This window comes from Loxodonta africana, chromosome 7, assembly GCF_030014295.1.
Source record: "Loxodonta africana isolate mLoxAfr1 chromosome 7, mLoxAfr1.hap2, whole genome shotgun sequence".
Taxonomy (NCBI): Eukaryota; Metazoa; Chordata; class Mammalia; order Proboscidea; family Elephantidae; genus Loxodonta; species Loxodonta africana.
In genome coordinates this window covers 24,215,143-24,287,231 of record NC_087348.1, presented here as the reverse complement: position 1 = coordinate 24,287,231, position 72,089 = coordinate 24,215,143, and the positions used below count along the sequence as shown (strand labels likewise).

Here is a 72,089-nt window from a genome sequence, read left to right as displayed (position 1 = left end):
AATACCTGGGGGTTGTCTGTTAATTGTCCAGGAAAATTTATATTCACCAGTGAGCAAGTTTTTCTTCCTGAAGTGTGTATGCACACCTGTGTTTATCTATTTCATGTATTCTTACATTTTATTCCTTGCTAACTTTCCATTTTTACCACCAAAGGACCGGGATTAATACATTGTATCTATAAAACAAAACTATCAATATTCCCCATTTCTGCAGTGGTCTCTTCAAATGGATGACAATGTGAAGTAGTACTTAAACACTTCCTTATTGCATTATTTAAAATATTTAAACTCAATAAAATTAATGCATTGTGCATATGTGAGGTGTCACTTGTTTGCTGTTGCTATTGTTGCTGTTATTGCTAATTTGTTCAGGGTTTTTTTTTTTTTTTTTGACCTCAGTAACAGAAATGTTAGCCTTCTTTCTCATTTCATAATTAATTTCCATTATCTGTCTACTGAGGTTTTTTTTTTCCTGTTTGTTTTATTTTCCATCATATTTCACTATTTTATGTTTCTCATAGTTTCCAATCCTCATTCCAAAACATCTTTCTCACCCTGATACATGTTCTGCTGTGCTTGACATAATGTTCTACCATATCAACACACTCTGCTCAAGTGTGATATTTTGTGTGTAATATTTCACCATGAATACGTATTTACTGTGCTATAAATCTTTTTGCCACATTTTGTCATTGCAAATATTTGTAATACAGCCTTTTTTTTTTTTTTGCCTATTCTTTAATAGGGAAACCTTGGTGGCCTAATGGTTAAGTGCTACAGCTGCTAACCGAAGGGTTGGCAGTTCAAATCCACCAGGCGCCTCTGGGAAACTCTATGGGGCAGTTCTACCCTGCCCTATAGGGTTGCTATGAGTCGGAATCCACTCTAGGGCAACGGTTGGTTTTTTTTTTTTTTTTGGGAGGGGGGTTATTCTTTAATGGGAGGCTCTTTTGTGGTAGAATGTTCAAACATTCACTGCTAACTGAAAGGTTGCCTGTTTGAGCCCAGAAGCCATTTCGGGGAGAAAAGACCTGGCCATCTGCACTCATAAAGATTACAGCCTAGGCAACTCTATGGGGCATTTATACTCTGTACTATAGGCCGCTATGAGTCACAGACGACTCGAAGACACCTAATAAAACAAAAATTCTTTAGTGGTATATATTTTGTTACCTCCAACAGAACATTGTCTGACTTTCTTTCTTCAGGCATGTCATCAGGAAAGACCAGTTTTTGGAGAAGAACATCATATTCAGTGAAGTAGAGGGCCAGCGAGCACAAGGGAAGCACTTCATGAGACGGATTGACATAGTGGCTGCGACAATGGATTCACACATTCCAGTGATAGTGAAACTCTGTGGGGCAGTTCTACTCTGTCCTACAGGGTGAGGACAGCACAGATCCAGGCAACGTTTTGTTCTGTTTTACATTAGGTCGCCATGAGTTGGGGTCACTCAGTGGCAGATAACAACACCAACCTTTTGTGATGGACTTTTTTAACTTCATGTGATTCCATTGAGGTCCATCCGCGCTGTTGTGTGCATCAATAATTTGTTCTTTTTTACTGCTGAGTGTTATTTCATGAATGGATTTGGTAAAGTTGGATTCATTCATTCACCCACAGAAGGACATTTTGAGTTGTTACCAGTTTTTAGCTATTATGAATAATCTTTCTGGGAACATTTGTGTAAGGGTTTTTGCATGAACATAAGTTTTCGTTCCTCTGGGATAAACGTCTAAGTGTAGGTTGTTTTAATTTTGACAAAGTCCAATCTATCAATTTGTGCTTTTCATCCATATGTTTGCGTGTAACAATATTTCAGCGGTTTATTACCGAGTGGTGTTAACTCCCGGGAATAGACCGCGGTTTATCCGTCCTCAGGGAGACGGGCATTCGGTTTGATTCCAGTTTTTGATTATTACAGATACAGTTGTTAGGGACATTTGTGTACATTTCCTTATAAGGAAAAGTGTGTCACTTCTCTTGGGTAGATATGAGTAAACTGGCTAAATTTTATGGTAATACTGTATTCATCTTTTTAAGACGCTGATGCTTCAAATTATTTGTTAAAGTATTTGCACCGTTTTAATTTTCCACTAACAGTTTATGAATGCTCCATTTCCTCCACACATTTACCAAACAGCTGATATTCTAATAGATGTATAGAGACATGTCATTAGGGTTTTAACTTGAAATTCACTGAAGAATAATGAACTGAACATTTTTATGTGCTTAATTTACCAACTGTATGTGTCCTTTGGATAAGTGAATGTTCATTTTTATGGTAATTTTTGTGGGCTGTTTCTTTTCTTTTTGTTTTTGAGTTGTGAGACCTCTCTCTGTATATATTATGAAGTCCTGGTACATAGTGGTTAAAGAACTGGTGGCTAACCAAATGGTTGGCAGTTCAAGTCCACCAGCTGCTCCTTAAAAACCCTGTGGGGCAGTTCTTCTCTTTGAAACTGGGTTGCTATGAGTAGGAATCAACTTGATGGCAACGGGCCGGTGGGGGCGGGGGAGAGAGTATATATTATGGACACAGGCCTTTTATGAGTTGTATTATCTGAAAATGTTATATCCCAGAATATAACTTGTTTTTATACTAATGTCTTTTAAAGAGGAGTTTTAATATTTCATGTGGTCAAACTTCTTACGGATTTTGCATTTGGTATTATATTGATGAAATTCTTAAATGTATCTATAGAGTCATTGAAAACCCACTTAAAATCCAAACAGCCTTTAAAAAAAAAAAAAAACTAATAAGCTGAAAGTAAATTTATCAATAAATGTTAACCTTTTAGTCCTGTAAATGTATTGTAGAGTCTGATTTTTTTACATTAAAAAAGTCATCTATTAATAAAGTTTCTCCTTTTTCAACCTAGATCCTTTCTATTTATTTATTTATGTTTTTATTGACATACTGTATTTCCTAGAACTTCCACTAAAATGTGGAATAGATTTGGAAAGACTAAATTTACTTGTTTTGGTCCTGGTTTTACTAAGAATGTATTCAGTCTTTCAAACCATGTATGATCGTAGCTGTAGGTTGTTCATGGGTGCCCTCTCACAGTCTGAGGAAGCTCCCTTTTAATACTAATTTGGTCAAAGTTTTATCACAATTATTGGGATTTTTAAAACTATTTTCTCTACATCTATTTATATGACATTGTTTGCCATTTCTAATTTGTAATTATGGTGAATGTTATTAATTGATATTTTAATGTAAAACTAACAATGCATTCCTGGGGCACACCTAATTTGGTGCACTATTACCTTTACATATGGCCAGGCTCAATTTCTTAAAATTTCCCTTAGATTTTTCACACATGTGTTCTGTTGTTTTCTTTTAATGCCTTTGTCTGAGTTAGGTATCAGGGTAAAGCTATTCTCATATAAAAATGCAGATATACCCTTCTCTTAGGTTTTGTGGAAAGTTTGTGTAGAAATAGCTAATTTTTTTTCCCCTAAACACTTAAAATAATTTCTCAATCAAACCACTTGGAGTGGTTGGGAAGGGGGTGAATTTTAAATTTAAATTTCCATTTTGTTACCTCTTCATAAAATATATTTTTCCTGTGTGTTTTCTAGTCTCTACATACATGGAAATATATCATATCCCTCCTTGTATGGACCTCTTATGCAAGGATATATAATTAGAAAATGACTTCTAAACAACGGTAATTATTGTTTTCTGGAGAGATAAGGCTAGCAATTTATGAGACAAAACACACAATCAGGAAGCAATATCAATCCAAGACAATAAAAAAATGAAAACATCTGGAAGTTTCTATGGCTGGCCTCAGTAAATTTATCTTAACTGATATAGCCACTGACAGAGAAAAAATGGGCTGCTTTGGACTGAGATGATCCTCTTGAACATAATAACTTTATTTTGTTACTATTACAATACAATAATAACAAATAGTAACAAAGTAATCATGTTCTAAGGGTTCACATATGAAAGTAAAGGCACCGATGATGAAAGAGAGGAATTTCAAGGTTGAGAGAACAGACATTTGAGCAAATTCAGATGGCTGAGTATTTCATATCATCCCACTGCCCTGAGCTTTCTTCCAATCAGAATTAGCCACCCCAGGGCAGAGAATGAGAAATAAAACAGAAGGTGTGCATGTGCAGTCATATACACAAACACGCAAACACATACTTTATACGTTTTTTTTCCTACTAGATGAGGAAAACACCAGATACTTGAAACTCTTCCTGTATCTACTACAATTTCACTGTCCTACACAATAGATTCACTAATCTTCTTTTATTTTTTAAAAATCTATCACCCCCTAGCACATTCTAAGATGCTATAAAATTTCTTAATTATTACACTTATACTGCATCATTCCTGCTCAAGGAAGGCAATACTTTTTGCTGTTCTGTTTATTAATCTACTTATAGCTCTTAGTAGAGTGGTAGAAGGCAAGGTAGAAATATATGTTTAGCTAATCTGTGCATTTGTGCTTGCTATTCCCTTTGGAGGCACACAGAAAAACGTTTAAAGCCCATGACATAAATTATGAATCATAGTATAGTAACCTTTGAGAAAATAAATTGCATAATTGTCCTAAAGTCCTATGTAAGGCATATTTTACATCTTTATTCCTCAAACTATAGATCAAGGGATTCAACATGGGAATAACCAAGGTGTAAAATATGGAAGCCACTTTATCAGTGTGAAAGGAATGACTGGATTTGGGCTGCACGTACATGAAGATTAAAGTCCCATAGAACATTACCACCACAGTCAGGTGGGATCCACAGGTGGAGAAAGGCTTGTGCCTGCCCTCAGCTGAGTTCATCCTGAGAATGGCTACAATGATCAGTATGTAAGAAACAAGAACTATTAGGAGGGATGAAATCAAATCAAAAGCTGCTAAGGCAAGAATGATCAACTTGATTTCAAGTGTGTTTGAGCAGAGCAAAGATACCAAGGGGAGACCGTCACAGTAGAAATACCTGATGACACTGTAGCCACAGAAGGATAAATTAAAAATCTTCATGGTGATCAGAAGAGAAACAAATGTGCTGTAGAGATAGGTGATTGAAACCAACACCCAACACCTCCTCTGTGACATGATGACTGTGTAGAGCAGAGGGTTACAGATGGCCACATAGCGGTCATAGGACATTGCTGACAGGATAAAAAATTCACTATTTAGAAACATAATAAAGAAAGCTAGCTGTATAGCACAAAAATAATAGGAGATTGTGTTTTCATTGACCACAAAATTGACTAGCATTTTGGGTCCCACAGTTGTTGAATCACCAAGATCAGTGATAGACAGGTGTCTGAGAAAAAAGTACATGGGGCTTTGTAGCTTGGAGTCCATCTTGGTGAGGATGATGATGCCCAAGTTGCCCACCACTGAGATCACGTAGATGATGAGGAACAGTCCGAACAATGGAGCTTGCAACTCTGGACGGTCTGCGATTCCCTTCAGAATGAATTCATTCAGCACTGTTAGATTATGCTTGTCCATCTAGAAACCTACTGTAAAAAGAGACTTGAGCATCATCAATAGCTTTTATGTAGTATCATCCGGTAGGTTTTTAGTATACAAAGCCAGTATGTCTACTGTAAATTCAAAGTTTTCATTTTAGGATATTTGAATACATACACAACTTTCACAAATTTTGCACACACGTATACACATATACGTGTTAAATAGATTGGTTGATACATTGATAGATGAAACAAAAATGAATAATATGTTAAATATTTACATGTAAGGTACATGGATATTTCCTGTACTCTTCTTAAAACTTTTGTCTTTTTCATATACCTAAAAAAATGCATCTAAACATTTTGCATTCTCTATTTCAAAACATTACATTATGAAAACTCATGACTGTAGATGGTCCAGGTTGGAACAGTCAACGTACTAGACAGATTTTGGGTATATATATGTATATACATGTATATAAACACACATATATATGATTGCTGACAATTGGGATTATTTGTCTTTATACATGAAAACATTCCTAGAGATTTATGTATATAGATGCAACCTCTGCTATACCTCCATTTGTAGTATATACAAAGAGATACTTTGGGCTAATAACACGTGTTATATGAACCTATTTATTCCCACCTGAAAAAAATCATATTCCAACACTTTCTTGCAGGGTTGTTAGGAAGGATGAATGAGAATTAAGTTCTTCAATGTGTCTACGATACTTGAAAATAAAATAGTGTGTGCCTGGGACTATTTGTCTATCTGTCTGTCTTTCTGTCTATCTATCTATCTATCATCATCATCTATCTTTTTTGGATGTAGACAGTAATTAGTTGAAATTTTTTTATTGTTGTTAACTGTTTTGATTTTTAAGGTATTTATATGTAAATTCTTCTGAACTGTGCTTTAAGTTCTTTGTTACCATATTCATGACAAATAGGTTCATTAAGATGTTATCCTTGTAACTGACCCCAGCTCCATAGTCCATAATACCCGTTCTATGACTAAAGTGTCTAACAGCGTCATTCTTTAGTTTCTTTTTTGGTCTACTTAAAATGCTTTCTCCTGCAATTGGGCATTTGTATTGTAACTGACACATTCTAAGCTTTTTCTAACAAATCAGATATATATTTTTTTCTCACAAGGAAACCTAGGCTATATGAGGAAATCTGAACAAATAATGAAAAATTGACGTCATAAACTCCCTCTTATAAAAAAAGAATCCTTTACTTTTTATGAAAAAAAGTTTAAAAAATCACTATATAACACAATAGCATAGGAGAAAAAGGAAATATACTGGTTATGACATATATGTGAATTATTGCAAGGTACTTAGGATCTTTTTGAACATGAACTATGTCCCATTAAACATTGGAATTCCTATGTGCCATGTGATATCACAGAAAAATTTCCGTATAATCTTTAAAAAATGTATCTGAGTATACCAGAGATGTTTTAAAATACAAGAATAGCCTTACTGGTTGATATAACAGAACTGTAGCTTTAAAACATCATGATCATCACTACTTCATAAGTATGTATGTGCATCTGCCTACCTACCAATCAATCAATCAATCTATACATCATCTATCGATCTACTTTTCTATTTATCGATCTACATATCTATTTATCTATCCATCCTATATCTATTACCAATACCATGAGCAGAACAGTCTCTGTGTAGGCTATTAGCAGACAAATGCAGAAATTAAATTTCATAGCGTTAAATTATATTATAAAAGTGAGTACATGAAATCCACATTCATCTCACACAAAACGTATCAAGAACTCAATCAAATTTCTTAATATTTTCCCACCTATGGAATCGACTCAACGGCACTGGGTTACTGGGTATGAAAAGTGGAGCCTCAAAAATGTCACTAAAGCATTCCAGTTATTAGTAAAACATGGAACTACAAAAAAAAAAATCTACCTTTTTCCTGTAAAGAATCTGTTTTAACACCCCATGCACTTCTTAACATGGCATAGTGGGAAGGATTTATAGCATTCTCTCGGCCTTTAAGCCTCTCCCTGAGGAGATACCAAGCAATGTTTTAATCATGTCTGAAGCACTTGAAAGCTTAACAAAACATCTACAGTGTCTGTTAATTTTCTAAACAATTTGAATTCACCAGGGAGTTAGTTTCTTTTAGATATGTTTATTCATTTATTCTCAGTCAGCTTTCAATTTGTCCCATCAAGGGATCTGGATTAAAATATTTTACTTTTAGGACAGACCACTTGATATTCCCCCATTTCAGTAATGTTTTTACATGGAATAAAATTAATACATTTCATATATATGATATACTGTTTCTTTGTGTTTTATTCTCTCTCTCTATATATGTATTTACTTCAGGGACAGATATTAGTCAATCCAACTCCTCCTTTTTTTGGAAATTGCCTCTTTAAGACTTCTCTTTATTTTATTTTATTAGATTAATATGTTCTATTTTATTGGCATGACTCAAAAAGAGAAGTAACAACTGCAAACATCTAATAATAATCAGAACATGGAATGTACAAAGTTTGAACATTAGAAATCAGAAATCTTAAAAAATGAAATGGTCTAAGTGAGCTGAACTGGACTGATATTGTCTGTTTTGAACCGGACAATCATATGGCATACTATGCCAGGAATGACAAGTTGAAGAGGAATGGCTTTGCACTCATCGTCAAAAAAAAAAAAAAATTTCAAGATCTATCCTGAAGTACAATGATGTCAATGATAGGGTAATATCCATATGCCTACAGGGAATACCAGTTAATACTACTATTATTAAAATTTACACACCCAATACTAACTCAAAGATGAGGAAATTGAAGATTTCACCAACTTATGAAGTCTGAATCTCATCAAAATGACAGTTGATATGCAATAATAACTGTTGTTGTTGTTAGGTGCCATGGATTCGGTTCTGACTCATAGCAACCCTGTGTACAACAGAAGTAAACACTGCCAGCTCCTGTGCCATCCTCACAATTGTTGCTATGCTTGAGCCCATTGTTCCAGCCACTGTGTCAATCCCTTTCGTTGAGAGTCTTCCTCTTTTTCACTGACCCTCTTCTTTACCAAGCATGATGTCCTTCTCCAGGGACTGCTCCCTCCTGATACAATGTCCAAATTTGTGAGTTAAAAGTCTTGCCATTGTTGCTTCTAGTAAGCATTTTGGTTGTACCTCTTCCAAGATAGATTTTTTTCCTTTCTTCTGGCAGTCCATTGCATATTCAGTATTCTTCATCAACACCATTATTCAAAGGCATCAGCTCTTCTTGGGCCTTCTTTTTATATATATATAATTTTTATTGTGTCACAATTTTTAAGTGAAAGTTTACAAATCAAGTCAGTCTCTCACACAAAAACTTATATACACTTTGCTACATACTCCCAATTACTCTCCCCCTAATGAGACAGCCCGCTCTCTCCCTCCACTCTCTCTTTTCGTGTCCATTTCACCAGCTTCTAACTCCCTCTACCCTCTCATCTCCCCTCCAGACAGGAGATGCCAACCTAGTCTTAAGTGTCCACCTGATCCAAGAAGCTCACTCTTTACCAGCATCCCTCTCCAACCCATTGTCCAGTCCAATCCATGTTTGAGGGCCTTCTTTATTCACTGTCCACCTTTAGCATTCATATGGGCCAAGTAAAAACACTATGGCTTGGGCCAGGCACACCTTAGTCCTTAAAGTGACCTATTTGCTTTTTAACACTTTAAAAAGATCTTTTGCAGCAGATTTTCCCGTTGGAAACTGTCATTTGATTCCTTTACTACTGTTTCCATGGGCTTTCATTTTGGATTCAAGTAAAATGAAATCCTTGATGGCTTCAACCTTTTTGTTTCCTTTTTGTTGAAGTTTAATGCATACTGAACTCTGTGGTCTTTGATCTTCATCAGTAAGTACTTCAAGTCCTCTTTACTTTCAGCAAACAAAATTGTGTCATCTGCATTTTGCATTTGTTAATGAGTCTTCCTGCAATCTTGATGCCTTGTTCTTTTTTATGTAGTCCAGCTTCTTAGACTATTTCTCGGCATACAGATTGAATAAATATGGTGAAAAGATACAACCCTAGCACACGCCTTGCTTGACTTTAAACCACGCAGTATCCCATTGTTCTGTTTAAATGACTGCCTCTTGGTCTAAGTAAAAGTTCCTCATGAGCACAATAATTAAGTGTTCTAGAATTCCCACTTTTTGCAGTGTTATCCATAATTCATTATGATCCACACAGTCGAATGCCTTTGCATAGTCAATAAAATGCAGGTAAACATCTTTCTGGTATTCTCTGCTTTCAGCCATGATCCATCTAATATCAGCAATGATATCCCTTTTTCCACGTCCTCTTCTGAATATGGCTTGAATTTCTGGCAGTTTCCTGTTAATGTACTGTGGCAACTGCTTTTGAATGATCTGCAAAGTCTTCCTTGTGTGTGACAATAGTGATATTGTATGATAATTTCCACTTTCTGTAAATATTATCTTTAGTGTTAGTTTGGTCAAAATTTTATCACAATACGGGGCTTTAAATTTTTTTCTACATGTGTTTATGTGGCATTACTTTTCCATTCTAATTTGTTATTATGGTGAATGCCAGTAACTGCTATTTAAAAAACAATCATACATTCTTGGGTAACACCTAATTGGGTATATTAGTGTCTTTACCTATTGCAAGACTCAATTTCTCCATTTTATTCTTTAGGTTTTTCACATATATGCTCTGTTATTTTCTTTTCTTTTAATGTTTTCAACTGTATTTGATATCAGGGTAAAGCTATCCTCATATAGAAAATGGCAATATACCCTACCCTCCTCTTCAGTTTTCTGGAATAATTTGTATAGTATTGGATTTTTTGTTTTCCCTAAATGTTTAATAGAATTACTCAATCAAGCTACTTGGAATTGATCTTGGGATGGATGGAGACTATTTTAAATTTCCATTTTTTATCCTCTTTAGCAGCGATTTTTTTTTTCTCGTGTAATTTATCTAGTCTCTACATAGGTGGAAATTTATCATATGCCCTCCTCATATGATCCTAACCTAAAACTCAGATTGAATTTTTTTTAATAATAAAACCAAAACCCAGTGCCGTGGAGTCTATTCCTACTCATAGCGACCCTATAGGACAGAGTAGAACTGCCCCATAGGGTTTCCAAGGAGCACCTGGTGGATTCAAACTGACGACCCTTTGGTTAGCAGCTGTAGCACTTAACCACTAAGCCACCAGGGTTTCCTTTTTTTTTTAATAGACAATCTTAATGTATCTAAAATCTACTTAATTTTTTCTGATTAAGAAATTTTGGAAGGTTTAAAGAATAAAGATAAGAAAATGTGGATGGAAAATTCATAGGGAATATAGAGTAACTATGTCCGGAAACCCTGGCAAATATGTAAAAAGCTACATATCGCACCTCACTCACCAGAAACACAGCATAGTCCAAACCTTGGGATTATCTCCTTTTGCTTCTTCCAAACGGAATAATCAAAATGATGAATTCAAACAATAGATCCTGATCAAAATATAGTGCCCACTCATATTAACCAAATTTGAGGAAATTCGGCCAGACAAAAACAAGACAAGGAACCCATCTCATCATAAAATAAACTTCTTATGCAAGGATGCTTAAACAATTAGAAAATACCCTTTAAACAAGAGTCCCAGACAAAAAAGACCCAGTGCCGTCGAGTCGATTCCGACTCACAGCGACCCTATAGGACAGAGTAGAGCTGCCCCACAGAGTTTCCAAGGAGCGCCTGGAGGATTTGAACTGCCGACCCTTTGGTTGGCAGCCGTAGCACTTAACCACTATGCCACCAGGGTTGTTTTCTAAAGAGATAAGGATAACAATTTAGGAATCAATACCAATCTGGTAGAGAAAAAAAAAAAAAAAAAAAAACGTAAAAACCTGGAAACTTCTGTGGCTTACATCAATAAATTTATCTTAACTGGTATATCCACTGATGTAGACAAAATGGGTTGATTTAGACAAAAGCAGATGCTGAGCTGATCCTTTTGAACATAATAACTTTATTTTGTACTCTTTTTATTAGTATTATAAAAATAATAACAAAGTAAACAGCCTCTAAGGGCTCGAATATGAAAGTAAAGGCATTGATGATGAAAGAGAGGGATTTCAGGATTTAGGAAATGGATGTTTTAGAAAATTCAGATGAATGAGTAGTTCTTCAAATCATCCCACCACACTGTTGAGCCTTCTTCAAATTAGCATTAGCCACCTCGGGGCAGAGTACGAGCACTAAAACAGAAGGTGTGCATGTCTGCACACATACACACACTCACTGTTCTTCTTTTTCTTTTGAAATCTATTGGCCCCTAACACATTCACTGTACTATACAATTACTTAATTATGCATGTAATACATCTCTCCTGCATAAGGAAGACAACAATTTTTATTGGCTTATTTATTACTGTATTTACAGCTCTTAGAAGACTGGTAGACAGCAATATAGAAACATAGATTGAGCTTATCTGTGTTTTTGTGCTTGGTATCCCCACCGGAGGCACACAGACAAATATTTAAAGCCCATAGCATAATGTACATGAAAGACATGGTATAGTGAACTTTGAGAAAATATATTACATAACACTCCTAATATCCTATGTAAAGCATATTTTACATCTTTATTTCTCAAACTGTAGATCAAGGGATTCAACATGGGGATAACCAGGGTGTAAAATATGGAAGCCATTTTACCTGTATCAAAGGAATGACTCGACTTGGGCTGTACATACATAAAGCTTAAAGTCCCATAGAACACTACCACCACAGTCAGGTGGGATCCACAGGTGGAGAAGGCCTTGTGCCTGCCCTCAGCTGAGTTTATTCTGAGAATGGCTGCAAGAACGAGGAGGTTGGAAACCAGAACAATTAGGAGGGATGAAATAAAATCAAAAGCTGCTAAAATAAGAATGATCAATTCGATTTCATGTGAGTTTGAGCAGAGCAAGGATAACAAGGGGAGACCGTCACAGTAGAAATGCCTGATGACACTGTAGCCACAGAAGGATAAATTAAAAATCTTTATGGTGATGAGAAGAGAAACAATTGTGCTTCAGAGATAGAGGATTGCCACCAGCACCCAACATATCCTTTGTGACATGATGACTGTGTAGGGCAGAGGGTTACAGATGGCCACATAGCGGTCATAGGACATTGCTGACAGAATAAAAAGTTCACTAGTTATGAACACAGTAAAGAAACCTAGCTTTGTAGCACAAAAATAATAGGAGATTGTGTTTTCATCCATAACAAAATTTACCAACATTTTGGATCCCACAGCTGTTGAATCACCAAGAGCAGTGATAGCCAGGTACCTGAGAAAAAAGTACATGGGAGTTTGTAGCCTGGAGTCCATCTTAGTGAGGATGATGATGCCCAAGTTGCCCACCACTGAGATCATGTAGATGATGAGGAACAGCCCGAACAATGGAGCCTGCAGCTCTGGGCGGTCTGTGATTCCCATCAGAATGAATTCATTCAGGACTGTTAGATTGTGTTTGTCCATCTTGGTCTATCAGGAAACCTATTCTGGATAGAGACATCAGCATTGTCAATAGCTTTTATGCAGGACCATCTGGTAGATTTTTTAGTTTACAAAGCCAGTATGAATAAAATAAATCCAAATTTTCCATTTTAGGATATTTCAATGCATACCCACCTCCCACTAATTTTATACACATACACACACATATATATATTAGATTGATGGCTACATTGATAGAGAGATGAAACAATAATGAATAAAATGTTAAACTTCTAGGTGTTAGGTACATGGATGATTACTGAACTCATCTGAAAACCTTTGTTTTTTCATATACCTAAAAAACTTATGGATATATTTTGGACGTTCTACTTCAAAATGTTATCTTTTGAAAGCTTATTATTATAGATGGTTCAAGATGGAACACTCAACACACTGGACAGGTTTTGGATAGATACATAATTGACCACAAGGGGATTATTTGTCTTTATACATGAAAACATCCCTAGAGTTATATGTATATAGATATATACATCCATTTGTAATATATATAAAGTGGTACTTTGGGCCAATAACATAAGTTTTAGGAATCTGTTTATCCCCACCTGAAAAATCATATTTCAATACTTCCTTGCAGGGTTGTTAGGAAGTATCAATGAGAATTAAAGGCTTCAATGTGTCTAGGATACCTGAAAACATCTCTAAAAGTGTGTATGCGTAGTACAATTTCTTTACCCATCTGTCTATTTATCTATCTATTTATCTATCTGTCTGTCTGCCTATCATCATCATCATAGCATCTATCTTTTTTTGGATGTTGATAGTAATTGCTTGAAATAATTTTTTTTGTTGTTGCAGTTAATTGTTTTGATCTTTAAGATATTTATAGGTAAATTCTTCTGGACTGTGACTTAAGCTTTGTCACAATTTCTGTGATGCTATCCTTGCAACTTATCCGAGTCCCACATTCCATAACACCAGTTCTATGAGTAAAGTGTCCAAAAGTGCTGTTCTTTAGATTACTTTTTTGTTGGTCTACTTAAAATACTTTCTCCTCCAATTGGGCATTGGTATTATAACTGACACATTCTAAATTTTTTGTATCAAATCATATGTTTTTTTTTTTTTCCTCGTGGAGAAACCTAGGGTATATGAGGAACTCTGAACAAATAGTGAAAAACTGATATCACAAACTCTCCCAATGTAAAAAAGTACCCTCTACTTTTAATGAAAAAAAATTTTTTTAAATCACCGTATGACACAATAACATTAGAGAAGAAGACAATATACTGATGTTGACATATATGTTAATTACTGAAAGTTATTTAAAATCTTCCTGAACATGAAACACATCCCATTAAACATTGGAACTCTATGTGACGTGAGGTATCACAGATAACTTTAAGTATAATCTTTAAAAAAAGTATCTGAATATATCACAGATGTTTTTAAAAATTTGAGAATATTCCTATGGGTTAAGATAACAGAATTATTGGTTTAAAACTTTGTGAGCATCACTCCTTCAAAAGTATTATGTCTATCTCTACTATCTATCATCTATCTATCTATATATATATCTTTCTATCTAACTTGCATATATCTATTCCTGAATACTATGAGCAGAGCAGTCTCTGAGTAAACTATTAGCAAACCAATGCAGAAATTAAATTTCAAAGCAATAAATTATTAAAGTGAATACATGAGATCCACATTTATCTCATAAAAACTTACCAGGAATAATGGTGGAAAGCAGACAGAATTGACTCAATATTCTTAATAATTTGCTGTGACTTTGAAATCAATTGAAACGGTGCCTTGAAAATGTTACTATAACATTCTAGATGTTAGTAAAACATGGCACTACTTAAAAAATTCTACCTCTTACCTGTAATCGATCTGTTTTTAACACCCCATGGACTTCTTAACATGGCATAGTGGGAACAATGCAGCTTTCTCTCAGCCTTTGAGGTTCTTCCTGAGGAGATACCAAACAATGTGTTAATTATGTATGAAACTCTTGAAGGCCTAACAAAATGTCTAGGGTGTCTGTTAATTTTCTAAACTATTCATATTCACCAGGGAAAGTAAGTTTCTTTTAGATACATTTATTCGTTTTTTCTTAGTTAACTTCAAATTTGTTCCATTCAGGGATCTGGATTAAAGTCTTTTTAGGACAGACCACCCAATTTCCCCCCATTTCCATAATGTTCTCAAATAGAATGAGATTAGTACATTTCATACATATGATATGCCATTTCTTTGTTTTTTCTATATTGTCTTTTCTTTTTGACTTCGGGACAGATATTAGTTACTCCAATTTTTTTTTTTTGCAAATTGCCTGTTTAAGACTTCTCTCATTTTATTTTATTAGATTAAGATATCATATTTTATTTTTCCCATTCTGGCCAATTCCCATTCCAATTATTCTTTCCCACCTGGATACATACTCTACTGTGTTTTATGTCTGACATACAACATCAATGTATCCTTATAAAAATGTAGTATTTTGTGTATATGTGTTTTACTCTGCACATTTAATTTGTGCTGTCTTAATGTTGCATTTTCCAGTCATTTTAGTGATTGGCAATCTATCCATGTTGTGACATATACACACAAGTATTTCTCTGCTTCTTGCTACGTAATAATACATGAGTCGGAATCAACTCAACATCAACTAACCACAAAAACAGCATATATGTAACATCGTACTTTTCTAGTTTCCAAATGGTATATATTTTATTTATCTTCACCTCCCAGCTATCCTCAACATCACTACCACATGCAGCCTTGAGCATTTCCCTTTCCACTGCTCTTAAAAAATTGTCTTCGTGATATATGTCGTGTATGTATAGTATATTCATGCACACACACATGCGCACACACACGCACATCAGTGAAATGTCTTTGTAAAATGAAGCATAACGTCCCTGTTAATTTTACTGAACAATTAAAATTTGTTGTAGAAATATGTACTTTCTCCATTAAATGCTTGCTGTTTCCTGGATTCTCATATCCTTGATTATGTCATTGTTAATTGGACATTAATTGCAAGCAATATAGATTTCATCTCTTATACCATTGTCTCTTTTCCTATTCCAGTTGTCCACGGTTAATAATTCATATGTGTATTACCTGCGAGTTAATTTCTGCTCTTGCTTTTTTCCCTTGCTTTTGGTCATTCGGATCAATTTCTTGGCAAGTATGGTGATCATTTTATTGGTTTTAGTGGAGTATAATAAACAACAATATATATATTTAACATATACAATTTAATGTTTTAACATATGTATGTACTTGAAAAACTATTACAGTAGTAAAGATAATGGACATATCCAACACCCCAAAAGTTTTCTAATGTCCCTATTTAATCCCTTTCTCCTGACCCTCTCTGGCCCACTTCCAGCCCTGTTCAGCTATTGATGTGCTTTCTATCATGATCTATTTGTTTGCATTTTTAAAAAATGTTATATAAACAAATTTTATCTCATATACTTTTTTTGAATCTGGCTTATTTCACTCACCATACTTACTTTGATATTCATCCGTGGTGTTTCATATGCTAACAGTTCATTTCTTCTTTGTGCTTTGTTTTTGTTGTTCAGGTGGACTCAGTTGTATGGATATACCGCAATTTGTTTATTTATTCTCCCCTGAATGAGCATTTGCATTTCTTTCATGTTTCAGCTATCATTACTAAAGGCCCTGTGAACATTTGTGTACAAGTCTTTCTAAGGTTGTATGCTTTCATTTCTCTTAGGTAAATACATAGAAGTGAGATGCCAGGATTGTATGGTAGAGGTAAGTTTAACTTTTTAAGAAAATTCAACACTGCTTTCCAAATTAGTTCTTCTATTTTACAATGAGGTGGATTGACAGAGAGGCTGCAACAATGGGCTCAAGTATCAAAGTGATTGTAAGGATGGTGCAGGACAGAACAGTGTTTCATTCTGTTGTGCATAGGGTCGGAGCCAACTCCAGGCACCTAACAACAACATTTTACTTTCGCAGTGGTTAAATGTTCAGCTGCTAACCCAAAGGTTAGCTGTTCAAACCCACCCAGAGGCTCTGAGGGAGAAAAGATCTAGTGATCTACTCTCATAAAGATTACAGCCTTGAAAACCCTATGAGACGGTTCTACCCTGTCCTATAAGGGCTCAATGAGTCAGAAACAACTCGGTGGGAATGGCATTTGGTTTTGGTATCACTTATTTCTGTTTCAGTTTCCTCCACATGCCTATAAATTAGCCATTCTAATATGCATGTGCTGATAACTCTTTGAGGTATAAATTAAATTTGAGGTGATTTATTTCATCAAGATTTATTTTCATAAGCTTATTTGCTATACTTACATATTCTTCTTTGAAGTGTTTGTTCAAATCTTTTCCCCCTTTTTTGATATTGTTTTCTTATTATTGAGTTTGAGATTGCTTTATACAATGTGGATATTTACGCTATAACCATTGTGGCACAATGGTTAAGAGCTCGGCTGCTAACTGAAAGGTCAGTGATTCTAACCCACATGTGGCTCCACAGGAGGAAAATACCTAGAGAGCTGCTCCCATAATGATTTCAGCCTAGGAAGCCTTATTACTCAGTTCTGCTATGTTCTATAAGGTCAGTGTGAGTCGAAACAGTCTCAACAGCATACAGTAACAACATCCTGTTACAGATATAACATTTGAAATATTTTCTCCCAGTCTATGGCTTGTCTTCCAGTTTTTTAATAATTTATTTTAAAGAGCAGTAGTTTTAAATTTTGATGTAACTGAATACAATAAATACTTATTTTATGGATTTTGCTTCAGTGTTATGTATAGGAATATTTTTCTAACCCAAGGTAAAAATTTTCTGCTGTTTTATTTTCCTTTCTAAAAGCTTTAAAATTTGATGATTTACATTTAAACTGTCATGCACTTTGAGTTAATTCTTGCATATGTGTAAGTTATAGATCCACATTCTTTAATTTGTATGTAATATCTAATTGTTCTACCACCATTTGTTGAATGGCTATCCTTTCTCCACTGATTTTTCTTTGAATCTTTATGAAAAAATTAGTAGTTCAAATATGTGTGGGTGTGTTTTTTAACTCTTACTAATATGTCTTTGACCTATTTGCTAATTTTTTTGCCAATCACACTTTGTCTTGATTATCATAGTTTATAATAAGTCTTGGAATCAGTTCTTTTTTGTCATCTGTCTTTGGTCTCTTTTTTCAAAGTTGATTCAGCTATACTAGGTCCTTTGCATTCCATTATAGATTTTAGTTTTCTTGTCAATTTCGACACAGACCAAAAAAAAAGTCAGTTGAATTTTCGTTAGAATTTCATTGACTCTATAAATACAGTTGGGGAAACTTGACATCTTAACAATATCGAGTCTTCTGACTTATAAGCATAGCTTATCTCTCCATTTATTTAAGTCTTTATTTCACAATATTTTCTAGTTTTCAATGTAAAGGCCAAATCACTCAACTTATCAAGTGTTTGATTAAAAGTCATCTCCTCATAGGGTTCCCCTAAAGATCTTCATTAAAATTTTAACGCTCATCTGCCTACTGGCCCTATTTCATTTTCATATAACTCAATACCTTCTATCATATGATATAATCCACTTATCATTATGTATTTTCTTCACTCTTCTACAGAAATGTAAGCCTTATGAAGTGAGGGGTATTCATTGTTTGATTTAAAATATTTCTTTATTAAATATAATGAGTCCATTAACATAATATTCACCAGGTATCTTTTTTGTGCCTTTTACTGTGCCAAGTACAACAGATTAAGTAGTGAGTGGAATACACAAAGTCCCTGGCTTCATAAAGGTAGATGTTCAGTGAAAGGAACATATAAACAGGCTATGTTTTTTTATATGTGAGAATATGTAGGAATGTACCTTGTAGGGATATATCTAACCTAGGCTTGAAACCAAGTATAAGTTGATACTTGAAGTATAAGTAGGAGTTAGCCATCTCTGGGTGATTAACTCTGGCTAAAACATAAGGAAGAAATTTCTATGTATCTACACTTATCACTAATTTATTCTATTCTTTCCATGGAGACAAACAGTACACGGCTAAAGGAAAATTGGATATAGGATATATTGCCTATTAAATAATTATTCTTATCTTATCTTACAGTTCATTTTAAGTAGAATATTTAAACACAGTCTCCAGGTTCTGTGTACAGCATTTTTCACCTCTTTGTTCCTCAAACTATAGATGATGGGATTTAACATAGGTATTACCAGAGTATAAAAGACAGAGGCCATTTTATCAGTATCAAAGGAATGGCTGGATTTGGGATGCACATATGTAAAGAATAGAGTCCCATAGAAAACGACTACCACTGTCAAGTGAGATCCACATGTGGAGAAGGCCTTGTGCCTGCCCTCTGCAGAGTTCATCCTGATGATGGCAATGAGTATCAGCGTGTAGGACACAAGGACTATTAGAAGGGATAAAACCAAATTAAAAGCCGAAAAGATCAGTATTATTAATTTAATTTCATGTGTGTTTGAGCAGATCAAAGAAATCAAGGGCAAACTACCACAGTAGAAATGCCTGATAACATGGCCACAAAACGATGCAACGAAAATTTTTATGATTGTCAGCAAAGACAAAAAGAGACTGTAGAGATAAGGTATGACCACCAGCACCTGGCATACTTTTGGTGACATGATGACTGTGTAAAGCAGAGGGTTACAGATGGCCACATAGCGGTCATAGGCCATTGCTGACAGAATGAAAATCTCACTACTTATGAAAATACTGAAGACAGAGAGTTGCATAACACACCAATTATATGAGATTGTAGGTTGATCTACAATAAAATTCACTAGCAGTTTGGGTCCAATTGCTGTTGAATATCCAAGATCAGTGAAAGACAAATGTCTGAGGAAAAAGTACATGGGTGTATGTAGCCTAGAGTCAACCTTGGTGAGGATGATCAAGCCCAAGTTACCCACTACAGAGACCATGTAAACAATGAGGAGGATCCCAAATAATGGAGCCTTCAGGTCAGGGCGATCTGTGATCCCCAGTAGAATAAATTCATTCAGCACCGTTAGATTGTATTTGTCCATCCAAGCCACTTAGGAAACTTCAATGAGGAAAAAGTACAAAAATTATCATTAACTTTCATGAGCTATTACTGAAATATATACATACATAACATATATATATGCATAAGATCAATCCATATTCTAATTTCAGAGTTTTGATATAAATCTTCCCTTTAATCTTGAAGGTTGGAAAACCCGGTAGTCTACTGGTTAAGAGCTACGTCTGCTAATCAAGTTGTCAGCAGTTTGAATCCATCAGGCATTCCTTGGAAACTCTAAGAGGCAGTTTTACTCTGTTCTACAGGTCATTTTAAGTCAGAATCAACTCGACGGCTATGCTTTTTTTTGGTTAATCTTGAAGGTAGAGAAAATGAAGCTATCTTTTTGTGTAAGTTGTAAACATCAACACACAGAGTAAACTAGGTCATGTAAGTAAAGAATATCAATAAAGAGGTAGAAATTGTAGAAAAGCAGAAGAGTAGATGGGAAGCGACTACTTAATGGGTATTAGCTCCCTTTTGGGGTGAAGAAAATGTTCTGGAACTAGATAATAGTGATGGTTTCACAATATTTTGATGGTATTTAATGTCACTGAATTGTACATTTTAAAATATTTGGCATGGTGAATCCTCTGTAATGTGTATTTTACCATATATTTAAAAAAAAAACTCTTTTACAACCTCATTTCCACAGGACTGTATTTGTCATGCTTACATTTACTTTTATGTTATCAAGCTTTACAGCATATATTCTATCAAATTACTAAACCTAACTAGATTTTGTATGCTTTGTCTGTATTGTAATTTAATTTATGAAAATCAATGGGTAATATTTGTAGTATTATAATAATGTAATACTTTTCTCCACTTATCGAAGTAATACAAAATTAAAGTGTTTTATCTCTTGTACAGATCATTTATTTTGCTTTCACTTAATAAAACAGAAGCACTCATTGCCATTTTAAAATTATAACATGGCCAGTGATCTCAGCAATTTGACAGATCTCCAGTGTTTAAAAATATAAAGTTCTATGCCAAACCTATGGAAATAATAGTCAGGGCCTGCCAATTATCTCACATCATGAATGTCTTACAAATTCATGGCCATCTGGTATACTTTCCTGGCCCCTATATATGACTTGCATACTTGTATACTGAAATAATTCTCAAGGGACAATGTATTTAGGGACCTATAATAAGAAGAAGTATAACTCTTGTATGTCTGAATTAATAAGATATTATAAAAACTATCGTTTTCAAAACCCATGTTGTTGTTGTTAGGTGTCATTCAGTGGATTCTGACTCAAAGTGACCCTATACACAAGAGAAGGAAACACTATCCAGACCTGTGCCATCCTCACAATTGTTGCTAGCTTAAGCACGTTGTTGCAGCCACTGTATAAATCCATCTAGTCCAGGGTCTTCCTCTTTTTCTCTGACCCTCTACTTTACCAAACATGATGTCCTTCTCCAGGGACTGATCCTTCTTGATAACATGTCCAAAGTATGTGAGACAAAAATCTCATGATCCTTGCTTCTAAGGAACATTTTGGTTGTACTTCGTCCGAGACAGATTTGTTCATCTTTTTTGGCAGTCCCTGATGTATTCAATATTCTTCACAAACACCACAATTCGAAGGCATTAATTCTTCTTGGGTCTTCCTTATTCAGTGTCCAGATTTTGCATGCATACAAGGTGATCCAAAATGCCATGACTTGGATCTGGTGCATCTTAGTCTTCAAGGTGACATCCTTGCTTTTAACACTGTAAAGGGATCTCTTGCAGTCAATTTGCCCAATGCAAAGCTTCTTTGGATTTCTTGACTGTTGCTTCCATGGGTGTTAGTTGTGGATCCAGGTAAGATGAAATCCTTGACAATCTCAATGTTTTCTCCATGTCATGATGCTGCTTATTGGTCCAGTTGTAAGGAGTTTTGTTTTCTTTACATTGAGCTGTGAGCCATACTGAAGGCTGTGGTCTTTGATCTTCATCAGTAAATGCTTCAAGTCTTTTTCACTTTCAGCAAGCAAGGTTGTGTCATCTGCATAATGCAGGCTGTTAATAAGTCTTCCTCCAATCCTAATGCCCCATTCTTCTTCATGTAGTCCAGCCTCTCAGATTATTTGCTGAACATATGGGTTGAATAGGTATGGTGAAAGGATACAACCCCGACACACACCTTTCCTGACTTTAAACCATGCAGTATCCCCTTGTTCTGTTCAAAGGACTGCCTCTTGATCCAGGTGCAGATTTCTCATGAGCACAATTAAGTGTTCTGGAATTCCCATTCTCTGCAATATTATCCATGAAGTGTTATGAGCCACACAGTTGAACACAGGTAAACATCCTTCTGGTATTTTCTGTTTTCAGCCAGGATCCATCTGGCCTCAGCAAAGATATCCCTGGTTCCATGTCCTTTTCTAAATTCAGCTTGAATTTCTGGCAGTTCTCTGTTGAGATACTGCTGCAGGTGCGTTTGAACTATCTTCAGCAAAATTTTGCTTGCCTGTGATATTAATAATATCATTCCATAATTTCTGATTCAGTTGGATCACCTTTCTTGGAAATAGGCATAAATATGGATCTCTTCCAGTTGATTAGCCAGGTAGCTGTCTTCCAAATTTCTTAGCATAGGTGAGTGAGCACCTCCAGTGCTGCATCCGTTTCTTGAAACATCTGAAGTGGTATTCCATCAATTCCCGGAGCCTTGTTTTTGCCAATGCCTTCCGTGCAGCTTGGACTTCTTTCTTTAGTACCGTCAGTTCCTGATCCTATGTTACCTCATAAAATGGTTGAACACTGACCAGTTCTTTTTGGTACAGTGACTCTGTGTATTCCTTCCATTTTCTTTTGGTGCTTCTTGTGTCTTTTAATATTTTCCCTGTAGAATCCTTCAGTATTGAAATTCAAGGCTTAAATTTTTTCTTCAGTTCTTTCATCTTGAGAAATGCTGAGCATGTTCTTCCGTTTTGGTTTTCCATCTCCAGGTCTTTGCAAATGTCACCGTAATACTTTACTTGTTTTCTTGAGCCACCCTTTGAAGTCTACTGCTTGGCTCTTTTACTTCATCATTTTTTCCTTTTGCTTTACCTACTGGATATTCAAGAGAAGTTTCAGAGTCTCTTTTGACATCCATTTTGGTCTTTTCTTTCTCTCCTGTCTTTTTAATGATCTTTTGCTTTCTTCAAGTATGATGTCCTTGATGTCATTTCACAATTCGTCTGGTCATCAGTCATTAGTATTCAACATGTCATATCTGTTCTTGAGATGCACTCTAAATTCAGGTGGGATATACTCAAAGTTATACTTCGGCTTCTGTGGACTTGTATCTAATTTTCTTCAGTTTCAATTGCGTATGAGTAATTGATGGTCTGATCCACAGTTGGCTTCTGGACTTGTTTGACTTATGATATTGAGCTTTTCCATTGTCTCTTTCCACACATGCACATGCAGTCGATTTGATTCCTGTGTATTCCATCTGGCAGGTCCATGTTTATAGTTATTGTTTATGTTGTTGAAAAAAGGTATTTTCAATGAAGAAGTCGTTGGTCTTGCAAAATTCAGTCATGTGATCTCCAGCATTGTTTCTATCACCAAGGCCATATTTTCCAGCTACTGATCCTTCTTCTTTGTTTCCAATTTTTCTATTCCAATCACCAGTAATTATCAATGCATCCTGATTGCATATTCAATCAATTTCATACTGCAGAACTTTGTAAAAGTCTCTAATTTCTTCATCTTTGGCTTAGTGGTTGGTGTGTAAATTTGAATAATAATTGTATTAACTGTTTTTCCTTGTAGGCTAATGGATATTATGCTATCACTGACAGCATTGTACTTCAGGATAGATCTTGAAATGTTCTTTTTGACGAGTAATGCAACACCATTCCTCTTCAAGTTGTCATTCCCAGCATAGTAGACTGTATGATTTGCTGATTCAAAATGGCCAATACCAGTCCATTTCAGCTGACTAATATAGATGTTTATGTGTTCCATTTCATTTTGCATGATTTCCCATTTTCCTAGATTCATACTTCGTACATTCCAGGTTCTGATTATTAATGGATGTTTCCAGCTGTTTCTTCTCATTTTGAGTCATGCCACATCAGCAAATGAAGGTCTGGAAATCTTGACTCTATCTATGTCGTTAAGGTTGACTTTGAGGACGCAGCTCTTCCTCTGTCATATTTTGAATGCCTTTCAACCTGAGGGGCTCATCTTCAGGCAGTATATCAGAGAATATTCCACTGCTATTCATAAGGTTTTCACGGGCCAATTCTTTTCAGAAGTAGACTGCTGGCACCTCCTTCCTAGTCTGTCTTAGCCTGGATGCTCAGCTGAAACCTGTCCTCTGTGGGTGACCCTGCTGGTATTTGAATACCAGTGGCATAGCTTCCAGCATCACAGCAACACACAAGCCTCCACAGTACTACAAACTGAGGGATGACTGGGGGAAAATCCGTGTTAATAAATACAAATTTCTCTATAAACGAGAAAAGATATATGGCATTTCTCTCAAAGAATTGAAAATACATCCCATACGGACAGCTTAGAATTGCACTTTCATTATTAGATCAGACCTCTTTAAGAGACTGGAAAAGCTGAACCATTCTGCAGTATTCCCTACCCCCTTCAAATGCAGCTTTCAACATTAAGATCCAGTAAACCAGTCATCATCCAGTTAACTGCAGCTAATGGTGACCCCATGTGTCACAGTAGAACAGTGCTCTATATGGTTTTCAATGGCTGAATTTTCAGAAGTGGATCTCCAGGACTTTATTCTGAGGTCCCTCTGAGTGGACTGGAACCTCTAACATTTCAGTTATCAGCCTAGCACATTAACCATTTTCACCACACAGGAACTTCCAACACTTAAAAAAAAAAAAAATTAGATACCAAAAAACCAAACCCTTTGCCATCAGTCAATTCTGACTCACAGTGACCGTATAGGACAGAGCAAAACAACCCAATAGGGTCTCCAAGGAGCAGCTGGTGGATTTGAACTGCCTTACCTTTTTATTATCAGGTAAGCTCTTAATCAATGCATCATCCAGACTCCATATAATACTAAGATAGGTGATCATAAATGCATTTGCACCATGAGGTATCAAGAAAAATATAGATTTCTTGGGTGATGCCTGTCTACCATTACTGAAAGTTTAGACCAAGGACCCAATAAATGAATATTGATCAAACAGAGGAAAAACATGGAACAGAACTTCAAACTTTTACAGAAACGAGACTTAAAGAATCCGTTGAGACTGAGGGAACCCTTGAATCTAATGCCTGGAAATAGTCTCAAAAACTTGAACTGAAACTATCCCATGAAGCTGTAGTTAAACTAAATATCAATTTGATACAATAATAAAAACTGTTTACATAATGCTCTTATAAAAAAATTATCTGCATGAGTGTAAACTTACAGCAGTTAATCTAAATCACAAATGAGAACTTTAAGTGGCAGAAAGCTTAAATTAATGGTGATATGGGTAGAGATAGAATGATGACATACTGTGAAGTATGTAACCAATGTCATTGAACTGTTCATATAAAAATGGTTAATGGATATATGTTTGGTGTGTACTTTTCCAAAAAAAAAAAAGACTTTAAAAAAGAAAAAATAGATATTTCAATACAGTTATTTAAATATGCCAGTAATTTTTGTGTGAGAGCTAACAGAAAGAAGATCTGGGGCCACTATAAATGAGAGGAAAACACATCTCAATTTAAAGCTTGATAGATAATGCTGCTTTTTAATTTTGCAAGGTTTGTTACTTTGTTAACTTGATCAAAATGGGTAAATGTGGAAGAGAATTTAAATTTTTTAACGGAATCCAGACTTCCTGGGGTGAATAAGGCTGGATGAATCTCTGAAACTATTGCCCTGAGATAATCTTTCAACTTTAAATCTTAAACCAAAACTATCCCCTGAAGTCTTCTTTGAACTCCTAACAATAATTTAGCTTAATTAGTAAAGTACGTCTGCCTTGAGGATTGTGCTCCTTCAAAGAATTACCTAGGCAAAATCACATGGACAACAGGAATTCTAAAGTTTAGATGAGAAGCTTAGGGGCAGTGAATTTATGTTAACACTGATTGAATTGTCTGGAAAAGGATAACGAGAATGGTTTGTACAGCTTGAAGAATATAGTCAATGTCACTAAATTTTGTGTGTTGAAATTATGTATCTTTTGCAGTGCAGATTTTCAAAAAAAACAAAATAAATCCTACCTGTTCTACCAAGATCCTGGCTTTTTCTTGTGTAGAGTGCGTCTGTTTTTCTCTCATGTTCAATAGATGAAGTTAACTGAAGTCAGTTACTCTTCACGTGTAATGCAACTGATTCTTTTAGGGTTCAACTATGGAAAAGAACACAATCATTTTTTTTCTTGTAGAAAACAACAAAATAGTCAATAAAAACCCATTGCAATCGAGTCGATTCTGACTCATAGTGACCCTATAGGACAGAGTAGAACTGCCTCATAGAGTTTCCAAGGAGCGCCTGGTGGATTCGAACTGCTGACCTTTTGGTTAGCAGCCATAGCACTTAACCACTACACCACCAGGGTTTCCAAAGTCACTAGAGTAGGCAAAACTCTTTATCATCTCAAAGGCACATCTTCAATATTCTTATCCTTGGACTGCTTTCACACTAGCCACAGTGGAAATAACCAGAGAAGTGCAGAATTTTTCTCATTAGACATCAGGCCCTGTTGCTTAAACATCTCTTCCTTTTTTTCTCATTGGGTTTCTAAACATACCACTAAAGGTATCTGAAAAGTTCACATCTAGCCTCTTACAAAGGCAGCTGTACTTAGGGTGTTGGTGTATTAGCCAGTGGGGTCTGGCAGACTAGGAGACACCTGGCCAATGACGTGAAGTTGCATCCTGAAGCGAGATTTTAGTTCATTGCCTAAGTGAAATGCACTTCTGAAGAGGCACGAAGGATTCTCTAGCACACATGCCCTTTCTGAGTTGACACAATATTTTCAACACTTTGAGAAATTCATTGCAGATTTTCAGTATATAAGTTCTTGCTCTTGAAAAACCTATATTTTAGGCAGGGAACTTACCCACATGTCTAAAATGTTACACTTCATTAGAATAAACTCAGTCCAAACCAGCTGTTTTGTGTCTAACTTTATAATATTAACTGATTTGTTTTTGGGGGTGTGTGTGTGTATATGTATATATATAACCAAAACCAAAAACCAAACCCAATGCCTTCGAGTCAATTCCGACTCATACCGACCCTGTAGGACAGAGTAGAACTGCCCCATAGAGTTTCCAAGGAGCGCCTGGCAGATTCGAACTGCCGACCCTTTGGTTAGCAACAGTAGCACTTAACCAGTACGCTGCCAGGGTTTGTATACATATATATACATACATATATATAACATTTAATATATATATCTTATACTTGAATGTATGTTATATATATCGTCTTTATTCTGTTTATCAAATACCTTTTCATCTAGTGTCAGTGTGATATTTGCCCATAACATAAAAATTTATGATACAATTTTGACAACTACTTTTCTACATCTAAAGGTAGACTACATATACAGTGAAACTTGCAAAAGCTCAAACTAAATAAGGTGGAAATCTGTCAGAGAAGGAAAACTCAAATATTTTTCCACTAATGAGGAAATAGAGAGCAATAGAGAAGTAGTAAGCTATACCCTGACAAAGGCAGAAAACTTGTGGCTCTCACAATTGTCACTGTATATGTGTGTGTATATATATATATATATATATATAGGGCAATTCTACTCTGCCTTATAGGGTCACTCTGAGTCGGATTTGACTAGGTTGAGATGGATTTGGGGGGTTTTATATGATACATAGCATATAAAACAGGAGCCCCTGGGTGGCACAAGTGGTTAACTGCTCAACCACTAACCAACTTCGGCAGCGCAATCACACCCAGAGGCTCCTCGGAAGACAGGTCTGCTGATCTGCTTCTGAAAGGTCACAGCCTTGAAAATTCTGTGGAGCAGTCCTATTCTGCAAGAAATGGGGCTTCCATGAGTTGGAATGGACTCAACTTTAACTAACAACAACAGCAGCAATATATATAAACACATACATATTATTTCAGGAAACATTTTAGTTGAAAAGATTACCTTTATCACAATTAACATACCAAAATTTATACTGGACCTGAAAGAGTATAATTCTGAGCTTTTGAAGTTTTACTTTAGACAGTAGGTTTTTACAGAACTGTCTTATAGATCCATTGACTTCTACAAACTCCCGAGGAGCACAACTGAAGCCTTGCTGGCTTATAAACACTCTAAGGAGAGTTTGGCAAAGAGTCGTACAGAATATTTGGAGCTGCTATTTTGTTTTACAGCAAAATGTTTCAACTCTATTAAGAAGATTGAAGCTGTATTATGGATGATTTAATATTCAGCATTTTGTCTTACCAACATTTCTTTTTTAATTTATATATTAAAGGATGTGCAATTGGTATAAAATTAGAGAATTTAATTTCTATAGGGCTGCTATGAGTTGAAATTGACTGCACAGCAAAGGGTTGGGTTTTATTTATTTCTATTTAGGAACAGAAAGATATATTTTCTGGAAAAAAAAAATTCACTGGCATTAACCTGATAATCATGAAGATAGGTACCATCTACTCACCTAAGATGAGGAATCAGTTTTCGCTCCCCAAGTGATTACTAATCTGGCTGCAATCAGAAGGAGAATTTATGAGTGTCTCTCCCCTTTGAGACATTCCCCAGGGAGCTGGAAGGCAAATTTCTTCATTATTCCCAAAGTGTCTGAGAACAGGAAACAATGCCATTGGGTTTTTGATAATTATTCAAGACACCTTTGATTTCCCTATTGACCCAATATTGTTTTATATACAATTCCCCTGCTTTCTTTGTTATTTTTATTGTTCCCAGTCTAAGATCTGGATTTAGGTATACAACTTGCTGAGTACCTGCTTTAATCTCCTAAAAATTACTTCAATATTCAGCATTTTCTACCGTGGTTTCCTCCAAGTTTTATGTGCAATGGCAAAGGCAGAACTCTTAGATTGTTTTTTAAGATTCAGAAGACATACAAATTATGAATATGTACGTAACTCCAAAGAAAACGTGTCGGCCTTTTTATGAGTTAACAGGACTCCTTAACAACTACATACATATTCATAATTTGCATTCCTCCTGAATGTTTAAAAAACATCCTACGACTTCAAATACAAATAATGAACAAGTTTGTAACTCAATAAGCTAGAAATAGATGGGAAATGCCTCAATATGTTGAAGGGGAAAAATAGTAAGTAATATATTCGATGGCAAAAACAAACTAAAAGGACTAACACTTCCCAATTTCAAAACTTACCACACTTCTACAGTCCTCAAAACATTATGGTCCTTTCATAGGATAGATATATAGATCAATAGATCAGAATTAGATTCTAGAAATAAACCCACACTTCTACAGTCAATGGATTTTTGACAAGGTGCCAAGGCTATTTAATGGGTAAAAAATACTCTCTTCAAGAAATGGTGCTGAGACAAATGAACACCTGGTCACAAAATAACAGATTCGTGTCCTTACCTTACATCATATACCAAATTTAACTTGAAATGAATCAAAGACCTAAATATAAGAGCCAAAATCATAAAATTCTTAAAAGAAAATGTATGGATAAAAGTTTGTGACCTTGGATTTAGCAATGGTTTCTTAGCTACAAAACCAAAATACCAAGCAGCGAAAGAAAAAAAACAGTAAATTGAACTTCACCTAAATTAAAAGCTTTTGTGCATGACAGGACACTATCTGACAATGAACAGATAACCACGGAATGGAAGAAAAGATTTGCAAATCATATGTCCAGAATATATGAAGAGCTCTTACCGCTTAACAACAAAAAGACAAGCAATCCAATTAAAAATGAAAAAAGGATTTGAATAAATATTTCTCCAAGAAGCTCCGTAAATGTCCAAAAAGCAAATGAAAAGATGTTCAATATCATTAGTCATTAAATAATCTAGTCATTAGTGACATGCAAATTAAAACCACAACGTGATGTCAATTCACAGCCAGCACGATGGTATAACAAACAAAAATAAACAAACAACAACAAGAAAAATAACAAGTGCTGCCCAGGATGTGGAGAAATTGGAAACTTTGTGAATGCTGTTGGGAATATAAAATGGTACCGCCTCTGTGGAAAACATTTTGAGTGTTCTTCAATATGTTAAACATAGAATTACAACATGATCCAACAATTTAGCTCCTAGATATATACCCAATACATTTGAAAACAGATGTCTATCAAATACATATACACAAAAGCCTAAAATGATAAAGATCATGAAAGAAAAAAATAGAGACAGCACTAGGGGCCCAATACATGGCATAAAGAGAATACAAATCATAATGAACAAGGCACAAACACCAGCAGATAAACTAGATAACTGGGAGCTCCTAAAAATTAAGCACTGATGCTCATAAAAAGGATTCACAAAAAGAGTAAAAACAGAACCTGCAGACTGGGAGAAAAAGAAAAATTTGGCTACAACGTGTCTGACAAGGGTTTAATCTCTAAAATCTATAGAATACTTTAACACCTCAACAGCAAAAAATAAAAATAATCCAATTAAAAAATGAGCAAAAAATATGAGCAGACACAGGAGGAAATGCTCCCAATCATTAGCCATTAGAAAATGCAAATCAAAAATACCATGAGGTAACAGCTCACTCCATTACTGCCACTAGTTAAAAAAAGAAAAAAAAAAAAACAGAAAATAACAAAAGTTGGAGAGTTTGCAGGGAGATTGAAACTCTTAGGCACTGCTGGTGGAAACGTAAAATGGTGCAACCACTGTGGAAAATGATATAATGTCTCCTAACAATTTAGAAATTGAATACCCTATGATCCTGTAATCCCACTCCTAGGAATATATCCTAGAGGCATAAAAGCCAGCATACAAATTGACATCTGCACATCCATGTTCATTGAAGCGTTAAGCAAAAAAACAATAGCAAAAAGATGGAAACAACCTAAGTGCCCACCAACAGAGGAATGGATAAACAAATTATGGTACATACACACAATGGAATATTACATGATGATAAAGAACAATGAGATGAATCTGAGTAACATCGCACAACATGGATGAATCCAGAGGCCATTATGCTGAGTGAAGTCAGTCAATCACAAAAGGATAAATATTGTATGAGACCAATGCTATAAAAAACAAAAGGTTTACACACAGAAAGTAACAATCTTTGATGCTAATGAAAGAGGGGAAAGGTAGTGAGGAGAGGGGAAATCACTAACTAGATAATAGACAAGTTTGGTGAAGGGAAAGACAACACACAATATATGAGATGGGAGCACAACTTGACCAAGGCAATGTCATAGAAGCTTCCTAGACACATCCAAACACCTTGAGGGACCGAGTTACTGGGGATGAGGGCTGGAAAGCATGGTCTTGGGGGACATCTAGGTAAACTGGCATAACGTAGTTCATAAAGAAAATGTCATACATTTCTACTTTGTTGAGGGGCATATGGAGTCTTAAAAGCAGTGAGCAGCAGCCTAAGACATTTCTATTAGTCCCATCATGTTCGGAGCAAAGGAGAATGAAGAAAACCAAAGGCACAAGGAAAAGATTAGTCCAAAGGACTAATGGACCGTATGAACCACAGCCTCTACCAGCCAGATTCCATAAGAACCAGATGGTGTCCAGCTACCACCACCAACTGCTCTGACAGGGATCACAACAGAGGATCCCAGACAAAATGGGAGAAAAATGTAGGACAAAATTCAAATTCACAAAAAAAGACCAGAATTACTGGTGTGCCAGAGACTGGAGGATGCCCTGAAACTGACCCTCGGACACCCATTTAACTCTTAAGTGAAGCCACTCTGGAAGTCCACCTTTCAACCAAAGATTACATAGGCCTATATAAAACAAACAATAACACACATGAGGAACATGTGTCTTATTTCAACCAAGTACAGGAGACCAAATGGGCAACACCTGCCCAAAAGCAAAGATGAGAAGGCTGGAAGGGACAGGAAAACTGGATGAATGGACATGGAGAGCCCAGAGTGGAAGTGGAAAAAGGGAGGATGTTGACCCATTGTTAGGGCAGCAATGAGTGTCACAAGACAATTCGTGTATAAATTTTTTAGTAAAAAACTAACTTTCACTTTATACTTTCACTTAAAGCACAATAAAATAAAATAAAAAGAAATTTGTTCACAATAGCCAAAAGATGTAAACAACACAAATGTCCGTCAATGAACAGATAAACAAATTGTGCTACCTATAATGGAATATTTTTCAGCCATAAAAAAATGAAGCACTGATACATGCTAAGGCAAAGATGAATCTTGAAAACATAATACTAAATCACAGAAGTCAGCCACAAAAGGCCACACGCTTGTATGATTCCATTTATATGAGATATCCAAAACAGACAAATCCGTAGAGAGAGAAAGACAGTTGAAGAATAAGGAGGGTTGATGTTATGACATAAAACTCTGCTTTGCTTTCTTCCAGACGCATGGACAATTTTTGGTGAACTTTATTTCCTTCCTGGATTTATTCGAAAAAATTTTTTTTTTTTTTTTTTTTTGTGAAGGTGCCTTGTGGAACAAAACACTTTGGGAAGCAGACAGAACAGAAAGGCCTATGACAAACCAGATGTCTGCAAAAAGGTCTGTGACCTTTCAGAGACAAGGATATACTGCTTAATCCAAGCTTACCTAGACATTCTTTTTGTTTTCAGGTGCCGTCTAGATGGTTCCGACTCATAGTGACCCTGTGTACAACAGAACGGAACACTGCCCTACCTTGCCCCATTCTCACAATCATTGCTATCTTTGAGCCCATTGTTGCAGCCACTGTGTCAATCCATCTCATTGAGGGTCTTCCTCTTTTTTGTTGACCCTATACGTTACAAAGCATGATGTCTTTCACCAGGGACTGGTCCTCCTGATAACATGTCCAAAGCATGTCAGACAAGTCTCACCATCCTTGCTTCTAAGAAGCACTCTGGCTGTACTTCTTCCAGGACGGATTTGCTTGTTCTTCTAGTAGTCTGTGATACATTCAATATTCTTCACAGCATCATAATTCAAAGACATCTATTCTTCTTTTGTCTTTTCTACTTAGTGTCCAGCTTTCACATGCACGGCTTGGGTCAGGTGCACCTTACTCCTCAAAGTGAAATCTTTGCTTTTCAACATTTCAAATGATCTTTTGCAGATTTGCCTAATGTAATACTTCTAGACCTTAGGAAAAAGAAAAATTTTTTTTTTTTTTAGGGACAAGAAAATCTCCATTTTGTTCTGGGTAGAAATTATGAGATCTTAAAATTCCTTAATCTTGCTTTCAAATTAAAATAATCTTGAGCTTGAGTCATGGTAATTGGTATCTTCCTCTCTTTAGTTTTTGATGCAGCAGGAGAGTCCTTAAAATCAGAGAATTGGGATGTATGTAAAATATTGAGATTCATGATTACAGTCCTTCAAGATAAAATGAGTTTCTCAGTGAATCGTTAGTGAATCCACGGACTTTCAATAAGATGAATTCGGAGTATAACTTCGTGTAGTGACACTAGTCTTCTGAATCTGGGAAGTTTATTGACTTCCTATTCTCTGAAGCATATGAACCTCTAACAAAATGCCTAGTGTATCTGTACATTTTGTATTCACCAGTGAGTAAGTTCCTTTTAGACACATTTTTTCCTTTATTTTAAATTACTTTTCTATTTGTCCCACCCAGGGTTAAGATATCTTACCTTTAGGACAGACACATGTATTATTCTATTGCCTCTTCCCTTCGCTGTTGATATCATACACACACACACACGTTTTTCTGCGTCTTGCTACATAGCAATATATATTACATCTAATGCATTTCACATGTCTTTTTTTATTCTCCAAATGGTGTATATTATGTTTTTCTCCAACTCCCAGCTATTCTCAATGGCACTGCAATGAACCGTCTTGTGATTATCTCTTTAAACTGCTGTTAAAAAATGTCTATACAACATGTGTTGAGTTTATGTGTGTACATATATACACACACACAGACACATACAGAGTGGTGAAAATTCTTTTAAGATGAAATATAATAGCCCAATTAATTTTGCTAAGCAGCTCAATTTTCTTGTGGAAGTATGTACTTTCTTCATTAAATGCATGCTATTTCCTGGATCCTTATATCCTTGGTACAAAAAAAAAAAAATTGCCTTTGAGTTGCTTTCAACTCATAGTGACCCTGTAGGACACAGTAGAACTGCCCCATAGGGCTTTCAAGAAGCAGCTGGTGGATTCGTACTGCCGACCTTTTGGTTAGCAGCCAGTTAGCATTGTTATTGGGTATTAATTGTATGAAATATAGCTTTCAACTATTATACTATTGCCTTTTCCATTTCCTGTTTGTGTTCTGCAATGAATGGCTCATAATTTATATATGTGCTATCTGTGAGTTGATATCCATCTCTGCTTTTTACTCTTGCTTTTGATTGCTGGGTTTGATATCTTGGCACAGATGGGAATCTTCCTATCAACACTATTGAGCTATAATGGACAACGATAAACTCCACATATTTAAAGGGTACCATTTGATAAGTTTTAACATATATATGTGCTTGAGAAACTATTACAGCATTAAAGATAATGAACCTATTACCCTAAAAGTTTTCTAATGCCCCCGTTAGATCCCTCTTTCCTGACCCTCCCATGAGTTATAGATCAACATTTATTAATTTGTATATAATATATAATTGTTCTACCACAATTTGTTGAAAGGCTCTCCTTTCACCACTGAATAATCTTTGCACCTTTGTAAAAAGACTGTTGTTCTCTTATCCTTGGGTCTATATTTGGACTTTTGATACTGTTTCATTGGCCTATTTGGTAATTTTTATGCCAATAACACTCTGTCTTCACTATGATAGTTTATAACATCTTGAAATCAGTTATTGTTTGTCTTCTAACTTTGGTATCCTTTTTCAAAGTTAATTCCACTATTCTAGGTTCTTTGCACTCAGTTAAGGATTTTAGTTTGTCAATTTATGAAAAAAGAAAAATGCCAGATGAATTTTCATGTGATTGCATTGAATCTACAAATACACTTGGAGAAATTTGACATCCTATGAGTTGGAATTGACTCGACGGCAATGGGCTATGGGTTTGACAATACTGGGTCTTCTGACTCATAAACATGGCTTATCTTTCATTTATTTAGGTCTTTAATTTATTTCGTGATGTTTTCTAGTTTTCAATGTAAAAGCCTTGGGAGAGTCTTCCCATAGATAACCACATAGCTCAAATCACTCAACATCTCAAGTGTTTCATTAAAAGTCAACTCCTCATAGAGTTTTCTTGAAAACCTTCATTAAATTTTAATCTCCATGCTGCGTACTTGTACTAATTCATTTTCATATTGCTTAATACTTTCTATCATATGATATAGGAAGAAGGACCAGGCAGTCTACTTCTGAAAAACATTAGCCAGTGAAAACCTTATGAATAGCAGCAGGACATTGTCTGATATAGTGCTGGAAGATGAGCCCGCCAGGTTGGAAGACACTCAAAAGATGACTGGGAAAGAGCTGCCTCCTCAAAGTAGAAAAAAAAAAAATTTGTAGAGTCAACCTTAATGACGTGGATGGAGTAAAGCTTTCGGGACCTTCATTTGCTGATGTGGGACAACTCAAAAAGTGAAGAAACAGCTACAAACATCCATTAATAATTGGAACCTGGAATGTAAGAAGTACATATAGGAAATGGTCAAAAATGAAATGGAACGCATAAACATTGATATCCTAGGCATTAGTAAGCTGAAATGGACTGGTATTGGCCATTTTGACTTGAACAATCATATAGTCTACTATGCTGGGAATGACAACTCGAAGAGGAATGGTGTTGCATTCATTGTCAAAAAGAACATTTCAAGATCTATCCTGAAGTACAATGCTGTCAGTGACAGAATAATAGCGACTATTATTACGACTATTATTCAAATTTACCCACCAAACCATAGGCCATAGATGAAGAAATAGAAAATTTTTATCAGCTTCTGTAGTCTGAAATTGATCAAACATGCAATCAAGATGCATTGATAATTACTGGTGATTGGAATGCAAAAGTTGGAAACAAAGAAGGAGGATCAGTAGTTGGAAAATATGGCCTTGGTGATAGAAACAATGCCGGAGATCAAATGATAGAATTTTGCAAGACCAACAACTTCTTCATTGCAAATATCTTCTTTCACCAACATAAATGGTGACTATACACATGGACCTCACCAGATGGAACACACAGAAATCAAATTGACTACATCTGTCAAAGGAGACGATGGAAAAGCTCAATATTATCAGTCAGAACAAGGCCAGGGGCGGACTGTGGAACAGACCATCAATTTCTCATATGCAAGTTCAAGGTGAAACTGAAGAAAATCAGAGCAAGTCCACAAGATCCAAAATATGACCTTGAGTATATCCCACCTGAATTTAGAGATCATCTCAAGACTAGATTTGATGCATTGAACACTAGTGACCAAAGACCAGACGAGTTGTGGAATGACATTAAGGACATCATCCATGAAGAAAGCAAGAGGTCACTGAAAAGGCAGGAAACAAAGACCAAGGTGGATGTCAGAGCAGACTCTGAAACTTGCTTTTGAGCTTCGAGCAGCTAAAGCAAAGGAAGAATTCCTGAAGTAAAAGAACTGAAAAGAAGATTTCAAAGGGCCTCTTGAGATGACAAAAAAAAAAAAAATATTATAATGACATGTGCAAAGACCTGGAGACGGAAAACCAAAAGGGAAGAACACACTCTGCGTTTCTCAAGCTGAAAGAACTGAAGAAAAAATTTATGCCTCGAGTTGCAATACTGAAGGATTCCATGGGAAAAAATATTAAATGATGCAGGAAGCATCAAAAGAAGATGGAAGGAATACACAGAGTCATTATACCAAAAAGAATTAGTCGATATTCAAACTTTCCAAGAGGTGGCATATGATCAGGAACCAATGGTACTGAAGGAAGAAGTCCAAGCCACTCTGAAGGCTTTGGTGAAAAACAAGGCTCCAGGAATTGATGGAATATCAATTGAAATTTTTCAACAAACAGATGCAGCACTGTAGGTGCTCACTCGTCTATGCCAAGAAATATGGAACACAACTTCCTGGCCAACTGACTGGAAGAGATCCATATTTATGCCTATTCTCAAGAAAGGTGATCCAACCGAATGTGGAAATTATACAACAATATCATTAATATCACACACAAGCAAATTCTGCTGAAGCTCATTCAAAAATGGCTGCAGCAGTATATCAACAAGGAACTGCCAGAAATTCAGGCCGGTTTCAGAAGAGGATGTGGAACCAGGAATATCATTGCTGATGTCAGATGGATCCTGGCTGAAAGCAGAGAATAACAGAAGGATGTTTACATGTGTTTTATTGACTCTGCAAAGGCATTTGACTGTGTGGATCATAACAAACTATGGATAACACTGCAAAGAATGGGAATTCCAGAACACTTAATTGTGCTCATGAGAAACCTTTACATAGATCAAGAGGCAGTTTTTCGGACAGAACAAGGGGATACTGATTGTTTTAAAGTCAGGAAAGGTGTGTGTCAGGGTTGTATTCTTTCACCATACCTATTTAATCTGTATGCTGAATATATAATATGAGAAGCTGGACTATATGAAGAAGAACGGTGCGTCAAGATTGGAGGAAGACTCGTTAATAACCTGTGTTATACAGATGACAAAACCTTGCTTGCTGAAAGTGAAGAGGACTTGAAGCACTTACTAATGAAGATCAAAGACCACAGCCTTCAATATGGATTACACCTCTGCATAAAGAAAATAAAAACCCTCACAACTGGACCAATGAGCAATATCATAATAAACGGAGAAAAGATTGAAGTTGTCAAGGATTTCATATTACTTGGATCCACAATCAACAGCCATGGAAACAGCAGTCAAGAAGTCAGAAAACGCATTGCATTGGGCAAATATGCCACAAAGGACCTCTTCAAAGTGTTGAAGAGCAAAGATGTCACCCTGAAGACTAAGGTGCACCTGACCCAAGCCATGGTATTTTCAATCGCATCATATGCATGTGAAAGCTGGACAATGAATAAGGAAGACCGAAGATTTGACGCCTTTGAATTGTGGTGTTGGTGAAGAATATGGAATATACCATGGACTGCCAAAACAACGAACAAATCTGTGTTAGAAGAAGTACAACCAGAATGCTCCTTAGAAGCAAGGAAGGTGGGACTGCGTCTTACATGCTTTGTCAGGAGGGATCAATCCCTGGAGAAGGACATAATGCTTGGCAGAGTACAGGGTCAGCGGAAAAGAGGTGGATTGACACAGTGGCTGCAACAATGAGCTCAAGCATAACAAAGATTGTAAGGATGGTGCAGGACCGGGCAGTGTTTCGTTCTGTTGTTCACAGGGTTGCTATGAGTCGGAACTGACTCGATGGCACCTAACAACAACAACATATGATAAAACTTACTTCTTCATTATGTCCACCGTCTTCATTCTCCTATAGGAATGTGGGCCTTATGAAGTCAGAGATATTAAATGTTCGATTTAAATATTTCTTTATTAAATATAACGAGCCTATTAACATAACATTCACCAGTCATCTTTTTCTCATGGGGCCTTTTACTGTGCTAAGTACAACAGATTAAAGAGTGAACAGAATATAGAGAGTCCCTGGCATCCTAAAGATACATGTTCAGTGAAAGAAACATGTGACCAAGCATGTAGGGATGTACACAATCTAAACTTAAAACCAAATATAAGTTGATATCTGAAGTATAAGCAGGAGTTAGAGATCTCTAAGTAATAAAATCTAGCTGTAAAATAAGGAAAATTTTGTATTTCTATACTTATCACTAATTGATTTTTGACTTGCCATGGAGACAAAAACAGTACAAGGCAAAAAGAAGGTCTGATGTAGTATATATTGCCTATTATATAATTTATTTATTTTTTTTTATAACCTACAGTTAATTTTAAGTAAAATATTTGAACACACTTTCCAGGTTCTACCTACAGCATTTTTTACCTCTTTGTTCCTCAAACTGTAAATTGTGGGGTTTAGCATAGGTATCACCATAGTGTAAAATACAGAGGCCATTTTATCGGTATCAAAGGAATGGCTGGATTTGGGATTCACATACATAAAGAATAGAGTTCCATAGAATACAACTACCACTGTCAAATGAGATCCACAGGTAGAGAAAGCCTTGAGCCTACCCTCTGCAGAGTTCATCTTGAGGATGGCCACAAGGATCATCATGTAAGACACAAGGATTGTCAGAAGGGATAAAACTAAATTGAATCCTGAAAAAGCCAGTATTATCAATTTAATATCATATGTGTTTGAACAGATCAAAGATATCAAGGGCAGACTATCACAGTAGAAATGCCTTATGACATTATAGCCACAAAATGATGAAATAAAAATTTTTATGGTCATCAGAAGAGACAAAAAGACACTGTAGACGTAAGGTATGACCACCAGCATCTGGCATACTCTTGATGACATGATGACCGTGTAAAGCAGAGGGTTACAGATGGCCACATAGCAGTCATAGGCCATTGTTGAAAGAATGAAAATTTCACTAACTATAAATATACAAAAGAAAGCTAGCTGTGAAGCACACCAATTATAAGAAATTGTATGTTGACCTACAATAAAATTTGTTAGCATTTTGGGTCCAACAGCTGTTGAATAACCAAGATCAGTGAAAGCCAAATGTCTGAGGAAAAAGTACATGGGTGTATGTAGCCTAGAGTCTATCATGGTGAGGATGATCAAGCCCAGGTTACCCATCACTGAGACCACGTAAACAATGAGGAAGAATCCAAATAGCGGAGCCTGCAGCTCAGGGCGATCTGTGATTCCCATTAGAATAAACTCATTCAGCACCGTTAGATTGTGTTTGTTCATCAGGTCACTCAGGAAACCTACAGATGAAAAAGTATAAAAATAATCACTAACTTTCAGGAGATATTACTGAATATACATATTTATATAAGGTCGATCTATATTTCTAGCTCCAGAGTTTGACATAAATTTCCCCTCTAACCTTTATATTTTTTAATCTTGAAGGTAGAGAAAATGAAACCATCTTTTTGTAAATTGAAAACATCAACACACAGAGTAAACTAGAAAATTATGTCACACTAATAAATAGTAAATATCAATATAGAGATGTAAATTATAAAAAAGGAATGAAAAGAAATTCAAAGGCATAAGTGTACAATAATTGGAATAAAAACTAAAAGCTTTCAACAGATTTGAGCAGGAAGGAGAAGGAATCAGTGAACAAGAAAACAGGTCAATTGAGATCATCTAGTCTAACAGGCAGATAATAATTAAATAAAATGAACAAAGCCTAAATGTACTAACGTAAGCAAATAGAAGTTCTAGAAGGAAGGAGAGAGAGAAAGCGGCAGACAGATTATTAGAAGAAATACAGTCATGCATTGTTATTATCCAGGACACATTCTGTGTAATAGGATGTCATGTGACTTGGACTTTGCACCATGCCGTATCATATACAGGCAATCACACCATATTATGTACACTCAGTCACTGAATTATGAACAAGTTCATTTGCTAAGTCTCCCTTTAAGTCGAATTTGTAAGTCGAAACAGTTAGATATGGTTCATATCTAACATCAGTCAAATTTCCATCTTAGTATAGAGTATATAGTGTGCCTTTCTATACAGAAAAACATTAAAGAAACACTTCCATAGATACTACTTTAGCATAATAATACAGTAGTAATAATAATAATGCTTTGATGTGCCTCACAAAGAAGCACCCTTTTGTTATGAACCATTGTATTTTTCTAGAATTTTTAACATAATAGGCTTTAAGGGGATTGATTTGTAACTACAGGTTATATGTAAGCCAGACATTTGAACCTGGGGACAGTAAAAAGTACTGCATAGTACAGTACATAAGCCAGTAACATGGGTGTTTATTGTGATTATTAAGACATATGTATTATAGGTTATATACATACTGTACAATTATACACCTGACAGTGCAATCACTTTGGATACAAGAGTCATGAAACACATGAGTAGCATGCAGGAAGCTATTGTATTCACTACATCTGGTTATATCCTCTACATCCTGTTCTCCAATCAGGAGTTTTGAACCCTATTATAACCTTGTGGGACCATGGACATATAGGATGATCAGATGTTGCCTGAAGGGATATTATGTGACTCATGATTGTAATGGCTCAAAAAGTCACAATTTTGATGAAAGACATGAATATAAATATTCTAGAAACTCCGAGTAAACTAAAAGACATACACTCCAAGGCATATTGTAATCATACTGCTGAAAGGCAGACTCTTGAAAGAAGAAAGAAAGAATTGAGAGAAGTGACTTATCACAAACAAGAGATCCTCAATAAGATTAACAGATAATTTCTCATCAGAGAGCACGGAAGCCAGGAGAGAGTGAGAAGATATACTGAAAAAGCTGATCAAAAAAAAAAAAAAAAAAAGTAACCAAGATTAGTGTATCAGGCAAAACTATCCTGCAAAACTCACCATGCATCTACAGCCCTCAAAATATTATGGTCCAGGGTGTTTTTTTTTTTTTTTTTTGTCATAGGATAGACATATAGATTAATGTGTTAGATTTAGATTCTAGAAACAAATCCATACTTCTACAGTCAATGGATCTTTGACAAGGACACCAAAACCGTTAAATGGATAAAAATGAATCTCTTTAAGAAATGATGCTGAGACAAGTGGACACCTGAGTACAAAAGAATAAAATTGTGCCTTTACCTCACATCATATACCACATTTAACTCAAAATGTACCAAAAGCCTAAATACAAAAGCCCAAACCATAAAAATCTTAAAAAGAAAACTTATAGGTAAATGTTTATGACCTTCGATTTGTGAATAGTTTCTTAGATTTAAAGCCAGAAGACCAAGCAACAAAAGAAAAAAACAGTAAATTGAACTGCATCTAAATTAAAAGCTTTTTTTGCATGATGCGACACTATCAAGACAGTAAAAAAATAAATAAATAAATCACCACAGATTGGAAGAAAGTATCTGCAAATCATATATATGACAAGAGTCTAATGTCCAGAATGCACAAAGGACTATTATAGCTCAACAACAAAGAGACTAGCACCCCAATTAAAAAAAAAAAAAAGAACAAAGGATTTGAACAAGTATTTCTCCATGAAGCTCTATAAATGACCAACAGCAAGTGAAAGAAATTTCAACATCATCAGTCATTACTGTTGTTGTCGCCAGGTCCGGTCACGGCCTCTACAGAGGGACAATAGGTTGGTAGCTGTGCATGAGGTGCATTGGGTAGGAACTGAAACCAGATCAGTCACATGAAAGTCCAACATTCCACCAGTGAACAACCACTTCTCCATTTACAGAGGCTTTTGATGACCAAGCAGTTGCTGTTGAGTAGGCTAGCATTCATGGAGACACCAAGTGGGTCATAATACAGCTGTGCTACATAGGAGAAAAAATTGAAGTAATCAATGATTTCATTTTACTTGGATCCACAATCAACACCCATAGAAGCAGCAGTCAAGAAATCAAAGATGCAATGCATTGGGCAAATCTGCTGCAAAGGGCCTCTTTAAAGTGTTGAAAAGCAAGGATGTCACCTGAAGACTAAAGTGTGTCTGACCCAAGCCATGGTATTTTCAATTGCATCATATGCATGCAAAAGCAGGACAATGAAAAAGGAAGACTGAGGAAGAATTGATGTCTTTGAATTGTGGTATCAGGGAAGAATATTGAATATACCATGGACTGGCAAAAGAAGGAAAAAATTCATCTTGGAAGAAGTACAATCAGAATGCTCCTTAGATGTAAGCATGGTGAGGCTGCGTCTTACATACTTTGGCCATGTTGTCAGCAGGGATCAGTCCTTGGAGAAGGACATCATTCTTGGTAAAGTCCCAGGGTCGGAGGAAAAGAGGAAGACCCTCAAGGAGATGGATTGACACAGTGGCTGCAACGATGTGGTCAAGTATAACAATGATTGTCAGGACTGTGCAGGCCCAGGCAGTGTTTCATTCTGTTGTACATAAGGTTGCTAACAACAACAACAACACATAGGATTTTCAATGACTAATTTCTCTGCACCACCCGAAGACTCCCAACACTAAGTTAGGTGATAACAAATGTATTTCTGCAATGAGATATCAAGAAAAATATGCATTTAATTATACCCACTTAAATATGCAAGTGATTTCTGAGGGGGAAATAAGAGAACTAAGACCAAGAGCTACTAATAAAAAAAAAAAAAATGAAATAAAAAGATACCTTGATTTAAAGCATAACATATTTTGCTGATCTTTAATTTTGCAAGGTATATTATTTTCTTAAACCTATAGTTGTGCAGTTTAATCTTATTTCTGATCTGCATTAGGTGTGTATTTACTCATTCAAAGAGTAATTTAATGACATTTCAAAGACTCCATCCAGCTTTTGGAGGATAAGGGGTGGGGCAGCCCTCCTACTGATTAAACACGATGTGAGGGAGGCATGATGTAGTAAAACAGATACTTTAATATTTTGCTTTGGCCATGCCTCCAACTAAAACTTTGTATATTGCACGTGACTTTGATCCCTTAGTGATATTGGTAAATTCAGGAAATATATGAAATAAGCAAATGTTAGGATTATAGAAAATATTAGTTTTTTTTTTTTTTTTAAGTTACATGAAACCCGAAAACACTATGGGAATCTATTATGAATTGAGGTGACAAATTGTGAAATAGATCTGTTTACCTACCAATGACAATATCATATTTGACATTTAGTTGAGGGCTAAAATGTTAGAAAAACCCACTGCCATCGAGTTGACTCTAATAGTGACCCCATAGGGTTTCCAAGGCTGTAAAGCTCTACAGAAGCGGACTGCCACATCTTCCTCTCATGGATCCTCTAGTGGTTTCGACCCTCCAACCTTTCGGTTAGCAGTCAAGCCCTTTAACCACTATGCCAAAAAGATCATAAAAACCTTAAGGATTTCAATGGGACATTTCCTAACAGCATTAACTGCATTTGTTTTACTATCTAAAGAATATCAACTAACCATAAAGGTAATGGAATTATGTTTAATTTTCCTCAAAGACTGTAAAAGTGGCTGCAATATCGAACTACCTCAGAAATTGTGATTATCAAAGAAGATCATTAATTCCTGTGGTTAAGTCCTCTAGTGTGGGTATTAGGTTAAACGGCAGTTGGGGTCATAAAAAAACACTGGAACTCTGAGGGGTGGTCACAGGAAAATGTGTCACCTACTCACCACTAATGAAGAATCTGTGTGTGCTTCCCTTGCCTCCCTAACATAACCCAAAAGGAGAATTTATGGGCTTCTTTCTTCCTTGAAGACTATCCCTGAGGAGAAGGAATGCAATTTGTTAATTATGCCCAAAGCATTTGAAAGTTTCAAACAAAGCCAATGGGATATCTGCTAATTATACAAAATACCTTTATTTTAAATAACTTTTCACAACTTCTCTGGGTTAAGCCTACTCTGCTACCATCTAGCAATTGAAAATCAAAATATTGTACCTGTGAGGACACAATGGAGACATGTATAAATTCTACCCACTGCATAATTGTAAAAATTTCACAAGGAAAAATTATAGATCTGTATGTGTAGCTGTTTTCTCCATTTTCGTGGTGTTTTGAGGGAGTCCCTGGGTGGGGCAAACCATTAAGCACTGGGCTATTAACAGATAGGCTAGCGGTTCAAACCTATCCAGAGACACTTCAGAAGTAAGGCCTGGTGATCTGCTCCTGAAAGGCGACAGCCATTGAAAACCCTGTGAAATGAGTGTCTTCTTCGAAACACATGAGATCTCCCTGAGTCGGAACTGACTTGATGAGAATTGGTTTGTTTTTATTTTTAGTATGGTGGTATTAATTTATTATTGAAATATAACATACATGTAAAGATGCACTCAATATAAATATATTTAAAAAAACTTAATACATCTTTTTAACCAGAATCCACAATTAACAACAGCAAAAAAAACATTAGCAAGATCCCAGAAACATAACCACCGAGCTGACATGTTGTTGTTGTTAGGTGCCATCAAGTCAGTTCTGACTCATAGTGACCCTATGTACGACAGAAGGTAAATTTGGGTAATAGTCGTTTTAATTTGTTGTCCTTGTAGGCAACGGATATTATCCTATCACTGACAGCATTGTACTTAAGGATTCATCTTGAAATGTTCTTTTTGACAATGAATGGGACAACATGCCTCTTCAATGTTTCATTCCTGGTATAAAAGACTGTATGATTGTTTGATTCAAAATGGCCAGTACCAGTCCATTTTAGCTCTCTAATGCCTCAGATATCAATGTTCACGTGTTCCATTTCATTTTGATGACTTCCAATTTTTCTAGATTTATACTTTGTACATTCCACACTCTGATGATTAATGAATATTTGCAATTATTTCTACTTATTTTGAGTCATGCCACATCAGCAAATAAAGGGCCCCAAAAACTTGACTCCATCCACATCATTAAGGTCGACTAAACTTTGAGGACGCAGCTCTTCCCCAGTCATCTTTACTGTGTCTTCCAAGCTGACGGGCTCATCTTCTAGCACCGTACCAGTCAATGTTCCACTGCTATTCATAAGATAAAACCCTATGTGGCTAATTTTCTCAGAAGTATACTGCAAGGTCCTTCTTTCTAGTCTGTCTTAGTCTGGAAGCTCCACTGAAACTAGTTCTCCATGGATGACATTGCTGGTGTTTGATATACCAGTGGCAAACCTTCCCGTGTCACAGCAACATGCAAGCTGCCACAATACAACAAACTGACAGACATGTGGAGGAACAGCATTGATAAGTTTTGCCACTTTTTATTGCTGTCGTGGTAATGTACCATCAAGTCAGTTCTGACTCATAGTGACCTTATGTATAACAGAAGGAAACACTGCCTGGTCCTGCTTCATCCTCACAATCGTTATGTGTGAGCTCATTGTTGCAGTCACTGTGTCATTCCATCTCCTTGAGGGTCTTCCTCTTTTTTCCTTACTCTCTACTTTACCAAGCATGATGTCCTTCTCCAGGGGCTGATCCCTCCTGACAGCATGTTCAAAGTATGTGAGAAGCACTCTTTCCTTTCTTGCTTTGAGGAAAATTCTGGTTGTACTTCTTCGAAGGCAGATGTGTTCATTCTTTTGCCAGCCCATGGCACACCCAATATTCTTCACCACCACCACAATTCAAAGCCATCAATTCTTCTTTGGTATTCCTTATCCATCATCCAAACTTCACATGCGTATGAGGCAATTGAAAAATCGTGGCTTGGGTAAGGTTCACCTTAGTCTTCAAGGTGACATCTTTGCTTTCTGACATTGTAAAGAGATCTTTCAAAACAAATTTGCCCAATTCAATGCATCTTTTTATTTACTGACTGCTACTTCCACTTCCATGGGCATTCGTTGCAAATCCAAGTAAAATTAAATTCCTGAAAACGTCAATCTTTTCTCTGCTTATCATGGTGTTGCTTATTGGTCTAGCTGTGAGGATTTTTCTTTTCTTTATGTTTCCATACTGAAAGCTGTAGTCTTTTATCTTCATCACTAAGTGCTTCAAGTCCTCTTCAGTTACAACAACGAAGGCTGTGTCATCTGCGTAGCGTATGTTGTTAATGAATCTTCCTCAAATCTCGATGCCCCATTCTTCTTCATATAGTCCATATTCTCAGAATATTTGCTCAAAGTGCAGATTGAATAACTATGGCGAAAAGACACAACCCTGATACACATCTTTCTCGGCTTTAAACCATGCAATATCATCCCCTTTTTCTGTACAAATGACTGCCTCTTGGTGTCTTCACAGTTTCTTCATGAGCACAATTAAGTGTTCTAGAATCCCTGTTCTTCACAATAGTATCCATAATTTGTTATGATCCACACAATAGAATGATTTTGCAGAGTCAATGAAACACAGGTGAACATCTTTTTGGTATTCTCTACTTTCAGCCAGACTATATCTCATATCAGCAGTGATATACCTAGTTCCATGTCCTCGCCTGTATCCAGCTTCAATTTCAGACAGTTCCCTGTTGATAATTGCTGCATTTTTGAATGATCTTCAGCAAAATTTTACTTGTGTGTGATATTTACAATATTGCTTGATAATTTCTCTATTTGGTTGGACCATCTTTCTTGGGAATAGGCATAAATATGTATCTCTTCCAGTCAATTGGCCAGGTAGTTGTCTTCCAAATTTCTTGACATACATGAATGAGCAATTCTAGCGCTACATCTGTTTGTTGAGACATCTCAGTTGGTGTCTTGTCAGTCCTGGAACCTTGTTTTTCACCAGTCCCTTCAGTGCAGCTTGGACTTCTTCCTTCATTACCATCAGTCCCTGATCAAATGCTACCTCCTGAAATGATTGAACACCCACCAGTTATTTTTGATACAGTGACTCTGTGTATTCCTTCCATCTTCTTTGTATGTTTCCTGTTGTTTAATATTTTTCCCATAGAATTCTTCAATATTGTAACTCGAGGCTTGAATTTTTTCTTCATTTCTTTCAGCTTGAGAAAGGCCAGGCATGTTCTTCCTTTTTGGTTTTCGAACTCCAGGTCTTTGTACATGTAGATATATATATGTATATATATATACACACACAAAAACATACACATATACTGGAATTTGTATTGTAATTGCATTAATTTTATGGGGTAATTTAAGAAGACTTGACATCTTCATGGCATTTATTGCTTTCCACCCATGGACATAGTATTTCTCTAACTTTATGTCATCTTTAAGAACAAAGTAACATTTTGTAGTTTGTAGCCTTCATGTCTTCTAAATCTTACATTAGATAATTTCTTATGCTCTTTTTTATTTTTGTGCTATTGCAAATACTACTTTTAAATTTGTTTCCACATGTTACTAGTACATAGCAAAACAATTGATTTTTTCTAATACATTAATCTCTTATCCATCAACCTTTAAAAGTTATTTCTTTCTCTTCAGTTGATACATTATTCTGGATTTTTTTATGTAGAGTCATGTCACTTGAAAACATTTACAACTCTATTTCTGATTTATCGAACATATACCTTTTATTTCAACAGAAATCTCAGGTATTACCCACTATAAAGGGAGACAGATTTGAAGTGTGAAAAAGACATTTTTCAAATATTTCTCGTCGCTATATATAAGCATGGTGCAAACACTGTGTTTAAATGACATGTAAGACACAAAGAAAATGTATTTTTTTAGTTTAATATTTAAATTTTAGGAAAGATTGTTTACTAAGAGATGCATACAAAAGGATTCTCTTTAATGGTAACATATATTTGCGGCAATGCAAGAACAGCGATGTGGAATTCAGGCACTTGTTCTGAATTTAAGTCCAAACCAACATTGATACCAGAAGAATAATCAGTACTTGAACATCTATGTTAGATGTTTTGATTGAAAACAAGGAAAATTACTCTACTTTACCATGCCTTTTCTACATTTTATTTCTAAAAACCTAGAACCTTAAATAAACAACTGTCAATAACTAATTTGTTGAATACGCACTCTATACTGAACTTTAAATAGAACTTTTGGACAAATTTTTCCATATCCTATACAAGGCACCTTTTACTTCTTTGTTTCTCAAACTATATATTAAGGGATTCAGCATAGGTATTATCACAGTGTAAAATACAGAGGCCATCTTATCGGTATCAAAGGAATGGCTGGATTTGGGTTTCACATACGTAAAGAACAGAGTCCCATATAACACAAATACTACTGTCAGGTGAGATCCACACGTGGAGAAGACCTTGTACCTCCCCTCTGCAGAGTTCATCCTAAGGATGGCTGCAAGGATCAACATGTAGGACACAAGAACTATCAGAAGGGATGAAACTAAATTAAATGCTGAACTGATCAGTATCATCAGTTCAACATCATGTGTGCTTGAACACAGCAATGTTAATAATGGAAGACTGTCACAGTAGAAATGACTGACAACATTATAACCACAGAAAGAAGAAATAAAAATCTTTATTGTGGTCAGAAGAGAGAGAAAGGCACTGTAGAGATAGGGAACTACCACCAGGCCCCAGCATACTCTTTGAGACATGATAATTTTGTAGAGCAGAGGGTTACAGATGGCCACATAGCGGTCATAGGCCATTGCAGACAGAACAAAAAGTTCACTAATGATGAACATTATGAAGAAAGCTAGCTGTATAGCACACCAATGATAGGGGATTATATTTTGATTCACTACAAAATTTGCCAACATTTTGGGCCCCACAGCAGTTGAATATCCAAGATCAATAAAAGCCAGATGTCTGAGAAAAAAGTACATGGGTGTTTTTAGCCTGGAGTCCATCTTGGTGACGATGATCATGCCCAAGTTGCTCACCACTGAGATCACGTAGATGATGAGGAACAACCCGAAGAATGGAGCCTGGAGCTCAGGGCGGTCTGTGATCCCCATTAGTATGAATTCGTTTAACATTGTTAGGTTTTGCTTATCCATCCATGCCATTAAGGAAACGTACTGTGGCAAGAACCATCAGAATAGTTATTAAGTTTCTGAAGTTATCACCAGGTAAAACTTTAGTACACAAAGCCATTATGCGTGAGATAAATTGATTTTTTCAGATGAAGTAATTCAAACAAAACCCATCTTTGTCATCAAACCTAGAACCAAATTTAGAAAACCGTTACAGCATAAAGAATACCATTGCTGTAGAGTCGATTCCAACTCATAGTGACCCTACCAGATATAAATAAATCAATAGTGCTATATCTACCCTACCAGATAGAGTAGAACTACCCCATAGGGTTTACGAGGAGTGTCGACATGTAAAAAAATTTATTTTTTGAGTAATATACTGGTTATCATTGCAAGGTATACAGTTCTTTTGGCAATAGGACATAAGATATGTTTGACCTAGATTGGAAAAGCTAATAATCTATTTTTTCTTTTAATTTTAAAATACACATAATTAGTAAAAACATCAAATTTTAGAAGGAATTATAATAAAAAGGTATAGGCCTCTGCTTCTTGCTCCTGCATCTTCAGCCCCATTACCAAGAGAAAACCATTATTGATTCATTTAGTAGACTTTGATTTTCTTTTCCTTGTGATCAACAATATTTCTTAATGATATTCTTATCCGGTAAATGTTTGGTTTTTAAAAAGTGTATCCTTGGAGACAACATGATGCTCTAGACAGAAGCACCACATCATCCCTTAACAGCAAAAACCCAAAAAAAATTAAGTAAAACAGAGACAAACATCAATCTGGAGCCTTATGCATCAAATGAAGAGACAAAGAACTCAACAAAGCACCAGGTGTAATAAGAAACTCCAGATAACAGCAAGGAGAGATATAAAATGGAGATCTGCTTTCAGCTAACACAGCACAGATTCTCTATCTTGGACATCTTTTTGAGATCAGTGGACAGGGAGTACAGGAGAACAGCTTTATGGAGCTCCCAGCAGAAGACATAGTATCACAGCTGCACAACAGCTGAGTGACTAGCCCTGCCCACTGGACAACATGGTAAGAAATATTGTGCCCCTCAGATAGGCAAACAACAAAGAAGGACAGCCTACATGCTTAGGTATAACTAAATAAAATGAGAAAGCAGAACAAAACAAACAAATCTACAATCATTAAAGAAAGAAAAAAATAACAGGTGAAGAAAACAGAAAACCCAGAGAGGATCATTGAAGAATTGCTGACAGAAACTTCCCTAATATCATGAAAGATGAAAAGCTGACCATTCAGGAAGCTCAACAAACCCCATATAGGACAGAGCCAAAAAGAAAATCACCAAGGCATATCATAATCACACTCATTAAAATGAAAGACAAATGAAGAATCCTGAGAGCAGTTCAAGATAACTGAAAAGTCACACTGTGGAAACAATAAGATTAAGCTCTCTTTACTTGGCAGAAACTATGCAAGGAAGAAGGAAACTTGATGATATACATAAATTCTTGAAAGAAAAAATAAATGCCAACAAGAATAATACATTCTGCCAAACTCTCATTCAGATATGATGTTGAAATTAGGACATTTCCAGATAAACAGGAATTAAGGGAATATGTAAAAAACAAATTAAAGTACAAGAATTATTAAAGGGAATCCTTCAGTTTGAGGACAAACAACATCAGAAGACAGCATGAATCTAGGACTCAAGACCTCACTGCCAGATACCAACCTAGGAAATGAACACTTGAAGATTAATCAAGTCTAAAAGATTAATAAGAGAGAAAAAGAGACAATGACAAAAACTTCAGAGCAATGAAAGTGGGAATAAACGGTGTAGGTATAGAACTTTTTAATGGAGAAGAAGGCAAAGCAATACCAAGTTATTAAAGACTGGTTCAATCTTAGGAAGATAAGGGTAAATTTCAAGGTAATCACAAAGAAAATTAACAAGCCTATTGATCAAAAAAAGAAGAAAAACATAAAGTTTCAATAAACACAAAATCTACAAAAACAAAAGAAAAAAAATGCACACAAAAAAAGGAATTCAGCACAGGAAAGAAAGAGGAACAAAGAAAACATCAGCACCACCAAAAAAAGCTACAAAATGACAGCAATAAACTCACATCTATCAAACTTATAATGAACGTAGATGGCTTAAATGCACCCATAAAGAGACAGAAAGCCTGGATTAAAAAAAAAAAAAAAGAACAATATGCTGTGTAAAAGAGACCTAACTTAGAAACAAAGACATAAATTTATTAAAAATCAAAGAACTGAAAAAAATACATTAAGCAGTTAACCCCACCCCCTGGAAAAAATTAAAAAAAAAAAAAACTGGAGTGGCAATACTATTCTCAGATAAAACAGGCTTTAAAACAAATCCACCATAAAAGAAAGAATGGCACTATGTAATGATTAAAGGAACAATCTGTCATGAAGACATAACCATAACAAATATCTATGCACCCAATGACAGGGCTCCAAAATACATAAAACAAACTCTAACAGAGCTGAAATGAGAAACTGACAGTTCCACAATAATAGTTATACATTTCAACACACCACTCTCAGTAAAGGACAGAGCATCTAGGAAAAAACTCAACAAAGACAGGAGATCTAAAGGACACAATCAGCCAACTTGACCATGTAGACATATATAGAACACTCCACCCAACAGCTGCAAAATACACCTTCTTTTCAAACACACATGGAACGTTCTTCAGAATAGGCCACATCTTAGGGCACAACGTAACACTCAACAAATTCCAAAAAACTGAGATAATACAAAGTATCTTCTCTGATCACAATGCCATCAAAGTAGAAATTAAAAACAGTAAGAGGAAGGAAAAAAAAAATCAATTACATGGAAAAGGAATAACATCCTGAACAACAACCTGCTTAAAAACCACTGAGTTATAGAAGAAAGCAAAGATGGGAACTAAAATTTATAGACTCAAATAAGAATGAAAACACATCATACCAAAACTTTGGGGATACTGCGAAGGCAGTGTTCAGAGGTCAATGTACAGCAATAGATGTAAACATCAAAAAAAGAAGAAAGGGACAAAATCAAAATATCAGCTATACAACTGAAAAAATAGAAAGAGAACAGCAAAAAAAAAAAAAAAAAGAGCCCACAGCCACCAGAAGAACGGACATAATAAAGATCATAGCAGAAATAAATTGAGATAAAGAATAGAAAGAATCAGCAAAACCAAAGGGTGGTTCTTTGAAAGGGTCGAAAAGATTGACAAACCACTGACCAAACCGGAAAAAGAAAAACCGGAGAGGACTCAAATAACCCAAATAAGAAATGAAAGGGGGACAATACAACAGATCCGACTGAAATAAAAAGGATTATAGCAGTGTTTTTTTTTTTTTTTTTTACACAGTGTACTGTGAAAAACTATACTCTTAACAAATTTGAAAACCTAGAGTAAATGGACAAATTTCTAGAAACACAATACCTATCCAAACTAATGCAAAATGATGATGAAAATCTCAACAGACCCATAACAAGAGAAGAGATTGAAAAGGTAAAAAAAAAAACTCTCAACCAGAAAAGCCCTGGCCCAGATGGCTGCAATGGAGAATTCTACCAAACATTCAGAGATGAGCTTACACCAGTATTACTATTTCAGAACATAGAAAAGGAAGGGATACTTCCAAATTCATTTTATGAAACCAGGATAACCCTGGCACCAAAACCAAGCAAAGACATCACAAAAAAAGCAAATTGCAAACCAACATCTCACATATACATGCAAAAATTCTCAACAAAATTCTAGCCAATAGAATTCAGCATCATATCAAAAAAAAAAAAAAAAAAATACACCATGACCAAGTGGAATTTCCCACAGTCTGGGAAAATATTTTTGATTATTATGAATACAACAAAGGTCTAATCTCTAAAAGCTACAGGAAAATCCAACAGCTCTACAACAAAAAGACAAATCGTTTAATTAAAAAATGGGCAAAGGAATTGAATAGAGGTTTCACTCAAGAAGACATTCAAGCAGCTAACAGACATATGAGGAAATGCTTGAGATCACTAGACATTAGAGAAATGTAAATTGAAACCACAGTGAAATACCATCTCACCCTGACATTACTGGCAAGAATCAAAAAACCAGAAAATAACAAGCTGAGGAGAGATTGCAACTCTTATGCACTGCTAGCGGGAATGCAAAATGGTACAACCATTTTGGAAAATGATATAATGCTTCCTTACAAAGATAGAAATAGAAATACCACGTGGCCCAGCAATCCCACTCCTAGGAATATATCTAGAGAAATAAGAGCAGTCATATGAATAGACACATGCACAGCCATGTTCATTGCAACATTGTTCACAATAGCAAAAAGATGGAAACAACCCACATGCCCATCGACAGATGAATAAATAAAGTACATTAAATACACACAATGGAGTACTATGCAATGATAAGAAACAATGATGAATCTGCAAAGGATCTCACAACATGCATGAATCTGGAGGACTTTATGCTGAGTGAAATAAGTCAATTACAAAAGGACAAATATTGTATGAGACCACTAGTATAAAAACTCATGAAAAGCTTTACACACAAAAAGAAACAATCCTTGATGGTTACAAGCGGTGGGGATGGAAAAACACTAAATGGAAAATAGCTAAGTGGTAAATTTGGCGAAGAGTAAGACAGTACACAATACTGGGGAAGCCAGCACAACTTGTACAAGGCAAGGTCATGGAAGCTCCATAGGCACATTCAAATTCCCTGAGGGATCCAATTACTGGGCTGAGGGCTGTGGGGACCGTGGTCTGGGGAACATCTAGCTCAATTGTCATGACATACTTTATAAAGAAAATGTTCTACATTCTACTTTGGTGAGTAGTGTCCGGGGATCTGAAAAGCTTGTGAGAGGCCGTCTAAGGTACTATGCTGGTCCACCACATCGGGAGCAAGGGAGAGGAAGAAAACTAAAGACACAAGAGGAAGATTAGTCCAAAGGACTAATGAACCACAACTACCACAACCTCTACCAGACTGAGTCCAGTCCAACTAGGTGGTGCCCAGCTACCACCACTGACTGCTCTGACAGGGATCACAATAAAGGGTCCCAGACAGAGCTGGAGAAAAACGTAGAACAAAATTCTAACTCACAAAAAAAAGAACAGACTTACTAGCCTGGCAGAGATTGGAGAAACAATTTAGGGTATGGCCTCTGGACACAATTTTAGCTCAGTGATGAAGTCACTCCTGAAGTTCACCCTTTAGCAAATGATTAGACAGACTCATAACACAAAAGGAGACTAAAGGGGCATGCTAGCCCAGAGGCAAGGACTACAAGGCAGAAGAAGACAGGAAAGCTGGTGATAGGGAACACAAGGCCTAGAAGAGAGAGTGTTGACTTATCTTGGGTTTGGTAACCAATATCACAAAACAATATGTGTGCTTACCCTTTAGTGAGAAGCTAACTTGTTCTTTAAAAATAAAATAAAATAAAAAATAAAATAAAATAAAATAAAATAAAATATTACTGCTCCTCTAAGCTTCTATAAGTTTTAAACTTTTTTTTTTTCCTTATATCTATAATGATAGATAAGAAGTTTGCTAGCTTGCAGGAGTCTCCAGCATGCCTACTCTAATGCACTTAAACCACTTTTTTTCGTTTTTCTTTTCCTCTAGAGCAGCGGATCCCACACTTCAGGAAATGAGTACCACCTTTCTGGTTTTCACTATGTTGAATATCATCTCAGTGCTGCATGAGTAATGTATTCAGTCTGAAAAAGAAAGATTAGCAGACATTCTCACATTTGCTTTGATCTAAATATTAACATCTCTAGTTAGAATTTTCTAACACGAATATACCTTCATAAAATGTATTTGTTAATGCAACAGCTAAAATTATCTAGTAAACTGCTATATATATTCCACAAAGTGAAAACAAGGTTCTAAAGCTGGCACTGCTATCTGAAATGCTTCAGGGATTGGGACATAGCACTGTATGTGGTTTCCTGGTGCGAAGTAAAGAAAGCTGCAAGGAAGCAAGGGAACTGAATATTGTCTGCCTCATCTAGAATGCCCAAGGTTTACTCATTGAAATGTACATGGATGAGATGCATAATTTATTTTTACCAGATAATGCTGAAAGGAGTAGAGTAGTTTGTTATAATTTAATTTTGGATACTAGGTTTATATCTTTATATCCTCTTCTATTAACTATACATCAAATATTTTGAATTAATAAATTTTAGTTTGAGGATTGTGTTTCCTTGACCTTTATTTTCCCAACTTCTATTTCAGATTGTTTTAAAGACAGGTACTTCTGTATTTTTAAGGAAGAGATCTATCCAAATTTGGTAGAAACTCCTACAGATTACAAAAACAAATACTACTCTGAAACTCATGTTAAAAGGTCATTATAACACTGAATAAAATTAAATATATAATCAAAAATATTTAAAGGCCTACAATTTCAATTATGTAGGTGCAAAAATCTTATACAATATTACAGACTTTACAGTGTGGAAGAATGTAACTCTCTATGAGCAAATTAAAGAGCCCCTGTGGTACAGTGTTGGAACTCACCAGCTGCTCTGTGGGAGACAGACATGGCCGTCTGCTCCTGTATAGATTTACAGCCTGGGAAACCTTACGGGGCAGTCTGACTCTGTCCTATAGGGTCACTATGAGCTGGAATTGACTCAGTGGCAAGGAGTCTGGGTTTTGGCTTATGACCAAGCTGAATGATCCCAGGTTGATCTGGATGGTTTAATTCTGGAAAATTCATAAATATAATTGACCGTATTAACTAACTAAAATAAAAACAAAAAATTTTTGGCATTAGAATAGACAAAAAACACTGCATAATAACCAACATTCCTTTAGAATGGACAAAAACTTCACAAATTTGAAATAGAAGGAAAATTTCACAACTTGGTAGAATGATTTTGAAAAATGCCCAAATAAACCAACTCTAAAAATGAGATAAATTAAAACTTTACCAAGAGAAATTACAGAAATCTTAAATGAGCTGATGGAAATTCTCGTTCCTGAATTACACAACTCTATGTCGTAATCATGTCATTTCTGCCCAAATTGATCTATTTTTCCAATGTCAATACAATCAAAGTCTTACCAGGGGATTTTGTGGAATTTGACACTGTCTCTGAAATGTGTGGGAACCCTGGGGGAATAGTGGTTAAATGCTCTGGCTCCTAACCAAAAAGGTCGTCAAGTTGTATTCACCGGGTGCTCCTTGGAAATTATGGGGCACTACTATTCTGTCCTATAGGGCCGCTACAGGTTGAAATAGACTTGACTGCAAAGGACCTGGGCTTGGGCTCTAAAATAGGTATAGAAAATGCAAATGGTAAAGGGAAAGCAAGACACTCTTAAAGATAACCTGTTTTATCAGATATCAAGACTTACAGAACTACAGTTATTGATACAATGTGGCAATGGCAAAAGAAAAAGCAAGTGTATCAATGTAACAGAATAGAGAACCCAGAAAGAAACCAACATACTTATGGAGCTGTGCTGCATACCAGAAGTGGCATGTTAAGACAGTGAGATGAAATGAGTCTATTCAATAAATGGAGCTGGATAACATAATTATTTCTAAAGAAAGGTTAAAATGGATGTTTTTTTCCACAGATAAATAAATCAATTTTAGTTTTTCAAAGCACTTATTGTCAAAACAAAATATTCAAACCCTAAAGAGCATAGATGTCAATATCTTTTAGATCTTGAGATAAACATTTTTAAGACAGACTCCCAAAAATTAACAAAAAAAAAATTAATAGAGCTAGCCATATTTAACTTAAGCACTCTCGTTTATTTAAAAAGAAAAAGAAAGAGAAAATGCAACTACTTTAGTTACTAGGCCTCTGGATTTCCCTAAACAAAACATTCCGGAAAATCAGAATAAAAATTCTAGGTTAACTGGCAGAATATCCCTACCTTGTAAAGTCCACTCTATTTAAAGATCTACATAAAAGTAACAAAACATGTAGATAAAGTTAAAAAAAAAAAAAAAATTACCTAGCAGCAACTCAGGAAGTAAAATGGCAAAGCCTAATGCTTTAAGCTATAAAAAATGATATCTAAAAATAGAAATAATCCACAAAATTTGTACAGTTCGGCAAGCCTCTTCACCTCAAGATCCATTCTATTAAAATTTTACAAATTTCTGGGGTTCTGAAACCTTCCATGTGGTAAAAGAAACAATCTAGGGTTGATTTTATATGGTATGAATTAACTATTGCTTTTTGTCCTCCTTTATAGGGTAATCATATTGTCCAGCTCCCTTCACTGCCCTGTTGTAACATGGAGCTCTGTCATATACACAGGTCTATGGCCCTCTTTTTGAGTTGATGTCCTTGTTTTTCCTCCCTGGTTATGATTGGAAGAAATGGAGAAACTGAGTAGCAGGCCTGACTCTGATTTCATGGCAGCACAAATTCCAGGGCAGTATTGGGAATTGGGGAATGGACCTGAAGCCCCAGGACATCATCTTAAGCAAATGGAACCTCCAATTTCAACTAAGTTTTCTATAAAACGTAGAAACTAGTCTCAACTAAGGTAAATGTGTCTGTGAAATTGAGGGCATTCTGCTCTCATCCAAAGGAGGGAGGGAAGGAAAGAAAGAGAGGAAGGAAGGGAGAATTTTGAGTGGCCCTAAAAATACATGGGGTCCTGCTGTCTTTGCGTGAGTTAATAAGACAAAGACATGTACACATACTAATTATTTAAAACAATAAAGCAAAAGGGACAAATACTCATATTCCTCTCATTCAACACAATTAACAGGGACATGAGCCCTTGTTTATGTTCCCACACTTTACTAAGTAAAATATCCTGCACCATCTCGATAGGGGAATACTAATTCTGAAATAGAGGGATACCCATGAATGAAATAAAATCAACGTAAACCTTTTCTCATTAATGCTTTGAAATCAGGCAGAATGAGCACTTGAAGAGTCCTACTTAGCAAATATCAATTCTTCGTAACTTAAGAAAAGATACTCACCAATTTGATGTTCAATGTTAATCCCCAAACCTCTATTATGTGGCTTGTTATGATCTTTGAATTTTTTTTTTTAACTGTACTTCTTGAATATAATTTTATCCCATTGCGTCAGAGAATCAAATACATGGAAAAAACCTTATGGACTGATAGATTCATGCTTTGCATTATACCTGTGCATTATAACTGGCACTAATGTGAGGTATAAGAAGGTCTCTTACCCTCCTGTTTCCATCCTTGGGAAATAGTTTTCCCAATTCACCTTTGAGATGAGAACAGATCAGGATGAAAGCTTCCCTCAGTGAATGAGAGGAGAAAAGTAATCCCCAAGCCTGGAGTTAGGGAGTGTTGGAAGTTCAACAGCACTGAAAGTAGAACCCATATACTTGATTTACAAGGGTTCCAAGGATTGACAGCCCCTGAACTTTGAATTGTGCTGATTTTAAACTCAGTCTTGCCTTCACTAAAAATATACTTGGAGATGCTTCTAAGCCTTGAGGCTTACTACTCTATGGAAACATGTAATACAAAGATTGTAGGGGCCAGGCGTGCTATTATTGCAGTGAGATGGGTATATTATCTTAAGGCAAGATGCCTAATATTTTATTTTGGCTTTGTCATCAACTATCTACTTCAAAAATCACTGCAGAGAACATCTGTTTCCCCATCTGGAATCACCTTGGACTACCTCTGATGGTAGTCCTGGTAGACTTTTTCTGGCATGTTAGCAGCTTCCTGTCTCAAGTGTTTCTTCTTCTTTGCATTTCGAAACATACAGTTCTGTAACAAATTTGTTGAGCTAATAGGTGGCAACCAATTATCTCACATCGAGACTGGTTACAAGACCATGACCTTCTGATACACTTTCCTGACCTTTATGGGATTCCTGGGTGGTGCAAGTGGTTTGAGATGGACTACTCACCTAAAGTTTGCCTCTTTGAACCACCCAGGGGCACCACATGACAAGGTCAAGCAATCTGCTTCTGTAAAGATTACAGGCAAGAAAACCCTATGAAGCAATTCTACTCTGTAATACACGAGGGTGCCATGAGTCGGAATCGACTCAATGGTAACAGGTTTGGGTTTTATATATAATAAATATATATACTTCTGTTTATATATAAATATATATCTTTCTATTTATATATATAATGCTTCATGGCTTATATCCAAAAATGAAAACAAACGAACAAACAAAAAAAACAGAGGCTGTCAATTCTGTCTCATAGGAAACCTACAGGATAGAGTAGAACCGCCCCACAGGGTTTCCGAGGAGCGACTGGTGGATGTGAACTGCCGACCTTTTAGTTAGCAGCTGACTTCTTAACCACTGAACCACCAAGACTCCTGGCTTGTTTCAGTAACACCAAAATAATTCTCAAGGGACAATGCATTTAGGACATTACCCTAATGAGTATAATAAAAAAGCAGTATAACTTTTATCTGGAACAATCAATGACATACTGAAAAAGTTATTTTTTTCCCCAAATCTGTGCTAGTGTACACATTTTCCTATAAGTGAGAAAAGACACATGACATTTCTGTCACATCTCTCGAGTTCTATGTAAAGCACTGAAATCTTTTTTACATGATTTTATATGACTATTTACATTATTTTATATGGTTATTGAGGATAACGTGGTTCTAACATTTTAAGCTGTATTATTATTATTATCATCATTATTTAATATATCTTCATTTTGCCAGACTCTCAAAACATGGAAGAACATCTCACGGACAGTGCTTAGACTTGTACTGTTATGAGAAAACCAGGCTGTGTGGAGATTTTGCTGCTGTTGTTTGCTGCTGTGGAGTCAGCCTCAACTCCAAGCACAAATGAAGGAAAGGCTGCCTTCCCTGCGCCGTTGTGGATCAGACCGCTGTGATCTACCGGGTTTCTACAGGCTGATTTTCAGAAGTAAACTGCTAGGCCTCTCTTCCTAGTCGTTCTTAGTCTGGAAGCTCTGCTGAAAAATGTTCGGTACCATGACAACCTGCAAGCCTCCACCGAGGGACAGTTGGTGGCTCTGCGTGAGGTATATTGGCCAGGAATTGAACCCAGGTCACTTGCAAGGAAGTAAAGAATTCTACCACTAAACCACCACTTCTCCTTTACAGGGTGTTTTGATGACCAGCCATTTGCTGTGGAGTAGACCGTCGCTCAGGGAGACCCCATGGGTGTCACGATAGAGCTGTACCACATAGGGTTTTCAATGACTAATTCCTTTGCACCATCTGAGGGCTCCCAACACTAAGTTAGGTGAAAATGAATTTTTTTCCACAATGCGAGTATCAAGGAAAATATGCATTGAAATATATTTACTTAAATACGCAAGTGATTTTTGAGGGAGAAAAAAGACCCAGAGCTACTAATAAATGAGAGAAAAAGATGCCTCGATTTGAAGCATAATACATTTTGCTGATTTTAACTTTGCAAGGTCTCTTATTTTCTTAAACCTATAGTGGTGCAGAGTTTGATCTTATTTCTCATCTGCATTAGATATATATTTACTTACTCATTTAAGGAATAATTTGATGACATTTCAAAGACTCCATCCAGCCTTTGAAGGATGGGGGAGGGGCAGTCCTCTCACTGATCAGACGTGGCGTGAGAGACCCATGATGTAGTAAAACGGACACTTAAATATTTTGCTTTGGCCATGCCTCCAACTGAAATGGTGTCTTTGATCCCTTGGTGGTATTGGTGAATTCAGGAAATACATGCAATATCATGATAAATTTGAAAAACAGCAAATGCTAGGATCATCAAAATATTACTAGTTTTTTTTTTAATTTAAATAAAACCAGAAAACAATATGGTAATCTGTTATTAATTGAGGTTAACAATTGTAAAACAAATCCGATTACCTACAAATGACAGTGCCACATCTGACATCTTAATTGAGGGCCTGAAAAAGCAAAATCCACTGCCGCTCAGTTGACTCTGACTTGAAGTGACTCCATAGCATTTCCAAGGCTGTAAATCTCTACAGAAGCAGACTGCCACGTCTTTCTCCCTTGGAGCCTCTGGTGGGGTGGAACTGCCATCCGTTCCGTTAGCAGTGGACTCCTTTAACCACTACACCAAAAGGATCACGAAAATCTTAGGGATTTGGAAGGGGAGTTAACAATATTAACTGCACCTTCTGAGCCGGTATTTTTTTACAATCTGAAGAATATCAACTAAATGTGGAAGAAATGGAATTATATGTCTAACTTTTCTCAAGGACTGTAAAGGTGGTTGCAACATCATACTACCTCAGAAAGTATGGTTATCAAAGAGAATTGTTAATTCCTGTGACTAAGTCCTCTAGTGTGGGTTTGAGGTTAAATGGCAGTTGGGGTCATGAAAAAACGCTGGAACTCTGAGGGGTAGTCACAGGAATATGTGCCGCCTACCTTACTCACCACTAATGAAGAATCCCTGTGTGCTTCCCTTGCATAGCTAACATAGCCCAATAAGGAGAATTTATGGGCTTCTTTCTTCCTTTGAGGGTTTCCCTGAGGGGAAGGAATACAGTTTGTTAATTACTCCTAAAGCATTTGAAAGGTTCAAAGAAAGCCAATGAGATATCTGCTAATTATACAAAATACCTTTATATTCCCATAGGAGGGGGATTATATTAGGTAACTTTTCACAACTTCTCTGGGTTAAGCCTACTCTGCTGCCATCTAGGAATCTAAAATCAAAATATTGTACCTGTGAAGACACAACAGAGACATGTATAAATTCTACCTAGTACATAATTTTAAAAAAATTCACAAGGGAAAATTGTGTTTTCTCCATTTTCATGGTGTTTTGAGGGAGTCCCTGGGTGGGGCAAACCATTAAGCACTGGGCTATTAACTGATAGGTTGGTGGTTCAAACCTATCCAGAGATACTTCAGAGGTAAGGCCTGGTGATCGGCTTCTGAAAGGCGACAGCCAATGAAAACCCTGTGAAACGCATGTCTACTTGGAAACACATGGATCTCCCTGGTTCGGAATTGACTTGATGAGAACTGGTTTGATTTTGTTTTTGGTATGGTGCTATTAATTTATTATTGAAGTATGTACACAGTATAAATATGTTTTTAAATACTTAATACATCTTTTTAACCAGAATCCGCATTTAATAATAGCAACAAATATCATTAGCAGCAACCCAGAAATATAACCACTATGCTGACTTCTAACAGAACAGGTCGTTGTTGTTGTCAGGTGCCATCAAGTCAGTTCTGACTCGTAGTGACCCCATGTGAAACAGGAGGTAAATTTGAATAATAGTGGTCTTAACTGGTTGTCCTTGTAGGTATACGCATATTATCCTATCACTGACAGCATTGTGCTTCAGGATTCATCTTGAAATGTCTTTTTTGACAATGAATGGGACAATATGTGTCTTCAATGTTTCCCTCCTGATATAACAGACCTTATTATTTTCTGATTCAAAATGGCCAGTACTGGTCCATTTCAGCTCACTAATGCCTCAGAAATCCATGTTCATGCATTCAATTTCATTTTTGATGACTTCCAATTTGTCTAGATTCATACTTCGTACATTCTACACTCTGATTATTAGTGAATATTTATAGTTATTTCTACTCATTTTGAGTCATGCCACATCAGCAAATGAAGGGCCCCCAAAACTTGACTCCATCCACATCATTAAGGTTGACTCTACTTTGAGGAGGAAGCTCTTCCCCAGTCATCGTTTGTGTCTCTTCCAACCTGAGGGGCTCATCTTCTAGTACTATATCAATGTTCCACTGCTATTCATAAGATAAAACCCTATGTGGCTAATTTTCTCAGAAGTACACTGCAAGGTCCTTCTTTCCAGTCTGTTTTAGTCTGGAAGCTCCACTGAAACTAGTTCGCCATGGATGACATTGCTGGTGTTTGATATACCAGTGGCAAACCTTCCCGTATCACAGCAACATGCAAGCCGCCACAATACAACAAACTGACAGACATGTGGTGGAACAGCATTGATAAGTTTTGCCAATTTTTATTGCTGTTGTGGTTATGGACCATCAAGTCTGTTCTGACTCATAGCGGCCTTATGTACAACAGAAGGAAACACTGCCTGGTCCTGCTTCATCCTCACAATCGTTATGCATGAGCTCGTTGTTGCAGCCACTGTGTCATTCCATCTCCTTGAGCTTCTTCCTCTTTTTTGCCGATGCTCTACGCCATCTTTGCTTCTAAGGAACATTCTGGTTTTACTTCTTCCAAGGCAGATATGTTCATTCTCTTGGCAGTCCATGGTATATCCAATATTCTTCACCAACATCACAATTCAAAGGTGTCAGTCTTCTGTATTCCTTATTAATCGTCCAATTTTCACATGCACATGAGGCAATTGAAAATTGATGGCTTGAGTAAGGTTCACCTTAGTCTTCCAGGTGACATCTTTGCTTTTCAACACTTTAAAGAGACCTTTTTCAACAGATTTGCCCAGTTCAATGCATCTTTTGATTTCTTGACTGTGACTTCCATGGGCATTGGTTGTGGATCCAAGTAAAATGAAATTCTTAAAAACTTCAATCTTTCTCCGCTTATCATGATGTTGCTTATAGGTCTAGCTGTGAGGATTTTTCTTTTCTTTATGTTGGCATGTAATCCATCCTGAAAGCTATAGTCTTTTATCTTCATCAGTAAGAGCTTCAAGTCCTCTTCACTTACAACAAGCAAGGCAGTGTCATCTGTGTAGCCTATGTTGTTAATGAGTCTTCCTCCAAACTTGATGCCCCATTCTTCTTCATATAGCCCAGCTTCTAAGATTATTTCTTCAACATATAGGCTTAATAGGTATGGTGAAAAGATACAACCCTGCCACACACCTTTCCTGACTGTAAACCGTGCAATATCATCCCCTTGTTCTGTTCTAATGACTGCCTCTTGGTGTATGCACAGATTCCTCATGAGCACAATTAAGAGTTCTGGAATTCCCATTCTTCACAATGTTATCCATAATTTCTTATGATCCACAGAGTCAAATGCTTTTTCAGAGTAAATGAAACACAGGTAAACAGCTTTTGGTATTCTCTGATTTCAGCCAGGATCACATCAGCAATGATACACCTGGTTCCACATCCTCTTTCGAATCCAGCTTCAATTTCAGGCACTTCCCTGTTGATAACTGCTGTGGTCATTTTTGAAAGATGTTTGAAAAATTTTACTTGTGTGTGATACTAATGATATTGCTTGATAATTTCTCTATTTGGTTGGATTACCTCGCCTGGGAATAGGTATAAATACTGATCTCTTCCAGTCAATTGGCCAGGTTGTTGTCTTCCAAATTTCTTGGCATGGATAAGTAAGCAATTCTAGCTCTGCATCTGTTTGTTGAGACATCTCAATCTGTGTTTTGTCAGTCCTGGAACCTTGTTTTTCACCAGTGCCTTCAGTGCAGCTTGGACTTCTTCCTTCAGTACCATCAGTTCCTGATCAAATGCTACCTCCTAAAATGGTTGAACATCCACCAATTATTTTTGATACAGTGACTCTGTGTATTCCTTTCATCTTCTTTCGATGTGTCCTGTTGTTTAATATTTTCCCATAAAATTCTTCAATATTGCAAGTTGAGCCTTGAATTTTTTCTTCATTTCTTTCAGCTTCAGAAAGGCCAAGTATATTTTTCCTTTATGGTTTTCTAACTGCAGGTCTTTGCACGTCATTATAGTACTTTGCTTTAACTTCTTGCGTCTTTAATTCATTATGAGTTGGAACTGAATTGACAACACCTAACAATTTTAACAATGACATACATGTATATATATATATACATATTTATATATATGTAAATATATATACTCACACACTCAAACATACACATATATTGGAATTTGTATTCTAATTGCATTAATTTATGGGGTAAGTTAAGAAGACTTGACATTTTCATAATATTTATTTCTTTCAACCCATGGACATGGTATGTCTCTGCCTTTATATCTTCTTTAAAAACTCAGTAACATTTTGCAGTTTCTAGCCTTGATGTCTTCAAATCTTACATTAGATGATTTCTTATTTTTTTTATTTTTGTGCTGTTGCAAATCATACTTTTAAATTCTTTTCCACATGTTACTAGTGCATAGCAAAACAATCTATTTTTTGTAATATATTAATCTCATATCTGTCAACCTTGAAAAGTTATTTCTTTCTCTTTAGCTGATACATTATTCTAGGTTTTTTAGGTACACAGTCATGTCACTTGAAAACAGTTACACTTCTGTTTCTGCTTAGTAACATATTTAACTTTTATTTCAACAGAAATCTGAGGTGTCATCTATTATAAGGGATACAGAGCTGAAGTGTTGTGAAGAAAGATGTTTTTAAAATATTTGCTATATATAAGCAAGGTACAAATACTGTGGTTTAAATGATATGTAAGACACAAAGAAAATATATATTTTTTTTAATTTATTATTTAATTTTTTAGAAAAGATTATTACTGAGAGATGGATACAAAAGGCTTCACTTTAATGGTAACATACATATTTGGCAATGTGACAACAGTGATGTCAAATTCAGGCACATGTGCTGAACTTGAGCCCAAACCAACATTGATATCAGAAGGAAAATCAGTACATCAACATCTATAAGGTATACATTTTAATTGAAGACATGGGAAATTTTTCTAGTATCCCATGCCTTTTACACATTTTATTTCTAAAAACCTAGAACCTTTAATAAACAACTGTCTATAAATTAATTTGTTGAATATGCAGTCTACATTCAACATTAAATAGGAATTTTGCATAAATTTTTCAATATCTTATGCAAGGCACCTTTTACCTCTTTGTTTCTCAAACTATATATTAAGGGATTTAGCATAGGTATTATCACAGTGTAAAATACAGAGGCCATCTTATCAGTGTCAAAGGAATGGCTGAATTTGGGTTGAACATACATAAAGAATATAGAGTCCCATATAACAGAAATACTACTATCAGGTTAGATCTGTATGTGGAGAAGGCCTTGTACCTCCCCTCTGCAGAGTTCATCCTGAGGATAGTTGCCAGGATCGACATGTAGGACACAAGAACTATCAAAAAGGATGAAATTAAATTAAATGCTGAACAGATTAGTATTATCAGTTCAACATCAAGTGTGCTTGAGCACAGCAATGTTAATAATGGAAGACTGTCACAGTAGAAATGATTAATGACATTATAGCCACAGAAGGAAGAAATAAAAATCTTTACTGTGGTCAGAAGAGAGAGAAAGGCACTGTAGAGATAGGGAACTATCACCAGACCCCAGCATACTCTTTGAGACATAATGACTTTGTAGAGCAGAGGGTTACAGATGGCCACATAGCGGTCATAGGCCATTGCAGACAGAATGAAAAGTTCACTAACAACAAACATTATGAAGAAGGCTAGCTGTATAGCACGCCAATTATAGGGGATTGTATTTTGATTCACTACAAAATTTACCAACATTTTGGGTCCCACAGAAGTTGAATGTCCAAGATCAATAAAAGCCAGATGCCAGAGAAAAAAGTACATGGGTGTTTTTAGCCTGGAGTCCATCTTGGTGAGGATGATCATGCCCAAGTTGCCCACCACTGAGATCATGTAGATGATGAGGAACAACCCGAAGAATGGAGCCTGGAGCTCAGGGCGGTCTGTGATCCCCATTAGTATGAATTCCTTTATCACTGTTAGGTTTTGCTTATCCATCCATGCCATTAAGGAAACATACTGTGGGAAGAACCACCAGAATAGTTATTACATTCCAGAAGTTATCACCAGGTAAAACTTTAGTATACAAAACCATTATGTGTGAGATAAATTGATTTTTTCAGATGAAGTAATTCAAACAAAACCCATCTTTGTCATTGAACCTAGAACCAAATTTAGAAACCATTACAACATAAAGAGAACTGTTGCTCTCAAGTCAATTCCAACTCATAGTGACCCCACCAGATAAAATAGAACTATCCCATAGGGTTTGCAAGAAGTGGCTGATATATTACAATAATTCTATTTTTGTGTTATATACTGGTTATCATTGCAAGGTATACAATTCTTTCAGCAATAGAACATAAAATATGTTTGAACTAGATTGGAAAAGATAACATTCTATTATTTTCTTAATTTTAAAATACATACAATTAGCAAAAACATCAAAGTTTAGGAGAAATTATAATAAAAAGGTATAGGCCTCTTCTCCTTGCTCCTGCATCTTCAGCCCCAATACCCAGAGAAAACCATTATCAACACATTTAACACACTTTGATTTTCTTTTCCTTGTCAATAACAGTATTTCTAAATGATATTCTTATCCAGTAAGCATTTGATTTTTAAAAAGTGTATTCTTGGAGGCAGAGCCAACATGGTGCTATAGACAGAAGCCCCATACCATCCCTCAACAGCAACAACCCAAAAAACTAAGTAAAACAGAGACAAACATCAATCCTGGAACCCTAAACTTTAAATGAAGAGACAGAGAACTCAATGAAGCACCAAACGGAATAAGAGAAAAGAGAGGAAGGAGAGATATGGAGTGGAGGGCCCCTACCAGCTAATGCAGCACAGATTCAACAACTTGGACAACAGTTTGAGAATGGCAGACAGGGAGTACAGGAAAGCAGCTCACAGAGCTCCCAGTAGGAGACAGGGAACCCGCTAGAATTGCTCTGCTGCACCATAGAAGAGTGACTGGCCCTGTCCATTGGACAAGGTGATGAGAAGTATTGTGCCCACAGACTAGCAAACAACACACAATGACATCCAGCTTGCTCAGACTTAACCAAATAAAACAAAAAGCAGGATGAAACAAACAGATCTACAATCAATAAAGAAAGAAAATAACTACTGAAAGTCCCAAAGACAGCAGACATTGTCAAAACATATAAAAAAATAGGAAAGAATGGTTCCAGTTGGTGTCCAAAATAATACACCAGATGACCTTCCAGCAGAAGAAAAGGCATTGGAATTACCTGATAGGGAATTCAAATCTCTACTATTCAGGACTATTCAAGAGTTGAAGGGAAAAGCAGAGAAAAATGAGGAAAAAATAGACAAAATCATGGAAAAAAGTAGACAAAACAATGGAAGAAGTCAGAAAAATAATACAGGAACAAAATGCCAAAATAAATTCCCAACTGGAAATCATACAAAAATAACCATCAGCAATCCAAAAGATAAACAACAATATTTCAAAAATGGACAGTGTCATACAGGGTCTGAGGAGCAGGTTTGAAACAATGGAAGATATGATCAGCAAAATTGAAGAGAAATACTTGGATACCACTGTGTTTGATGAAAAATCAGAAAAAAAAAATGAAGAAACCCTGAAAATGATGTGGGATACAACCAAAAGCCAAAATTTGCAAGTGATCAGGATTCCAGAACAGGGGGAGAAAATGGAAAACACAGAGAAGACCATTGAATAATTACTGACAGAAACTTCCCTAATATCATGAAAGTTAAAAAGTTGACCATGCAAGAAGCTCAACAAACCCCATATATGATAGTACCAGAAAGCAAATCACCAAGGCATATCATAATCACACTCGCTAAAACCAAAGAAAGAATCCTGAGAGCACCTCAAGGAAACCCGAAAGTCACACACAGAATGGAAACAATAAGACTGAGCAGGCAAGAAGGCAATTGGATGATATACATAAAACCATGAAAGAAAAAAAAAAAAAAAAAGCCAACCAAGAATAATATGTTCTGCAAAACTCTCATGCAGATATGACGGTGAAATTAGGACATTTCCAGACAAACAGAAATTAAGGGAATATATAAAAACCAAACCAAATTACAAGAATTATTAAAGGGAGTCCTTTGTTTTGAGACCCAACAACCTCAGAAGACAGAGTGAATCTGGGACTCAAGGCCACGCCAGCCAGATACCAACCTAGGAAATGAACACTTGAGGATTAATCAAACTTAAAAGATTTACAACAGGGAAAAGAGAGGTTAATCTGTAAATGACAACAACTTCAAAACAATGAAACAGGGAGTAAACGGTTTAGGTATAGAACTTTCTAACGGAGAAGAAAGCAAGAAAATGCCAAGCAATAAAAGACTGGTTTAAACTTAGGAAGATAAGTATAAATTTCAAGGTAACCATAAAGAAAGTTGACAATCCTACTCAACAAAATAGAGAGACATAAAGCATCAGCAAACACATAATCTACAAAAACTAGAGAAAAACAAATACAAAAACACCCACAAACAAAAGGAATTCAGCATGGGAGAGCAAGAAGAACAAAGAAAACATCAGCACCACAAATTCATGGATGAGTGAATAAATAAATAAACAAACTACAAAATGACAGCAATAAACTCACATTTATCAATACTTGCACTGACATAAATGGCCTAAATGCACCCATAAAGAAAGGGAGTGAAAGAATGGATTTAAAAATCGATCAATCAATCAAATAAATAAAAACAGGATTCATCAATATGCTGTCTACAACAGACACACCTTAAAAACAAAGACATTAATGTATTAAAAATCAAAGGATGGAAAAAATATATGTATATTAAGCAAATACCCCTCCCCCAAAAAAGCAGAAGTGGCAATACTAATCTCAGATAAAATAGACTTTAAAACAAAATCTACATTAAAAGACAAAGAATGGCATTATATGATTAAAAGGACAATCCATCATGAAGACATACTTACCCATAATAAATATCTATGCCGCCAATGACAGGGCTCCAAAATACATAAAACAAATTCTAACAGCACTGAAAAGAGAAATCAACAGTTCTATAATAATAGTAGGAGACTTTAACACACCACTCCCAGTAAAGGCCAGAACATCTAGAAAGAAACTCAGCAAAGATACAGAGGATTGAAAGGACAAAAACAGCCAACTTTACCTCTGAGGCATATATAGAACACTCCAAACAACAGCTGTAAAGTACACATTCTTTTCCAAAGCACATGGAACCTTCCCCAGAATAGAACACTTCTTATAGCACGAAGTAACAGTCAGCAAAATCCCCAAAACTGAGATAATACAAAGTATCTTCCCTGATTAAAATACCATCAAAATACAAATTAACAACAGGAAGAGGGAGGAAAAAAAATTCATTACACAGAAACTGAATAACATCCTGCTTAAAAACCACTGGGTAATAGAAGAAATCAAAGATGGAATAAAAAATTCCTAGAATCAAATGAGACTGAAAACACATCATATCAAAGCCTTTGGGACACTGCAAAGGCAGTGCTCAGAGGTCGATTTATAGCAACAGATGCAAACATCAACAAAGAAGAAAGGGATAAAAATAAAATATTACCTACACAACTCAAACAGATAGAAAAAGAACAGCAAAAGGAGCCCACAGCCACCAGAAGAAAGGAAATAAAGATCAGAGCAGAATGAAATGAAATAGAGAATAGAAAAACAATAGAATCAACAAAACCAAAAGTTAGTTCTTTGAAAGGGTCAATGAAATCGACAAACCACTGGCCGAACTGATGAAAGAAAACCAGGAGAGGACCCAAATAACCGAAATCAATGAAATGGGGGGCATTAGAACAGACTCAACTGAAGTAAAAAAGATCATAAGAGAGTATTAGGAAAAACTATACTCCAAAAAATATGAAAACCTAGAGGAAATGGACAAATTTCTGGAAACACACTACCTACACAAACTAACACAAAATGATGTGGAAAATCTGAACAGACCCATAACAAGAGAAGAGATTAAAAAAAAAAAAAAATCCCAGCAACGAAAAAAGTTGTGGCCCAAATGGCTTTACTGGAGAATTCTACCAAACATTCAGAGATGAGCTTACACCAGTACTACTATTTCAGAGCACAGAAAAGGAATGGATACTTCCAAATTCATTCTATGAAGCCAGAATAACCCTGACACCAAAGCCAAGTGAGACACCACAAAAAAAGAAAATAACAAACCTATTACAGCACTGGGTTTTCTGGGTATATCTCCCATAAACATAAATGCAAAAACTCTCAACAAAATTCTAGCCAATAGAATTCAGCATCATATATTAAAAAAAAAAAAATACACCATGACCAATTGGGATTCATACCAGTTATGCAAGAATGATTCAACATTAGAAGACCCATCAACATAATCCACTGCTTAAATAACATAAAAAAATCACATGATCATCTCAGTCGATGCAGAAAGACATTCAACAAAGTCCAACAACTATTGCTGATAAAAACTCTCAGTAAAATAGGTATAAAAGGGAAATTCCTCAACATAATAAAGGGCATCTATACAAAACCATCAGCCTACATCATTCTTAAGGGGAAGGGGCTGAAAACATTTCTCTTGAAAACAGGAACAAGACAAGGACGGCTTTTACCACCACTCTTATTTAAACTTGAGCTGGAAGCTCTAGCAAGAGCAGTAAGGAAAGAAAAGGAAATAAAGGGCATTCAAACTAGTAATGAAGAAGTAAAAGTGTCTCTTTTTGCATATGATAAAATACTATACAAAGAAAACCCAAAAGACTCCACTAGAAAAATACTGGAACTAATAGAAAGATTCAATAGAGTAGCAGGATATGTGATATA

The 72,089-nt window shown here is 36.0% G+C and overlaps 4 protein-coding genes and 1 pseudogene across 4 annotated transcripts; all 5 read right to left on the bottom strand.

Annotated features, from left to right (window-relative positions):
* Nucleotides 1–4,527: 4,527 nt before the first annotated feature.
* LOC135232053 (olfactory receptor 8K3-like) lies at nt 4,528–5,493 on the bottom strand. The gene has a single exon (XM_064289334.1). The coding sequence runs from the start codon at nt 5,491–5,493 to the stop codon at nt 4,528–4,530; it is 966 nt and encodes a 321-aa protein (XP_064145404.1).
* A 13,404-nt stretch (nt 5,494–18,897) lies between these two features.
* On the bottom strand, nt 18,898–20,054 carry LOC111748894 (olfactory receptor 8K3-like). The gene has a single exon (XM_023541846.2). It carries the CDS (start codon nt 20,052–20,054, stop codon nt 19,095–19,097), a length of 960 nt encoding a protein of 319 aa, XP_023397614.2. The 3' UTR covers nt 18,898–19,094.
* Nucleotides 20,055–38,598: 18,544 nt separating this feature from the next.
* LOC100667176 (olfactory receptor 8K3-like) lies at nt 38,599–40,919 on the bottom strand. The gene has a single exon (XM_003422629.3). The coding sequence runs from the start codon at nt 40,001–40,003 to the stop codon at nt 39,044–39,046; it is 960 nt and encodes a 319-aa protein (XP_003422677.2). The 5' UTR covers nt 40,004–40,919; the 3' UTR covers nt 38,599–39,043.
* Nucleotides 40,920–48,265: 7,346 nt separating this feature from the next.
* Nucleotides 48,266–49,750, bottom strand: LOC100666801 (olfactory receptor 8K3-like). Its single transcript, XM_003422993.3, has one exon. The coding sequence runs from the start codon at nt 49,608–49,610 to the stop codon at nt 48,660–48,662; it is 951 nt and encodes a 316-aa protein (XP_003423041.3). The 5' UTR covers nt 49,611–49,750; the 3' UTR covers nt 48,266–48,659.
* A 15,945-nt stretch (nt 49,751–65,695) lies between these two features.
* Nucleotides 65,696–72,089, bottom strand: part of LOC111748981 (olfactory receptor 8K3-like) — a 7,505-nt pseudogene continuing 1,111 nt past the window's right edge.

What these genes read in the sequence shown, in the direction of transcription:
- LOC135232053 (XM_064289334.1), bottom strand. Translation starts at nt 5,493, where the DNA reads ATGGACAAGCATAATCTAACAGTGCTGAATGAATTCATTCTGAAGGGA.
- LOC111748894 (XM_023541846.2), bottom strand. Translation starts at nt 20,054, where the DNA reads ATGGACAAATACAATCTAACGGTGCTGAATGAATTTATTCTACTGGGG.
- LOC100667176 (XM_003422629.3), bottom strand. Translation starts at nt 40,003, where the DNA reads ATGAACAAACACAATCTAACGGTGCTGAATGAGTTTATTCTAATGGGA.
- LOC100666801 (XM_003422993.3), bottom strand. Translation starts at nt 49,610, where the DNA reads ATGGCATGGATGGATAAGCAAAACCTAACAATGTTAAACGAATTCATA.